Consider the following 71,251-nt stretch of genomic DNA (forward strand, 5'->3'; position numbering starts at 1 on the left):
TGAGTTTGTCGATGACAACGAATATAGCATCATTGCCACGCTTGGACTTTGGAAACCCAGTCACAAAGTCCATTTCAATGTGGTCAAACTTCCATTCTGGAATGGCAAGAGGTTGGAGGAGACCTGCTGGCCTTTGGTGTTCTGCCTTCACTCTTCTGCAGACATCACATTCATTCATGAATTGAGCAATCTCGCGCTTCATTCGAGTCCACCAATAAGCTTGCTTGAGGTCCTGATACATCTTCGTGCTCCCAGGGTGGATGGAGAGGAGAGAATTGTGAGCCTCATTCATGATCACTTTACGGAGGTCACCTTTGGGTACAACAATACGATCCTCGAAGAAGAGAGTATCCTTGTCATCAAGGCGGTAGCACTTGTACTTGGGTTGACTCTTGGCAATCCCAATCTTCACCTTTTTCACCATAGCATCAAGAAGCTGAGCTTGGCGAATCTGGTCTTCCAAGGTAGGAGAGACTTGAAGGTTGGCGAGGAAACCTTGAGGAACAACTTGCAGATTAAGTTTGTGGAAAGCTTCACAAAGCTCGGGTTGATAAGGCTTGAGAATCAGACTGTTACAATAAGCCTTTCTGCTCAATGCGTCAGCAATCACATTGGCCTTGCCTGGAGTATACTCGATACTCGGATTATACTCTTGAATCATTTCGACCCATCGAGTTTGCCTGAGGTTGAGATTAGGCTGAGTGAAAATGTACTTGAGACTCTTGTGATCAGTGAAAATGTCCACTTTTCTTCCCAATAAGAGATGTCTCCAAGTCAAAAGAGCATGCACAACTGCCGCCAACTCGAGATCATGAGTGGGGTAGTTCTTTTCATTAGGCTTCAACTGGCGAGAGGTATAAGCAACAACTTTCTTCTCTTGCATCAACACTGCGCCAAGACCTTGGAGAGAGGCATCACAAAAGACCTCGTACGGCTTGGATTCATCAGGCGGAGTCAGAACTGGAGCAGCGATCAATTTCTCTTTCAAAGTGTTGAAAGCAATGTCACACTCCGGAGACCAAACGTACTTGACGTGCTTCTGGAGAAGATTTGAGAGAGGATTCGCGATCTTAGAAAAGTTTTCAATGAATCTTCGGCAGTAGCTTGCGAGACCGAGGAAGCTACAGAGTTGCTTCACGTTCTGAGGAGGTTCCCAATTCACAATTGCAGACACCTTCTCAGGATTCATGGCAATGCCCTTGGCAGAGATGATATGACCAAGATAAAGAACCTCATCGAGCCAAAATTCACACTTGGAGAACTTGGCGTAGAACTGATGTTCTCTGAGCTTATCAAGAACCAAACGCAAGTGCTTGGCATGATCTTCCTTGTTCTTGGAGAAAACCAGAATGTCGTCGAGATAGACCAAAATGAAGTCATTGGTGTAGGCGTTGAAGATGAAATTCATCATGCGAGAGAACGTCGGAGGAGCATTGACGAGGCCAAAAGACATGACAGTGTCTTCATATGAACCATAGCTTGTCCTGAAAGCCGTCTTGGGAATATCTTGCTCACGGATTTGAATCTGATGATAACCCATACGGAGGTCAAGCTTGGAGAATACTTGAGCACCTTTGAGTTGTTCGAACAGCTCGTTGATGTTGGGAAGTGGGTATTTGTTCTTGATGGTCTTCTTGTTCAATGGACGGTAATCAACACAAAGTCGGTCCGTTCCATCCTTCTTCTTCACAAAAAGAACACCACAACCCCATGGAGAAGAACTAGGCCGGATGAGACCCATTTTCTCTTGAATATCGAGTTGCTTCTTCAGCTCCTTCAACTCTTCAGGTCCGAGCTTGTAAGGACGTTTACACACAGGTTCCATGCCAGGCTCAAGATCAATAACGAATTCAACTGGCCGGTGTGGAGGCATTCCTGGAAGCTCTTCTGGAAAGACGTCTTGATATTCGCAAACGACTGGAATTTGAGAGATGGCATCCAATTCACCCTTCTCATTGAGAGAAAACAGACGGATAGTGTTATCCCGAGCGGCAAAGACAATTACATCCTCAGACGAATGAGTCAATTGAATCTGCCTGGCTGCACAATCAAGATGCGCCTTGTGCTTAGAAAGCCAATCCATCCCAAGAATAAGATCAATATCCGAGTTGCCAAGAACCATCGGAGAAGAGAGAAACTTGTAATCGCCCAACGTGATAGTAACATCTGGGGCAATAGCGCTTGCATTCATGAATTTACCCAGAGAAACAACAGATAATTGTCTAGGCAAATCTTGTAAAGGAAACTCATGCTTAGAAACAAATGGTCTTGAGATGAAACAATGCGATGCACCCGTGTCAAAAAGAACTTTTGCAGGCATATCATTAACAGGAAGGTTACCCATGATCACATCTGACGAGTCCTTTGCCTGAGCTGCATTCATCAAGTTGACATTGGCGGACTTGGGGTTATGCTTGACCACAGCTGTACTTGCCGATCTAACAGGAGGAGGAGGAAGACGCCTCTGATTGAGACACTTGTTGGCATAGTGACCCTTCTATTGGCACTTGTTGCACGTGACCTCTGAAAGCGGCCAGTGATACGGAGCACTTGATCTTGGAGCTTGAGACGAAGTTTTGTTCTGAAAGCCAGGGTTGGGGGGGGGGGAAGATCCACTGCCACCTTTGCTCTTCTGCTGATACGGCTGACGGAACGGAGGAGGAGGAAGCCAATACTTCTGCTGCTTGGCCACTTGAGTAGAGGAAGAAGGAGTAACATCTCTGACTCGCTTCTTGGAAGCATCACACCTCAACTGAGCAGCCTCTTGCTTCAATGCCATGTTGTAGAACTCATCGTATCTCAAGGGCTCGAAGAGAACAAGAGCTAGCTGGATTTGTTCTCTGAGACCACCCCTGAACTAGTATATCATGCTCTTCTCATCAGGGACGTCCTGCTTGGCAAAGCGGGCGAGCTTCTGAAACAACTTGTTGTAGTCATAGACAGACAAAGAGCCTTGCTTCAGGTTGTGGAATTCCTCACGCTTGCTTTCAACCATGCTCTGAGGAATATGATGAGCTCGAAAATCTTGACAGAATTCATCCCAAGTGATAACACGTCCACCTCTGGAGTCCTTGTACTGCTGGAACCATTCTGCAGCTTGATCTTTGAGTTGGAAGGAAGCGAACTTAATAAAGTCCTCAGGCCTGACGTTACTGCACTCGAAATGCTTGCACAGATCCACAAGCCAATCGTCAGCATCGGTTGCCTCAACACAATTGCTGAAAGTCTTTGGTCCGTTAGCAAGGAACTGGTTGAGTGAAGCAAAGTGATTCTGATCATTGCCTTGATTGCGCTCTTGGAGAATTTGCATGATCAACTGTGTGTTTGCATTGGTTGCGGCCATCACAGCTTGCCATGCCTCCGGAGGAGGTGGAGGTGGTGGCGGATTAGGATTCGGAGTCGTGCGCGTTGGAGGAGCCATCCTGAAGAGGTTGACATCCATTAGCACAATGATAGATAAATATTGAAGCTGAATCCAACGGAATGAAAATTGCAACATATAGTCTTCACATCCGAACAAAATGAACAAATGCATTCCTCTTGAAATGGTCACATATCCATAAATTGAGAAGCCACGTAGAATTAAGGTAGAGAAATAAATCGACAAGGTACGGATCAAGAACGAATAATCGGTAAGAAATCCCAATCTCAAACCAATATCCGTGGAAGAAGAACTAGAGCTACTAGAATTCCCACCTATGAAACTCCCGAACCTTTCCAGTTATGCAATCAGGTGTTGGGGATACAGGGGAAGCATAATATCTCACCCAAACTAGCAAATCCTACATCCAGCTGTATCCATCCTTCAACACATAACCAAGAAAAACTTTGGAAACCATCTACCTCAACCTTCGAAAAGCATCCGTTATACAAGTTATGGCGATACTCCTGAACTCCCGCCCCAGTACTGGGTGGCGTCGAGGTTATCTCACCAACCAACTGCATAAAAGAGATTTTTGATGTCGGCGTACTAAACTCAGGTATTCCAAAACTGCAACGATAAAATTATGATGACAACACCTCAGAGCTCAACTCCCCGGGACACTTCCACTAAACCCCTGACAGGAGGCACCAAGACAATGTTCTCATCATAAAACCATCGGAACGATTCCAAGATACCCGCGTGATCCTAAAAAAAATTTAGTGAAATTTGAGAAGAGAAGAGTCAAAACTGTACGTCAGGATGCCTTACCAGAGCGATGAGGAGACTGGGAAGTAAAAAGAATTCCTAAACTCTCCGATATATAATTCCTAAATGACTCAAAACATTTTTTCTAGACACAACTCGGCCGCTAAAAAATGATCAAGCAATGGGGCTCCTAAGGTCGGGGAAGGCTCTGATTACCAACTTGTAACACCCTCGATGCGACTATATCTCACACGTGTCGAGGCACGACTTAGAGGCATAATCGCATTGAAGGCATATGTCGCAAGTTAGGCAATCTTCACAACATCCCATGTAATATAGATAAAAAAAGGGAGATAACATAGTTGGCTTACACTCGCCACGTCAATCAAGTACATAAATAACATTACATCAACCAAACACTCATGGCCCGACTATGGCGCCAAAATAAAAGAGAACCCAACAAGCGACACGGTCCCGATCACCCCCAACTGGGCACCACTACTGATCATCAGGAAAGGAAACATAGTAACATTGAGTGTCTTCTTCGAACTCCCACTTGAGCTCAAGCGCGTCTCCTGGAGCGGAATCATCAGGCCCTGCATCTGGTGTAATAGTAATCTATGAGCCACAGGGACTCAGCAATCTCGCACCCTCGCGATCAAGACTATTTAAGCTTATAGGTATGGCAAGATAAAATGTATGTGGAGCTGCAGCAAGCGACTGGCAAATATGGTGGCTAACTTATACGCAGAAGAGAGCGAGAAGAGGAGGCAAAGCGCGAGCGAGAAACTAGAGGACAACCTGCGCAAACATTACTCCAACACCGTGTCCGCTTCCCGGACTCCGCCGAGAAGAGGCCATCACGGTAACACACTCAGTTGATTCATTTAATTAAGTTAAGGTTCAAGTTATCTACAACTGGACATTAACAAATTCCCATTTGCCCATAACCGCGGGCACGGCTTTCGAAAGTTCAAATCCCTGCAGGGGAGTCCCAACTTAGCCCATGACAAGCTCTCACGGTCAACGAAGGAATAGACCTCCTCCCAAGACGTTTCGATCAGACTCGGTATCTCGGTTCTTCAAGACACTTCGACAGGTTAAAACAAGACCAGCAACACCGCCCGAATGTGCCGACAAATCCCGATAGGAGCTGCACATATCTCGTTCTCAGGGCACACTCAGATGAGCCAGACATCGGGTAGGCCAGCCCAGAGTTGCCCCTGGTAGCCCCGGACATCGCTCGGTGGGACCAACACTCAGAGGAGCACTGGCCCGGGGGCTAAAATAAGATGACCCTCGGGCTTCGGAAACCCAAGGGAAAAAGAGGCTAGGTGGCAAATAGTAAAACCAAGGTTGGGCATTGCTGGAAAAGCTTTAATCAAGGCGAACTATCAAGGGGTTCCCATTATAACCCAACCGCGTAAGGAACGCAAAATCTGGGAACATAACACCAATATGACGGAATCTAGGGCGGCAAGAGTGGAACAAAACACTAGGTGAGAGGCCGAGCCTTCCACCCTTTACCAAGTATATAGATGTATTAAGATAACAAGATAATATAATGATATCCTAACAAGTAAATAAATGTTCCAACAAGGAACGGCCTTCAATCTTCACCTGCAACTAGCAACGCTGTAAGAGGGGCTGAGCAAAGCGGTAACATAGCCAATCAACGGTTTGCTAGGACAATGGTGGGTTAGAGGTTCGACATGGCAATTTGAGAGGCTTGAAAGCAAGTGGTAGGCATCGTAGCATTGGCATAGCAAAAGAGCGAGCAAACTAGCATAGCAAAGATAGTAGTGATTTCGAGGGTATGATCATCTTGCCTGCACAGTTGTCAGAGTTGACTGGATCCTTAAAAGCAAACTCAACGGGCTCCTCGTTAGCGAACTCGTCTCCCGGCTCTACCCAAACAAGACAAACAAGCAACAAGGACACAATCAACCACGTGCAAGACTCAAACAAAATGATGCGAGATGATATGCTATGCGGGATGCGATGCGGGATGCAAAATGCAAGATATGACAGGAAATGCATGAACCTGGCCTCAACTTGGAAATACAAGTGTGCCACTGGAAAGATGAGATGAAATCGCTTGAAAACGATATAAAGAACGCCGGAATCGGAGTTACGGTTTGGAAATGGCAAGCGATTCAAATATGACACCGGTCTGCGATTTACAGCAAGTAGCCATCTAAATGCAACGAGATGAACATGCTACAGCACCCAAACATGGCAACAAAATACATGGCAGGGATGCATTCAATATGCTTAACAAAAGTCTAGCACTGAGCTACGGCCAATTCATCCATTAACAGGTTCAAACAAGCATGGCAAAAATGCATATGGCAAACAGATCTCAGACTTAGTGAAATTAACACTTGTCTGGAATTTCAGATCAGGTAGCACTCTTCGTTGCAACAAAACTACATGCTACAGGACCTGAACATGGCAAAGTAAAGCATGGAATGGAGCTACTCAAAGAGCTTAACAAAAGTCCCTTAGTGACCTTGAGTCAAAAGGGATCATAAAATACAATTGCAAGCATGTGAACATAGCAAAAACATAATCAGTTTTCAGACTCAGTGAAAACGGACACATGCTGAAACATAACTCAAGTAGGCATGTTTACGAGCTCAGTGCACTCACTACGGTGCAAGTCATGGCAAGCTAAGCACACACCCATCAAGAATACACAAAATGCAAGCTAGACATGGCAAGAACAATAGCATAGCATGCATGGATCAACTACAACATCATCGGCAAAATTGCAAACAAGTTGACAATCTGCCCAGATTCACAAAGTAGCAAAAGTAGAGCTCGATTGACTCAAGCTAGGGTGCTCCATAATTGCAAACAAAGACATTGATGGAAAGAGCACTACAATATTAACAAAACATCCTTACTGATCATCCTCAAAAGAGGCACGGGTCACTAGGAAACAATATGAACATATGGCAACATGAGATAAACAGATCAAGGACTTAGTGGAATTGCTAAGTCCCTGAAAACAGAATTAACAAGTGCACCACTTTGCAAGCTCGTGCTAGTCACCACACACATCACAAAAATACATGGGTTGCACCTCTGGAAAGATGACAAAACCCTTAACAAAACATATGTAGAGATCATGGGCATATCATGCACACATTAATCATGGCAAAAATGACAAAAACCTAAATGGAGTAGCAGATCTGACAATTATCTCAAGTAGCCCTCTTCTAACAGCATTTCGGGCATCAAGATGAACTCAAATGAAAACGATGCAATGGAATGAAATGATCTACTCTCTGAGATGAACATTTTGATATGCTATATGCATGAATCGGAGCTACGGATGCAAAGTTACGAGGCTGTGAACATGAGCACTTGGACTGAGATTTCGGGACTTACAAGAAAAACAACCTCCGGATCTAGGGTTTACTGTTCACGGCACGCGAACCGAGGGGCCAGATCTTCGCCGGAATTCATCGCCGGAGTAGGAGGGAGAGGCTGAGGCGAGGGGCGGCGGGGTCCGGCGTTGAGGCGGCGGCGGGGCGGCACGGACGCGGCGGCCGGGGCGGCGAGCGGCCGGGCGGCGGGAGGCGGAGCTGCGGCGCGTGGCGCCGGCGTGGAGAGGCGGCAGCGGCTCGTCGGCGGGTGGCGGCGGGCGAGGGAGGAGAAGGAGGCGCGGGACGGCGCGATGGATGGGCCCGCAGGGGCCGGATGCGGGCTTCCCGGGCCCGGGCGGCGCGGGGATCTGGGGATCGGGCGCGGGCGAATGACGCGATGCCACGTGGCGGCGGCGGGACAGGTCGGACACATCCGGCCCGAATCGGACGTGTCCGGCGGCGAGAGGTGGTAGACGACTAGGGTTTGCCCGAAAATTTCGGGGAGTGGTCTTTAAATAGAGGTGGAGGGGGCTAGGAGAGTCCAAATGAGGTGCGGTTTTCGGCCACGCGATTGTGATCGAACGCTCTAGATGATGGAGAGGGTTTAGGTGGGTTTTGGGCCAAAATAGAGGGGTGTTGGGCTGCAACACACACGAGGCCTTTTCGGTCCCTCAGTTAACCGTTGGAGTATCAAACGAAGTCCAAATGGTACGAAACTTGACAGGCGGTCTACCGGTAGTAAACCAAGGCCGCTTGGCAAGTCTCGGTCCAATCCAGAAATGTTTAATCCCCACACACGAAAGAAAGCTAGAAATGACCACCGGAGGAGAACGAAGCGCCGGAATGCAAAACGGACAACGGGGAAAATGCTCAAATGCATGAGATGAACACGTATGCAAATGCAATGCACATGAAGACATGATATGAGATGCATGACAACGAAAACAACACACGGAGACAAAGACCCGAACCCGAGAAAATAAAATAACTTAACGCTGGAAACGGCAAGAGTTGGAGTACAAATTGGGAATGTTACATCCGGGGTGTTACACAATGGCCCTACAGGCAGCACTCAGGGGGCTCGTCGTCCAGGTAATTACCTGCCCCCAACTCCCCATCAAACTAGGTCTGTAACTCCAGTTGCACACATCATGGTGCTCAGTTGCACCGAACAGGCTACCTAGTTGCGCATGCTCTGTTACTTCGAGCATCAAAAAGATAAACACAACTGACTTGTTTGTCCTGTTCTGCCTATAGGTGATGCCAACCCTCAAAGATCTCCTCCCCCGCCAGGCCCAACTACCAGTGCCCTTTGTGCTACTCCCAATGGACCTACAGGCAGGACTCAGGGGGCTCATCACCCAGGTTAGTACCTTCACCGACTCCAAAACAAAAACTAGGGTGAGTGACTTTAGTTGCACATATCATAGTGCCCAGTTGAACAGAACATGCTACCTAGTTGCGTGCGCTGTGTTAGTTTGAGGATCAATCTAAAAATCTAACTTGTTTTTCATGTTCTGCCCATAGGCGACTACAATCCAAGTACCATGATAGGCCGTGCTACTGCAGGTGTTTTTTTCAACTTAACTTGCACACAGCAACCAGTTAGTTGCACAAAATGTACTGTGTGGTTGCACAGAGCATCAGTGCTGGTTGCACAATAACAAAAATACTAAACTTTTTATATGATTATTACATAGGTGATCGTGACGGTCCTACTGCCCCGTTGGAGGCTGCATCCCTTGCACAAGCTTCTGATGATTTTGTGCCCAGGGATCCTCCAAGGTCTACTACAAAGGGTAGGGCAAAGAGTCGATGGTACAAATCGGCGCTGGAGCTACACCCAAAGAAGAAAAACAAATGCAGCCAGTGCCAATCTACAGAGCACACTGCTGGTGTGTGTCCACAGAGGCTTCTGTGATTCTGTTTCCTCATTTGTAACTTTGGAACAAAAAAGGAAAATAATGATGTCTTTTTTAGCAATGTTGGGACCAAGTGGACACATTCAGCATCTATGATTCCTCTTTATCTAATTTATGCTGCTTGAATTAGTTCATGCACTGTATAAAAAAAGTTGCTATTTGTGCCTTTGTTGGCAACTGGTTAAATATTTAGTTGTTAAACAATTGTATATCCAGTGCTCCTAATGTATCAACAAAAGTGATGATATTGAGTTGCAAACGCAATTACTAGTAGTGTGCAACTACAAAATCTACTTAATAAAATTGTACAAACCAGCAACTTCCTCCATGGAGCAGAAAAAAAGAAAAAATAGTACTGACCTACTCCTTGTCGTATCTCAGCAACTTCCTCCATGGGGCGGTGTTGTGCACGCTGGTGACCCAATCATATGCCAGCTTCTTCCTGATGTTGAGTACTTCCTTGGGGTCGTAGTTGGGCAGTTGGCTACCATTCCACTCGGTGGCATTAAGCAGTGCGAACAACCCACACTAATTACTGCAAAAAAGGGCAAAAAAAATTGTCACATAAAATTAAAACCAAATAAAGGTAATGCACTCTGTGCAACTGCTTATGTCCTACTGTGCAACTGCTTGTGTTCTACTGCAACTCATTATGTGCCACTGTGCAACTGCTTACGTGCCAATGTGCAACTACTTATGCGCCACTCTGCAACTAGCTAGATAATCCATTAGAAACTCATAAAAATAATAAAACAGATTGAAGACTAGTACTGTGTCTTAAAAATACTAAAGATTGCACATGTAGAAAAATTTAAAAACTACAAAATGATGGTATATGATTGAGAAGGAATGAAATGCTTATTGTCTTACTTGCCGAGCTGCTTCGGTACGTCAATGTCAATAATCTGGAAGTGCTCGATGCTGAACTTTGGGTAATGCTTCCTCCATAGCTGGCGTACTGCCCCCGCAATGGTAGAGGCGGTGTTCATCAGCTCAATGTTGTCCAGTGTCCTGTTTGAATCAAGAACTTCGAAGCGTCCGTCCCTCAAGTTAACACTGAAGACCCAATAATGCCTCCCTCCGTCCTTATCGGTTACATCTGCGCACTCAAGCACTGGCAGCATGACCTGCAAGCGTGAACGATTTCAGACACAAATACAAGCTGTAGCTAAGAAAAACAGTAAAAGACTTGGTCAAGTTAAAAACAGGTTGCAACAAGTATCTGCCAACTAACAGATGTGTCATGTGCAACTGGACATGCTGTGGGTGCCAACTAAAAAAAGATTGATCATGTGGGCACAACACTCACCAAGTCTTTCTTGTCGAGATGGTTCTTGTAATCAAACTTCTTGTTTATCTCATTCACATTGTGGATCCCTTGCTGTAATTTTATCTGCAGAGATTATAAAACATGGCTCAAAACTCCTTAGTAGGTGAAAGGCCTCCCTCAAATGGTCAACAAAAAAAGTGCTACAGAACAAAGATGAGGGTAAAAAGAAGGTTTTGGAAAAACTTACAGAAAACCTCAGTGGCATAACAACCTTCTTTGACCCTTCTGGTAAGTTATCCATGATGTGTAAGATTCCAGTCTCAATAACAATTTTTGACAACCATTGAACCGGCTTCATCGAATCAACTAACTCCTTTAAAGAAATGTAGAAAGCACCATACCTGATTATCTCAGGGCTGATTTTTTTAAAGCAATAAAAAGACAAGTTAGCTCGAAGGGTCACAGCAGCAAAAAAATGTGCATGAAAATGAAAACAGAACAGTGTGCAACTAAAAGCCCTGTTCTGTGCAACATGCTATGCTTTCTGTGCAACTAAGTGGCTGGTCCTATGCAACTGAAAAAGATATGTATGTAGGCTGTGGGGAGTTAGTTTACCTGGTAGCTCCATCATCTGCTCCTTTGTGATGCCTGACCCAATACAAGAGGGCAGCGTAAAGCTTGTTCACTACCTCATTGGTGCTGAAAGTCTTCTTCTTGTTGTAGTCGATGAATGGAGACCTTTGAGATACTGCGGGCCTTCTTACCCTCCTCTGTCTTCGTGCAAGAGGTGGTCCCGAAGAACTGCTCGTGCCAAGTTCTGGTTCTGCGCATATCGGGGTGTGGCAATTCTCTAGTGAACCAACATCTAGTTTTTGAGCTATTGCCTTGCCAGCATCAGCAGCATCACATCCTTCATTCACAGCTGCTGGGTCCAACACACACTCATCGATGCAGGTCACACCGGCTTTCGCTGTTTCTGCTGCTGGAGCAGGTGCTGGAGCATCACCATCTATGCCGAGGTCAAAAGATGGTGCATCGCAGAACCCGTCACCATGATAAGAGTTTGATCTTCGTAAGGGTTCAAGGACTAGGGCATCTCCTTGCGTCACAAACACGGGTGCATCATTCACTGACTTGGTTTGCAATAGTGTTGTAGTTGGCGGCCTTGGAGGCTTGCACCTACTTATAATGTCGAACACCTCCTCTTGTGTTAATGGTTGCTGAAAGTCAGCTCTTGGGAATGGCACTTTGATAGTTGGATCACCTCCTTTTGTGTTTGGCATTGAAGCATCTCTATGAGTAGGCACCTTGGGACTTGCAGTTGCAGTGGTGCCTTCCTGACCAGCTATGGTGGTTTTGACTGTGATCATGCTGCTAACTGACACATCAGTTGGCACACTGGTATCTGTAGTTGGCATCTTTCCAGTCTGAGTTGGCAGCAACCTAGCAGAACTTGGCACCCCTGCATCAATGGTTGTGGCTCGCAGCTCTCTCTCATCTCTGAACCCCAAATCTTTTGTGGCCTGTTCCCCCTTTGCGCCCCTGGCAAACTTGACAATCTTCTGCTTAGGTGGTTTTGATGGGACTGTTGAAAGGGGAGTCTTCCCCTTGATCTGTTGAACTTCTCTGACATTGGTTGGCTCTCTGCTCACTACAGTTGGCATATCAGTTTGAAGCACAGCTTCCTTGACCATATTTACTTCAGCATCTGCACTCACCATCTTCTCCTTGGTTTGAGGCAACTGCAGATTCTTCTTCATTGAAACTGCTTTACGCTTCTGGACCACATGAGGGTTTGCCGTGGATGTTGCCTTGCTCTTGCTGGAGCTTAGGTCTGGGAGCTGCTTTAAATATTCCTTGTATTTTTCCTTTGAATGAACCCAGTCAAGACCCTTTCCTGCTTCCTCCGTATCAATTTGATTCTTTTCAGCATCACTTGATAAGAACAGGCTCTTGTCAATGGCAAAGTTGATTTTCTCACACATATCTTTGTCGCTGAAATCTGGCACGGGAAAGGTGGTTGGCAAAGCTGGCTTCAAGTTGCAGAGCTTGAACATATCAATGCTGCCCTGAGACTCTGTTTCGTCATTTTTCTTTGACTTCGGCAAATCCTTGTCTTTCCAGCAAGTTTTGTCGATCAACATCTGTAGTGTGCTCCTGCTACTCAATGAATTGCTGCTGCTCGCAGGGGTGGCATAAGTGCTAGTCCTCCTGGATGTGTTACCACCTGTACCACCAGAACCAGGGGCGTTGTCATCATCATCGTCATCGCTGCTGTCGCTGCCTCCATTGGATCCCCCTTTATCATCACCATAACCATCCTCGTCTTCTTCATCATCGTCTTCTTCCCTCTCACTGCCATCAGCTGCTGCGCCTTTGTCTTCTCCCCTCTCACTGCCATCAACTGCTGCCCCTTTGTCCCCATCCCCCTCTTTGGCCTCACCTTCTTCTTCCTCCTCCTCTGCATCACTATCTTCTTCCTTGTCCTCCTCCTCTCCTTTGTCCTCTTCTTGTTTGTCCTCCTCCTCCCCCTCCTCCTCCTCCTCCTCTTCCTCCTCATCCTCCTCCTCCTCTGCATCTTCTTCATTGTCATCCTCATCCTTGTCCTCCTCCTCTGATTCATCCACATATGTGTCCTCATCGTTGTCAGCATCTATCGCTGCTTCCATTTCCTCATCTTCTTCTGACTCATCCTCAACAAACTCTTCTTCTTCTTGTATAGTTGACCGCCGTCTCTTTCTTTTTGGAGCACGGCGTGACACCCCAGTTTGCATTGATGGCTGCTGTACGTAAGGATCAATATCTGGTTCCTCATCATCGATCTTGGCAACTGCTTCAATGAAGGTGCCAACCTGTTCAGTTACAGCCTTGCACAGCTCATTGACCACTTTCGCAATCTTCGCCTTTTTCTGCATCAACACAAAAAAGATTCAGTAATGATTCAGTTAGAAAAAATAATAAAAAGTAAAAATGTCTGTAACTGACCATGATGTGATAAGCAAAAACGACTAATACACACTTTCTGGCCAACTAAAAACATGATTCTAGCCAACTACACATGCACTGTGGCACAAACTAAAAAACATGCATTCTGCCAAAAGTTGATGACAATGGTTGTAAATGAACACTTTGACTGTCCAAAAGAACATGTGCAACTACAAAAGCTTATATGTGCAACTGAACATACATCACAGCCAACTAAATTCTGTATTCTCGCAACTACAAAAGTTATACATGTCCATCTGAACATACATCCCGGCCAATAGAAAAATATTGGTAAGTGATACAAGTTTCTGTATGCAAAATACTAACCTGCGGATTGTATGTTATTGGTAACTTGGATGCCATGAATGCTTCAGTTTGCAAAATTTCACCAAACAGTGGTGTCTGCTCCGTGCCTCTATACTCCTCTTTAAGCTGATGTGAAAAAAAAAGAAACAGAAAATAACAAGGTTATCAAAAATAGATTTGTGTGTTGAATGAAACCACACATTACAACCTGTGCAACTACAACAAGATACTGGGGTAGACAAATTCAACTATACATATATGCAACTGAACAAAGACACAAAAACTGTGCAACACACATGGCACCTAAAAAAAGTTTCTACCAACTGATGCAACACATCTGTGCAACAAGATTAGTAAAACTGTGCAACTTAAAAAAGATGGTGTGCCAATTTAAAATGAACATGTGTGCAGATTGCCAAACTGAAAGCTACAATCTGTGCAACTACATGCATTGTTGTGCCAGCTGATGACAGTTTTCTGTGCAATTTCCAAAAAGAGTGACCAGACATCAAAAGAACATAGAAGGAAGACACTGTTGGAAAAAACAAAAAAGAACTCACTTGTAATTTGCCGAACACACCAGGAGAGATAGTATCCTTCTTGATCACCTTGGCAATTAGAGTACTATCCCATGCATTCGATCGTATCGCGCAGTTGCTTACTGGGATGTCATGTACGAGCGCATCAAGGTATAGTATCTGCACCAGACCCAAACAAAAGAAAAGGCCAAGTTCAGTTATTGTTATGAGAATTTCAGCAAACTATAACTGCACAGAAAGAACAGGAACAGATGGAAAAAGTGGTCGTTTTCACTAACCATCAAGTGATACAAGCAGCAGCAGACAGTTTGCTTCTCCTGGTCCATGTTCCGGAAAGCTTCGTTAATGTGTTCTGCTACAAAGAGGCAGATATTTGTATTCTTTAGCATTTGATGATCTAGCACAAGTCCATAACACTTTGGGCTGAGCTTCAAGGCCGTGGTTGGTGCTAGAAAAGTGCTGAAGGCAACCGCAAGCCAGGCCATAAAGAATGTGTCATCCGTTCTTCCAGCCATATCCTGAATCATCTTGAGCCATGTAGTGATCTGGGGATGAGAATTTCCAGTTATGTTGAAAGCCTGTCTGAATCTCCTAGTGGCATCCTTGTCAACTAAATATCTGACTTTTGGACCCTTGTTTGGGAGATCAAATACCCTCTGAACACTGTCAGCATCGACACGGATCCTTCCCCTTCCTGGGAAAACCATTTCAGAGGTCTGTGGCTGGTAGGACTGCACGAGGAACTTAGTGAGGTCCGCTGGAAGTGTGTCTGATAAGTTCAATAGCCCCCCGACCGACCTCGAAACTAGCTCTGATTTCTGTAGTGGGGTTAGAGAGGCGTTGAAATTTGCAAAGCGCGCTGGTGATGCCCTTATCCTGCCTACTTGTGATGGTCGCTCCACATCTTCCCCTGGAGCCACCTCAACTCCTTCACCGCTGCCCTGTTGATTAGAAAATGAAAGCATTACACAAACATTAAACACAAGAGAAAAAACAAGAATGAAAAAAACTAGCAATCATCATTTGGATCAGTATTAGAATGAGCTATATATTCATAAAATGGATCATGCCAACTAATATGATGTATTTGTGCAACTAATAAAGCTCATGAGGACAACTGCAAGACTGCCAGTGTGCAACTGAATGTGCAACAATAAAAACAGTAAATAAAAAAAGAACGAGACCTGGCAGCTACAAAAAGTTCTAGTGGATGTGCAACAATAAGAAATGATACTGCAACACAAGAAAAACAGTAACTAAAAAAAAGGTTTGCAAAGAACTATTCAAATAGCTCATAAACACACACAAAAAACCCACATACCTCAGCATCTGCTGTTGGAGATGCGACAGCTTCTCCAGCAACTGCTACCTGCACAAAAAAATGACCACTGATGTCAACTATGAAAAGATGCCAACTAGTGAACTACAAGATGCCAACTAATGCCAACTAATGTCAACTGTATTTAAATCAATATGACTAGAGATGTCAACTACAAAAAAATGGACTTGTGTCATCAGCATGCAACTTACCTCAACATCCTCTTCCTGCTCAACACTCTGCGCAGGTCGTGGCTGGCGATTAGCAGGACGCTTCGAGTTCTGGCTAAGCGGCTGACTTCCAGAATGCTGATTAAGCAACAAAAGAAAACCTGAACAAGAAGTCATTGGATGCAGCATAAGTTGATACTAACTCAAAAACATAACAAAAAAAGGTTTGCAAAGAACTATTCAAATAGCTTATAAACACACAAAAAACCCACATACCTCAGCATCTGTTGTGGAGATGCGACAGCTTCTCCAGCAACTGTTGCCTGCACAAAAAAATGACCACTGATGTCAACTATGAAAAGATGCCAACTAGTGAACTACAAGATGCCAACTAATGCCAACTAATGTCAACTGTATTTAAATCAATATGACTAGAGATGTCAACTACAAAAAAATGGACTTGTGTCATCAGCATGCAACTTACCTCAACATCCTCTTCCTGCTCAACACTCTGCGCAGGTCGTGGCTGGCGATTAGCAGGACGCTTCGAGTTCTGGCTAAGCGGCTGACTTCCAGAATGCTGATTAAGCAACCAAAAGAAAACATGAAAAAGAAGACATTAGCATACATGCATAAGTTGAAAATAACTCAAAAACAAAACAAAAAAAGGTTTGCAAAGAACTATTCAAATAGCTTATAAACACACAAAAAACCCACATACCTCAGCATCTGTTGCGGAAGATGCGACAGCTTCTCCAGCAACTGTTGCCTGCACAAAAAAATGACCACTGATGTCAACTATGAAAAGATGCCAACTAGTGAACTACAAGATGCCAACTAATGCCAACTAATGTCAACTATATTTAAATCAATATGACTAGAGACTACAAAAGGTTGTTATTGACAGACTAAAAACAAAATTAGTGGTCCAAACTGCTGCATAATTTAATCACTATCTAAAAAAGGCGAGAAAAACACTTATATTTGAGATTTTACTTACCCTAGAAGATGACTCAGCTCCCTTGCCAAGTGCTGCACGTCTAGTCCGCTTTACAACACGGAACTGATCAGCATCCTAAGAAAAAAAAACATGAGCATGGGAAAAAACAAAAAAATGTTATATGACTCAAACAAAACCAAAAAAATGGACTTGTGTCATCAGCATGCCACTTACCTCAACATCCTCTCCCTGCTCAACACTCTGCGCAGGTCGTGGCTAGTGATTAGCAGGACGCTTCGAGTTCCGGCGAAGCGGCTGACTTCCAGAACGCTGATTAAGCAACCAAAAAAAACATGAAAAAAAAGACATTAGCATACATGCATAAGTTGAAAACAACTCAAAAACAAAAGAAAAAAAGTGCAAAAAAATACATCTCCTTCATTGCCATCCGCATCTCCTCCTATTATAACCATTTTTGCCCTGCGGCAGGAAATACAACAAAGAAACATAGTTAGAAGATGTGGACAACCAACTACTACAATGATGTAGCCAACTGGGCAGTAAACCTTGTGCAAACTGGACATAAAAAAAGTCAACTAACTTTTTTTGCCTAGTTATTACTTGCCAACTGTGACAAGTAATACCTAGGCAGAAAAAAGTTAAGTAAAGGCAACAAGCTCAGTGAGATAACTTATTCTAAAAAAGCGTCCCTAGTTGAACATGAGGGGAGACACATGAAAACAACCATATTCACAACAAAAAGACTTGCACATTGAGAAAAATTAAAAAATGGAAAAATGGCAAGCATTGGTACTAATTTGCACAAATCAAGGGGTCCTAGTTGCACAAAGAACGAGAATAACACATAAACCACCACAGCCACCACAACGCTGGTGGATTGGGTAGATTATATTGGAAAACTGGCAAGCATTGGTGCTAAAATTGCACAAACAAGAGTCCCTAGTTGCACACAGCAGAGGGGAAAATAGCCAACTCATGCGCAAAATGAGTTAGAAGATGCGCAAAATGAAGTACAGAACCAACTAGTACATGGATGCACCCAACTAATCAGGCAACTTGTGCAACTGAACGACGCATAGACAGACAACCTAGCACAAAATAGCAAGCAAACTAAGCAGGGCAACTAGTGTCCATTGTAAAACACATGGACAACCAACTTGACCACAAAAGCAGAGCAACTTGTGCAACACAAAAACAGTATATATATACAGCCAATTAGTATATGGATGCATCCATCTAATTGTGCAAATGAACAACATATAGACGGTCGACCTAGTGCAAAACAGCAAACCAACTAAGCGGGACAAACTAGTGCAGGTGTAGAACATATGGACAGCCAACTAGTAAAAGTGATGTAGCCAACTGAGCAGGCAACTTGTGCAACTGAACAGTATGTAGACACCCAACTAGCAAAAAATTGGTGCAACTGCAGAATATAGGGATAGCCAACTACTATATGAATGAAGCCAACTGGATAGAATTTTGTGCAACTGGAACACAAGTGTCTACCAACTACGCGGCAACTTCTGCAAAACTCGAACACAACTAAGAGACAGCAAGTTCGAGAGACCGCAATTGCATAGCCAACCAGTTCATAAACTTCCTGCAGCGGCCATGAACATCGAATCAAGGACGAATCGTGGGACAAAAACCACCACCACCACTACCGCACAAAAACGAAGCAAGACACAGCAGAAACACAGCAAGGGCTCCCCCCCTATGCAGCCCGCCACATCCGCCACCCGTCGACCTAGACACCACCTCGCCACCGGCGACGAGAGAGAGAGAGAGGGAGGATAGCAGAGGGTAGTCGCGGACGTCTGCCTCGAGCGCAAATCCAACAACCACCTGCACCAACAACAAACGCATTCCCCCATGAATCCCCACCATTACAGATCCAATGACACTGTGACTAGTCGAACAGAAGCACACCCATCCCACCCGAAAAACGCCTACACCAAAACAACCGTGCGAGTAAGTTGACCACAGAAACCGCAGAAACCCTAGGAATCCCAGCCCGCCATTTTCGCCGCCGACGACCTCGAGACGACCTAGACCCCCGGCGACGAGACAGAGAAAGGAGAGATGCACTGGGTACCTGCAACGCCGACGAGGGCCAGCAGCAAATCCCCGCGCGGTCCACCGGAGATTTGGAGAGCCGTGGCGCGATTTCGCCGCGGAGCGAGAGCGAGGGCGGAGGAGAGGAGCGGAGAATGGGGGAGGAACAGGAGAGAAAGGGGGAGAAAGAGCGAGAACGGCTCGCGTTTCGAAAACGGCCGCCCACGATCTACGCCACGCCCGCTTACATGTGGGTCCACGCTCGTCCGGATAAGGACAAACCGCCCACGACCGCGCGGTTGGACGAACCGACCAGGCGACACCTGGCGCTCCCCCGAGGCCGATCGCAAGCGATCGTGCGGTCGCGAGCCGGCCGCCCGGATTGTCTATTTGGTGCGCGGCCACTTTTTAGATTTTAGGCTGTTTTTTTAGGTAAAATGGTTTTTTTAGGTAAAAATATGTGTTGGCATCTCCTCGTGCTTCTCAAATAAGGCTCGACGAGCAATGGGCCATGACAGGCTATCTCACCTCCGATCTCTTGCAGCCCAGTACGAAACAAGATCAGAAAACCGCGTGCCGTACGTAGTATCGTTCAACAGAGCCGGCCAGCCAGCCCGGGACAGGGTCGCAGGTGACCCCGAAGCCGCGTGCAAGCTACGCGATGCCATCCCCCGATCCAGCACGTTGGCGCCCGCGCGGACGGCTCGGATGCTGTCTCCGTGCTGCATATTCCCACCCGACCCCGATTCTTCCAGGCCAGGGCGGGCGTTGCAACGAACAAACAAACGCTGCTTTCAGAAGAAGGGTTCTTCCTTCTCCACTTCTTCTATCCCGTCACACGAGTCCGACGACGACGACTTGAGGGAGAAGACGAAGAGGAAGCCACTCCCGAAAGATTCGACGGGAATTTTGTTGTTCGTCCGGGGGATTCCCAGCGATCGGCCTATCTCCGGCGGCGGATGGGGCAGGCGTTCCGCAAACTGTTCGATGCCTTCTTCGGCAACAGCGAGATGAGGGTACGGCGGTCTTCCCTGTCAGATAGGAGATCACCGTCCCCCTTCTGATGCTCCTCTAAGAGCTGCCCGTGCTGTATCGTGCTGGTTCTTTTTCTTCGGGCCATTTAATTGATGTTGTACTCGATTTTCAGGTCGTGATGCTTGGGCTGGATGCAGCGGGCAAGACCACCATCCTGTACAAGCTGCACATCGGGGAGGTCCTCTCGACTGTCCCTACGATTGGTAGGTTATTCAGATTTTTTTTCTTGGTATCAGCTGAATTGTTGGTTAACTGAAGTTATATCAAGGCCTTACTGATGTGTTAAACTGTTAATGAGGGGAGGCAAGCGAGTTGTTGCTGTTGGTAGTAGAGGAATAAATCAACCTGCCGTATATTGTCTTGCGGAACGGGGGTTTGGGAACTTGCTTATGTAAATGTGGTTAGCTGAACACTCTGATCTGCTCCCTCCGTTCCAAAATAGATGACCCAAGTTTAGTATAAAGTTGGGTCATCTATTTTGGAACGGAGGGAGTAATATTTATGCCTGATTTTTTCTTTCTGGTTAGCTGAGCACACACCCTTGCAGTTTAGATAGTAATAATCATGCAAGAGTCAACCAGTTAACCTGCTAGTCAGATTGGCCTTAACAGACAGCGTTCTTAAATCTTTTATGAGGTTTAGATGAAAAAGGAACTACCAAGTGCTGATGTTGCTTTTCTGCTCTTACTAATAGGGTTCAATGTTGAGAAAGTTCAGTACAAGAACGTGCTGTTTACAGTGTGGGATGTTGGTGGCCAGGAGAAGTTGAGACCCTTGTGGAGACATTACTTTAATAACACAGATGGATTGGTATGTTCCAATTACTCTAGTTATACAAACTTGACAGATGTATACCCGTCTTTTATCTTTCTGCTGAGGTATTTATGGTTGACCTTTCAAATGAAATTTGTTACTGTAGTTTGGTTCTTAGCTGGTTATGGAAATCCAATTTATGTTCTGTCTCTGTTCATTTATCTGGAAAGCTAGCCCAGGCTATCTTGTCAGTAATTTGTATGTTGAAATCTTGATTTTGGTCCCTCGCAAAAACAAAAACAAAAATCTTGATTTTGGCGTTATATTTCTTGTGGCCCATCTATTTCATTTTATTTTATTGCCATTTTGCACTTTTTGGTCCCACACATCAGGGACCCGAACCCAGTGGTGATAATGGAGCATAAGATGGCAAAAATTAAGGTGCCTATGAACACATTTAGTTCTTCAGCACATAGTTCAATTTCCTACATCTTGTTAGAGCTGGAGAAAGCTTTCAGTTCTTCATATCCTGCTTCTGAGCTCGTAGGTGAACTTGCTGACTAGTACTCCCTCCGTACACAAATATAAGATGTTTTGGATATTTCAATATGAACTGCATATGGACTGAAATGAGTGAACAAACACACTAAAACGTGTCTACTTACATTCGATTCACACAAAAAAAATCAGAACATCTTATATTTGTGAACGGAAGAAGTAGAAACATAAAGGGACCACTCATGAGCAGCTCAATTATCTTGATTCGACTTCTTAAGTTTCAGTTATCACTACTATTCTTATGCACAAAGAGTGCCAGCAGATGTTCTCACTTTTAAAAGAAATACATGAAAGTAAATTATTAGTAGCAACTTTTCTGATAATCTGGTACTAACCCTTAAAGTGTTGCTAGTATTTATCACGTACTGTACAAAGCCTATCTTTTCAAATTTAGAATTATACTTGGATTATTCTGTGTTTTTTAACCTGGTGGAACTGTGCAAAGTTGTTAAGTAGTAAGTTCTAATTGTCTACAATGTGAATATAGTTAATCTTACTCTGGACAGCTGATGTTTGTCAGTAAAACCTTATTAGTCATTAGGACAGCTAGATCATGCCCTTCATTCAAAACCTTAGTCTTCACTTATGTTTTCTTCTGTTTTTGGAAGACAATTGTAGGGGAAACCTCATCCGTATGAATAGTAATGTAAGTTAGCGTCTGTGAGGATTTGAACCAAGGTAGTGGGATTGTACATCCACCCCACTCAGTTGAGGTGGACTAACATTTGTTGTCTTTCTCTTGAATGATCTGTGTGTAACGTTGGACTCTCGATGTGTTCATGAACATATTCAACTATGATATATAAATTATAATAACATCCTCACCATTGCAGATCTACGTGGTTGATTCATTGGATAGGGAGAGAATTGGAAAAGCCAAAGCAGAGTTTCAGGTTTGTAAAGTGTCATGACTGCTCATTGATGTCTTATGTTTTCTTTGTGATGAAGCTAATATTTGGCATCTTTGTTGCAGACAATAATCAACGATCCTTTCATGCTTAACAGTGTCATATTGGTATTTGCCAATAAACAAGATATGGTAAGACTACAAAATTTGACCACTATTTTAAACGCAAACATGCTTGAATATATTCTTAAGATAACAAAACTTGACCGCCATTTTTAGCAGATATGAGAAGTCTCTGCTTGTTAGTGTTATGGACTGTAGGTGAATGAATAGGTGTCAGAATATATATTTGCTCTTTTGCACTCGTTCTCCACTCCTTTTGGTTGTGATAGTACACGAGACCATCGTTGCTGCTCCTGCCTAACATAGCTTTGTTGCTCATTCAGAAAGGGGCGATGACACCAATGGAGGTGTGCGAAGGCCTTGGCCTCTATGATTTGAAGAACCGCGTCTGGCACATCCAAGGTTCCTGTGCCCTCAAAGGTGATGGTCTTTATGAGGGCTTGGACTGGCTGTCAAGTACTCTGAAGGATCTGCAAGCGTCCGGTCGCCTACCCTCAGGAGGGACCTAACAGTTCTAAGTAGCACTTCTGCTTATAAGATCCTAATGCTCATACTAACAACCTTTGGATGAAAGATGACACCAGAAAGAAAGAAAAAGATACTGGTGAGGAACACCTTATAGCCACATATCCAGTTTTCGTGATAAGCTTCGGTGTTGATTCTGCTGAAGAAAAGACCTTGCTTGGGTCTGACCGCATCAAATTTACCTGTACAATCTTGTCATGGATAGTGTGGATTCTCTAATTCGTGACATATTTCATGTAAATTTTCCTGTGAGTTTAGAGAAGCTAACCATCTTATGCTTTTGTTCACATATGAGGACTGGAACATAATGTTATTGATGTAAATTTTCTGTAAGATAATTTTGGCATGATACAATTTATGTCCCCCCCCCCCCCCCATCTCTTGTCGTAGTTGACTGTTTGGTTTCTGGAGGTTTTTGTTTTGGTGGATTGCTAGTGTTCCCTAGCCTCTGCTTTCTATAAACGCAGGCACGTATGGTCTTCTCTCTAAAACGAAAATACTTGCCGAATCAAAGAGGAGACTTGCGCAGGCCAAAAGGGTGGATGCCTTTGTTGGTTTGCTATAGGAACGTACCATTCTTCTCTGAATCATGCACCTAAATTTCATATTAGCAAACACTGTTACAAACTGAAACTGTTATTTCTGGGTTTGTCAGTTGTACCGCACGTTTATTTATTTATTTTCGTATTTTCTACATGTGAGCAAAAAAAAATGGCATTCCACAAAGGGGAAACTAGATTGAACAATCTTTACCGGTTGCACTGGGTTATGGCATCTTCAACGCGTCTACATTCATAGAGATAATGAACATAGATAACTCTGTGTAGCATTGACGCCTATGCCTATGAGACATGGAAAATAATACTCCCTCCAATTCATAGTTTGAATTTTTCTTGTTAGAAAATGGAAGAGAAAACCGAGCACACTCGTACCCTTCCACAAAACCGGTAGCTTTTGAGAAAAAACCAGCTCCCCTTCGCGACGTGTTGATCGAGGAGTTTTTCTCACCTATGACTTGCAGGGATTGGGTAATCAATACCTGAACCCCGTGGGGGATGACTCCCTGTCATGATCTCCCATTCGATTAACCCCACGCCGCCGGTTCCGTCGCCTTGACAAGAGACACACATACAGGAGAGAAACGAAGCTGATTTTTCCGGGGAGGGGAGGGGGGGGGTAGGAGCTGATTTTTTTTCCATGTGGTTTTGAGGGGTTTGGGTTGGGGTACATTGCCGAATGCACCAGATCAAACAATTTGGGATTATTTCCTAGTGGGGTCGATCCGTGTGGATCCCCGTAGTTTGGGCCCAAAAGCACGCTGGGGAGGGCGTAACCGAACATAGCCTTAGAGTGAGTGATCCCTCCGCCAAGTGATATTTGGGTCTGATAATTTATTTTTCTAACAATGATCGATGATTTTGCATATATTTTATCATAGTACAATGTGACTACGATAATTGCGGGGTCACTATATGAGTTTGTTTCAGTTATGTTCTAAATATGCTTTTAATGTGGGTTTGAAAACCAGTTCATGTTCTTTTTTTCTTGAAAAACACTTTCTCTTATATTAGTGTATTAAATGTTATTACAATCGTTCTATACATCATTCGCCATGCAGTGCGAAAAACTATTTAGGAGAAAACCATCCGACCTATTATCAAAGTTAAATTTAGCAGTCCATGGGCCATCGTATTGATGCTTGATCTTCAAAAGCTTAAAGCTATGAAGAAACTTAGTGATGCTCTTCTTTAGATTAACAAGAGGAGACCTGCCAAGGTTTTCATTTGCAAGGAAAGAAACCACAATCACACAATCATCCATGGATGTATCTCTTCTCCTCTTATACAAGGGCTCTAGATGAGTCAAATCCAATCCCAAAAATATCCCATGGAGGCCAAGAAAGTCATAGGAACAAACAGGGAGGAAATCCATGAAGAATCCTGTCCGTTCTGGGCGATTTCGTGCTTTTTCTGGGCCTGGTATGACCGCCGATATGACCCATCCTGGTCATACTGTGCGTCGTCAAAAGCTCTGGACCCCTTCGGTATGGTGTCCATAACTTTTGCATACAAACTCCAACATTTAGGCTCGCTGGAATCACATGAACGTCGGCAATGTACCTATGGTATTAAATATTTATTCTGATCCCTTTGAAAATATATTATTATTTTTACATTTCAAATGCCTAAGTCTGGTGCTCGGAAGTCCTCCGCATTGAACTCATCTTTGAGCTTTTCATCATGCTTGGTCCTTGGTTGCTCCCAAACACATGTAAACTCACAAAAAAGTATAATAAAAACTAAATAAAAACATAAAATATGCAATGCTCACAATGAAAAGAGTGAAAACAAGAAAACATGCATAGTGGACATATACTTGGTTCAATGGGACATTACATATGAAGATAATGTGCAACAACTGAACTCTAAAAATGCGTAAACATAGTCATCAATAATCACCTAAATGACCCTACACTAGGGTGGACAACAATAATGATGCCCGTGGGCACTGCTTCCTTCTGGAAGGTGTTGTTCATGTAATGTGCTCGCTCTTTTGTTCATATGAACTCTAGCGAAACCTCAAGTCATCTAGGCGATTAGATAATGGTGGCCCTTGTGCCTCGCATAATCCTTAGGGAATATCCTTGGAATTAGCACCGGTGGGAGGGCCCATAGTTGACAATGATCATTAGAGGCGGTGCATCGACAATGTGATCTTCGTTCGACCAAAGTTGCGGAATGGTTGGTGGGTGTTTCATCTAAAGTTGCGTTGTTGAGTTTGTGACATGTTCTTAGATCATCTCGTTCCTATGTGACATCTCTTGCTTCTTTTTGCGTGGTGTTATTAGTTATCAACCACACACTCGATACTTAAGACGCCTTATCTTGTTTGGTCAGATGAGGATGGATGCCAATAACCTACGCTTTGATTGAGTTGATAAGATCTTTGAAGCCGAGCTCTATTCCCCTCCCCCTCCCCCTTATTCTTGTAGTCCTTTTTTCTACTTCTTTTAGTGTAATGAAAAATGGTGGTGATGTCTTTCGGGAAGTAAATAAATAAGGACCCGAATAACTAGCGAGCGTTTGCAGGGAGGGGATCAATTGCGAATGTATTAGCTAGCAATTTACGTTATGGGAGGGTGCCAATTTTGTCGGAAACACGGGACAACTTCTGGGAAGAAGAAAAAAAATATTGTAAAAAAGACAGAATTTGCCATCTCCCACCACACAACTTGCCATAAATAAACGTTCCCTTGCCACTCCCTTCCTGGTTGACGTTCGCTAATACTCCCTCCGTTTAGGTGAGTAAGTCATTTTAGATTGTGCACCGTGACCAAAGAGAAGAGAAAACGAGAGACCTTAATGTTTATTTACTAATTAATATCATTGCATTCAATGAACTAACCATTGCATGTCGTGTTTGGTAGTCTCAAGTCATTAAGCATGCAAACCCCTCGTCTCTTATTGGTTGATATGTGAAGAAACAAAAAACGAGGTAGAAGTTAATGCACCGCGCCTAAGTGTTTTGGAATTATTTGATTTTCGTAAGATGACTTATACACCTAGATGAAGGGAGTAACGTTTTTGATAAATAAATATCAAGGCAAGCAAAACTCATGATCTAGCAAGTAGTAGTAAAAAAAAAGAAAACTGTAAGGCCTTGTTCGGTTAATTCTCATTCCTCCCAAGGATTGGAGGAGATTTGGAAGAATTTCGGCTTGTACGGGATTTAACCCCCTTCAAATCAGCACAACAGGAGGAGCTAGAGGGGACAGGCGGAGTGAGAAACGCCGTTCCGTCCCAGCCACAGCCACCCACACAAACCCAACACGCCTCGGCGTCCTCACCCGGTCACCCCCTCCCCACCACTCGTCGCCACTCACGCGCCGTGCGTGCCAGAATGAGATAGAAACTCCCCGCCCGCGCACGGCCGGAGAGCACCCCCGCAACCGCAGCGGCCCGCCCGACTCGCATGACGCCGTCGCCGGCGTCCACGTCAGCCCCCGACGCCGGCATGCTCGGCCGCCGCCTCGTGCTGCTCCCGGCGAGCGCCGCGGCGTCGTTGGCGCGCGGGGAGCGGAGGAGGGCGCGGCTCCGGCTGGGGTGCGTGCTCGAGCACGTGGCCCCGCGGCTCGCGCTGGCCTCGGCCGCGCTCGTAGGGGCCGGGGAGGTGATCGCCGCGGCGGCCGTCGCGGGGGGAAGCGGCGGCGCGGTTCACGGCGCCGTGGCATCCACTATCGCGCAACTGGCGGTCTCGGCCGTGGCGATCGCGTCAGGGGCGTGCCTGTCGACCAAGGTCGACTTCCTCTGGCCTCGCATCGAGCAGCTGCCTGGTAGATACCCTCTCTCTGCGTAGCATGTACGGAGTAATTTATTCAATTGTGAATCACTATGCTTCCATTCCATATGTGCAACTAGCTAATAAGCTCTGTTGATCGCGTTCTAGACCATCTAAATCATTGCGTCTTAGCTTTATATATACAGTTTGTCTAATTCACATCTAGATGTTTTTTAAGGATGTCACATCTAACCTCCCACAAGTATATAATGCATCAACAAGAAACAAAAAAAACTAGGACAAAAAAAATAGACCACAAACAGAGTGAAAATCAGCTTAGATGTGACATAACTATTTGAAGTAATTTATTTGCATGCTTGAATTGTTGGAAGTAGCAGTTAAGTGATGTATGCACCGCAGAGCATTTTACACCTCATAGTGTACTCTTGTAGTAGTATGACATAACAAATCAGTAATAGGTTTGTTTCTTACTGCTTAGTTAACACTGTTGCCGCAATAAGCCAGTAACATTCCTATGACCGCAGGCCCTGCACCCATTTGAGTAAGATATGCATCCGTTCTTTTGCCTACCTTACACTTTTATTCTGTATACATGCAGATACTCTTGTATTTGAAGGAGTGGAGGTGACAGGATATCAAATATTTGAGGATCCAAAGGTGTTAAAACATTAGAGACATTCTTAACAAAAATTGTCATATATATGTATTCACCTGAACTTTGACATTTTTACTCCTTTATTTGACATCCTCAATCCCGTGATACAGGTGCAGAAAGCAATTGTATTTGCAAGTACAGCTCACATTGGGCAATTTAGGAGAACAGGAGACCCATATGTTACACACTGCATACATACGGGGAAAATCTTAGCTGCCTTGGTCCCATCCACTGGAGAAAGAGTATGGCTGCGCTGCCCTTCTGTTTCTATAGGTTTTAGTTGATGAATGCTCTCCTTCTTTCATCTCTAATCCCATGGTTGCATCTCATGTAGGCAATCAATACCGTTGTTGCTGGTATTCTTCATGATGTTATTGATGATACAGCTGAGAACCTGAAGAGCGTAGCAGAGCAATTTGGGGATGATGTTGCAAGCTTGGTATCTGGTGTATCAAAACTGAGCTACATAAATCAGGTTATTCATTTGTTAGTAAAGCATTCTATATAAGCATTTCTCTGCTAGTGCTAGCATTGATTCATAAGTGCTATCTCACTACCATACAATATTGGGATGCAAATCATGATGGTGAAGACATGATTGATATAGTAAATGTGCTTATTATTGCATGATGCACGCTGTATTACTAAAATTGTTGTTAATGAATTCAGTATACCATGACATTCCTACCAGTTTTAAGTTCCATCTCAGTCCTTTTTTCTCCTGATGCTGAGTTATTTTAAATTTTCAGTCTACTTGCTTCAGATGTCTCAATACACCATATGCATGCCAATTTGCTCTGTCCTTGTTGCATAATGCAGTTCATCCCTTCCTATTGTTATCTTGAAAGATCATAATCACTGCATTGTGTAACACTTTCTGTCGTCTGTACTTTCTTTCTCTTCAACATGTTTTTGCCATTGTCCATGACTATGAGCTTTACATTACAGCTACTGCGCAGGCATCGGCAAAAAAACACTGGTGGAAGCACTCTTACTTCTGAAGAAGTATGTTCCATTCCTTATTAAGCTACTCTTAGAGATTGTTAATGCTTAATGTCCACTCTCTTTTCCTATGATTTTTCTTATTAATGAAAATTAGTTCCAAACAGTGCATTGGTATATTTGTAATTTGCCATAAAAACATATGATGCTGCTCCCAAAAAACTCAGGAATTTATGATTGTCCTGTTGTCAGCCAGGCAAACAACCTGCGTGCTATGCTATTGGGGATGGTTGATGATCCTCGTGTGGTGCTTATCAAGCTGGCAGACCGCTTGCACAATATGCGAACAATGTAAGTTATTTAGGCTTCTCCTTACTATGTAGCTTGCCGTACACGTAAAACCTGCCGTTTAATCTGAAGTATTTAGTATCTTCAATTGCAATACTCCCTCTGATCCATATTAGTTGTCACTGCTTTAGTACAACTTTAGTACAAAGTTGTACTAAAGCAGCGACGATTAATATGGATCGGAGGGAGTACCGATTTTTCTGGCTTGTCACATGACAATATCCTTGACAATACCTCCATGATATGTTTTTTGTGAGCTTCTAATGATTCTCATCAGCAATTTCTGTTTCACCTTACCATAAAGACCAACTGCTAGAGTCAGTGATGCAAAATGAACCGGCCTTAACTATCTTGTTTGTCTTGTTCCCATCTGGAACTTACTGTGTATTTCCCCTTCAAACCAGCAGTGGTACTTGTTTCGAATCATTTATGTCCATCAGCATCGTAACACACTCCTTTAGTTGCCTTATTGCCAGCACCTAAGCATTCTCTATATGTATTGAAATGCTCCTACTTTTAACTTAAGTATGCTTTCAAATAGCTATTGGATTATGTAAATGGTTGTGTGCTTACTAAGATCAGCATTTCAGCTATGCTCTTCCCATTCCAAAAGCTGAGGCTGTTGCTCAAGAGACATTAGCTGTCTGGTGCTCACTTGCTTCTCGATTGGGAGTCTGGGCTTTGAAAGCTGAGCTAGAAGACTTATGCTTTGCTGTCCTTCAGGTTTTTATTCTATTAAGCATATGGGTTGCCTCCGAAATGTTACTTTTGTTCATCTGTAATATTACCCAGTGTGATACGTCTTTTGGCTTTACTTGGTTCTGGATACATACCACGTGGGCTTTATGTTGTGTATTTGTTGTTATGCTCTCTTCAAATTTCAAGAGATACTTTGTTCATCTCATGGTTAATAGCCATTATATTGTCGTAACTTTGAGTGTTTGACGCAAGATTTGTTTGCATGCCACACCACTTGATGGGTCCCTCAAACATGTTGATTTGATGCTTAGGAGCCATTTTATAATGCATGATTGTGATAAACTAGATCTCTTTCACTGTTGGACCAAAATGCTTAAAATATGTTTAGGCAGACCAATTAGTAATATTTTGTGCATTTGAAAGGGCCAAAGAGACCATATTCCATTTAGTTCTGTCACTGGGCATATGCTGTTTTTTTTTGGGATGAAAGCATAGGCTGTTATTTTGACCTATTCATCGAGTTACTCATGTCTTGATCTTGCATCTGCAATGAGGTTATCATGGTACCTCTTGTTTAGTACCATTATAGTTTGTAATGCCTTATTTTATTCCGTGCATCATTATTTTTAAATGTTTCTTATCTCCTTCAAATTCTCGCAGCCCCAAGTTTTCATGAAAATACGATCTGAACTTACTTCGATGTGGAATTCTACCAGCAAGGATAAAAGCATGAGAAGGTCATCAATTAGAAGTGATTTGCTTGCCTCCACGAAGGAAGTGCACGCGACTTCCACCCATGATTTATTTAGTTCGAACGACCAAGAACAATCAAATATGGAGGTGCGTTAGTAAATGAATATGTTCACTAGCAACATATACTAAACAATCAGATTGACTAACATCGATATGTCATGCAACTTTCACTTATATTGCCTCCCGTACCTCGCTTCCCTCATCAGCATATGTATGATTGAACACAATAAATTCTTTATCATTCTCCTCAAACTGGTATGCTTGATAGCTTATCTTATTATAAATCCTTCCTTCACTGCAGGATTTATTGCAAGCTGTATTGCCATTTGACCTCTTTTTGGATCGGAGAAGGCGCTCTGACTTCCTTAATAATCTCCAAAGTAATTCTGAAGCATCCATACGAAAGCCTAAAATTGTTGATGACGCCGCTATTGCATTAACATCTTTAGCAGCTTGTGAGGAAGAACTTCAGCAGGAATTGCTTATAACAACGTCGTAAGTTCACAACCTAGTGATCTTAGGGATGCCCAACTTCACATCTAATTATCTAAATCTGCATGCCCACTAGTAGCATTGAGGTTCTCATTCTTGAATTACACTACATCTTTTGCAGGTATATACCTGGGATGGAAGTTAGGCTGTCAAGTAGACTCAAAAGCTTGTATAGCATCTACTGTAAGGTACCATTAGTCAATTGTTTGACTACATACAAATAGTATTATTCGTGTTGTTAAGTACTCCCTCCGTCCCAAAATTCTTGTCTTAGATTTGTCTAGATACAGATGTATCTAATACTAAAACGTGACTTGATACATCCGTATCTAGACAAATCTAAGACAAGAATTTTGGGACGGAGGGAGTACATGTGTAACCAATGCATTATGATCATAAATTTGAGAATGTATGTTGGAGTTGTCAGCCTTACTGAAAGAATTTTCTTATGGCGCGTACTTCTGCATGTTGGATTTGTTAGTTACTGACACATTTTGTATCAACAGATGAAAAGGAAACGTGTAGGCATTAGACAAGTATACGATGCTCGTGCGTTGAGGGTGATTGTTGGAGACAAAAATGGTGCATTGCATGGACCTGCAGTCAGGAGTTGCTACAGCATCCTTGATATAGTACACAGGTTTCCTGTGAATTTAATTATTTATGTGGAGCTACCCATGTCTAGAAGGTCTAGATATGCTGGAGTTGCTACTTGACCAAATAAATGCTTCATTTGATGTATCGGTGTAGCATCATCATATTTCCGTGTAACTTGGCCTTTTTATCATTATGGATGTTCTTTGTGGCTAGTTTAAGTTCATATTTTAATTGTCTGCTTTATCTGCATGTGCAGGTTATGGACTCCAATCGATGGGGAGTTTGATGACTATATTATCAACCCTAAGGGCAGCGGTTACCAAGTAAGCATCATCTCTCACCAAATAAAACATCATTATGCATTGCCAGGTGGTACTCTCAGCCACTTGTAGCCAGTATTAATGCGGAAGTATGAATTAATCCAAAAATTCGAGTGTGCTTAGTTTTGCTTGGGAACTGCTAATCACCCAAGCTAGTAATGGTATTATGCTGTCCATACCATGAACTAGCTTAGAGTTGAACCCTGACCTGCTTGTCGAATCAATTACTAGACTGCCTTGTTTACTGACTCCTTCCATCCCCTATTTGCACTTCAATTTTCTGGTGGCTATTTTCTGTTCTAGTCACTCCATACAGCAGTTCAGGCATCCGATAGCTCACCGCTGGAGGTCCAAATTAGGACCCAGGTAGATAAAGTTTCTTCTTATTTTGTTTGAATAGATGCTTAACAGTTCGTCCTGATCCTGTTGGAGGTTGTTGTCCACAGCGAATGCATGAGTATGCAGAGTATGGACTGGCTGCGCATTGGTTGTACAAGGAGAGCAGTGTTAACACGGGAAGTGGCATGGGTAACAAGATAAAACAAAGTACGTCGTATGCATCAAGTTCTTCAGAAGATGAAATAACAGACGGGGTGCCCTCAAAGTATATTTCTATGAAAGTGGGGCATCCGGTCCTCAGAATTGATGGTAATCACTTACTGGCAGCTGTCATTGTCAGGTATAGCTTCAACTTCAGTTATGAACATACTTTGTTGTTTATTTTGTAGCATTGTTATTGCAGTTGATTTCTGATTTGTGTAAGTCAAATTGCAGCATAGAAAAAGGGGGTAAAGAATTGCTTGTTGCTGTACGTTTTACCCTTGAAGCTTCTGAAGATGTAGCTGAGCGGCGGTCTTCCTTTCAGTTGAAGCGTTGGGAGGCTTATGCTAGGCTTCATAAGAAGGTATATCTGATGATGACAATTTTTTGTTTATGGATTCTGCATGTGAGAAGGCGTTTATTTCTATCTCACACTCATACTTATTTCAGGTAACTGAGAAATGGTGGTGTGCACCAGGACATGGTGACTGGTCAACAAACCTGGAGAAGTACACACTATGCCGGGATGGTATATACCATAAGGTTTGCATGGCTGAAACATTACTACTTCGTATCAATTTGTTTCTAGTACTACATTGTTGTTCATATGGTTGATTGATATCCCGTACACCTTTAATGTCTTTTGTAGCAAGACCAATTTGGGAGACTTTTGCCGACATTTATTCAAATAATTGATTTGACGGAAGAGGAAGAGGAGGAGTACTGGATGGTTGTATCTGCAGTATTTGAAGGCAAAGAAACCTCCACCCTGACATCTGAATCGAGCAACGGTGATAGATCAACTTCCGACCTTCCAATCTCTACTCCCTTGAGTGATCCCATCAACAACAAGGTCAACATGTTGCTGCCATTTCTGCCATTTACTTTGTTTAGTGAAAGGAAACCTCGAATCTCACTGCTTATATTCACTATATTTGTCATAGGTCCATTTGCTCAGGACAATGCTTCAATGGGAGGAGCAAGTACGCCGTCGAGCATCGGTAGCGGAGAGAAGTCTAGGCTCGCTGACCGATCCAATTCTTCGTGAGGTGGCCATCATCTGCTGGCCGTATGGGAAGATAATGAGGATGAGTACTGGCAGCACAGCTGCTGACGCCGGTAGAAGAATGGGTGTGGATGGGAAGCTGCTTTGGGTGAATGGCCAACTTGTGCTGCCTCAAACCGAGCTCAAGGATGGAGATATAGTGGAAGTGAGGACGTAGTAGTTCTCAGGGTAATTGATCAGATTGGCTCATTGACACATACAGGGGATGCAAAATGCAAAAGAATGATAGACGTAGCCAAAACCTCGGAAGTGTACAGTCCATCTGTGGAAATGGAAAATAATCGAAGGAAGCAGGCAGGGAGTAACAAGGTGTTGTATTCTGTACATATGCGACCAGGTACCAACTGTACGTGTCCTTGTTCACAGTAGTGGTGTACTAATTTCTCAGCATGTAAAAAAACATGTACTTGCGTGTACTATGTACAATGACTAATCGAGTTCTCTTAGCAGTGTTTGTAATTCTGTACATACTTGTTCTGGATCACTTGTACTTCTCTGGTGTTGAACACGGAACTGCCAAACTGGATATGACATGCTCGTTTCGGCTCTCGTAGTCGTCGCTAGGTAGTCTATGAATCTGGATGTAATTTTTATTATTTTTAATGTTTGTTGTACTGTCATGATTTGAAGATAAATATATCAGAAGTCCCCCCCCCCCCCCCCCCCCAAAAAAAAGAATATACACTAGCTGAGAAAATAGTACATAATTACAATTATTTTTGAGCAAATACGAGGGAGAAAACTAGAATGTTCAAAATAGAGACTCGTTGATTTTTAACTCTTTTTTGTGCCGCAAGCAAACCCGTTCCTTTTCACACACACCCCAGCAACAAGGGAAACAGTTTCGTTCCACACGGAAACTCTCACCCGGTCTCAGTGAAAATCGATGAGGTTTCTATTGGCTCGGCAATAATGTGATGACCAACGAAGCAAAAACGATCTCCATTTATGGCAAAATCGGGAAGCCTCGAAGGATCCAGCCACAGCCCCCGGAATCAATCAACGCCTTCCAAACTCGCAAAGCGAGGCGCGTCTACACCTCACGCTGTCCCGGGACCCACGCGGCAGCGAGACTGGTCAAAACCGGGAACAATCAGATCTGTGTGACAGCGTGTCCCGTCGCTCACTCGCACGGCGTCTCCCGCCCGGGCCCGCGCGCAGCGACGTGACTGGGGACAGCCTAGCCTAGAGGGTACGCGGAGCCCCGCGGAGCCGCCACGCGATCTGGCCTGGCCCCTGTTCAAACATTCAAAAAGGAAGGGCAGAGGGCAAACCCTAGGCAGGCGAGCGGAGCGCCGCCTCGCCCCCAACGGTCATAAAGCCCTCCCCGAACGCGCGCTCCTATATAACCCCTCGCCCCCCGATTAGCCCCGCCGCATCTCAGCATTCATTTCGCCATCCACGAGCAAATCCATCCGCCGCGCCACGGGAGGAGGAGGAGGTAGGTAGGTGAGAGACAGGAGACGGGAGCGATGGAGATGGAGATGCAGACGGCGGCGGCGGACATGGACTTCAACGCCCTCTCGCGCCGCGAGCTCCAGGCGCTCTGCAAGCTCAACGGCGTCCGCGCCAACATGACCAACCTCGCCATGGTCGAGGCCCTCCAGTCCCTCGCCGCGGTAACGCGCCCTCCCTCCTCGGCTTCCCCCTTCCGATTCGCGTTGTTGTTTTTGAGATGCGGATGGTTCGTTGCGGGACTCGTTAGGGTGGGGATGAATTTGGGCGTGGGGATGGCCGTTTGATGCGGGTTTTTTCTGTGGATTATTAGGTGGATGGGATCGACCAGATCGGCACCACGCTCTGCCTCCCGACCCCGGGCAAGTCGGCGATGAAGTCGGTCCTCAAGGCCGCGCCGGCGGCCGGGGAGGACCAGCAGCATCTAGGAAGCCCGCTCCCGCGCGGCCGCCGCGTCTCGGTCAAGTCGCCCGAGGCCATCCGGATGGAAGTCGAGGAGGGCGAGGACGAGGTGAAGCGGAATCTCGTCAAGGAGATCGTGCGCACCCCCGGCGTCGCGCTGCGCAGCACCAGCCGCCGCCCGCGGGCCACGCCCGCGCCCCTCCCCCCGACTCCCGCGGCGGGCACTCTGCGGAGGAGCCAGAGGTCGATTAAGAAGACCGAGAAGGCCATGGAGGTCGAGGTGTCCACCACAAAGAGATCGACTAGGAAGACGGCGAGATCGAAGGCGATGTTTGATTTGGACCAGGAAGAAGCGGATTCGACCGAACTCAAGGAGGAGAAGGTGCATGAAGCAGAGCCCAAGGGTGAGAGTGATTTCCTAACCTTAATCACTATGTTTGATTGTTCGATTGCATGGGGGCAGTTTTTTTATGCGAGCATTGTGATCATGCAGGCGTTACTTCTGATGAGAAGTGCGATGATCCTGAGGAGGAGGAGGAGGAAGTTACAAAGCTTCCGGAAGAAGGAAACAACAAAGCGGATGAACCTGAGCAGGGAGATGAAGGTGATTATGTTACTGATTCTGGTTACTATTAGAATTATGTGCCTGTTATAAGTTGGTTTCTGTATTGTTTGAGAATAGTTACTGATTCGGCTTCCTGATTGTGCAGTGGTTTCTTCTGTTGTGCCCACTGAATCTGCTGACAAGAGCTGTGAAGATTCTAAGCTGGAGGAAGTTGTGGAAGAGGCTACCAAGCTCCAGGAAGGTGAGATGGTTCACATCACCGATGCTTCAGAGTCCTTTCAGCTAATCCTTGATTAAGACTCTAGACTGTGGCATTTTAAAATTCATCAATTTGTTTCTCGGCTTATCTGTACTGTTTAGGCATATAGATTTGCATTTTGACATTCATTCATCTGGTTCTTGTTTATCTGTAGTACTGATTAGCACTCTGGATTGTTCATTTGGACTGAAATGCTTCATTTCAAACCTTCATCTGTTTGTCTGTACTTATCAAGAGCTTTCTGAAATGCACTATCCATTTGTTTTTAAACTCTAGGCTGTGGCAGTTAAAAATCTATCCATTTATTCCTGTGTTATTTGTACTCAGTCTAGATTTACATTTCAAATTTCATTCATATGTTACTTGTTTATATGTACTCATTAGTACTCTGGATTGTTGCCTTAGGACTAAAATGTTTCATTTCAAACTTCATGTTCATCTATAGCGACTCTGAAATGTATCCATTTGTTCCTTGCTTTATCTGTAGCCAATATGACTTAACTGTAGCATCCCAAAATCCACCCATGTCATTGCTTTTGTATTTTATAAATTTTGTCCTTTATCTGTTGATTCCATTTGCTAATTATGAACCATGACGCATCAGAAGCTGCAGTTGAGGAAGAACAGAAGCTTGCCAGTGCTGAGAAGTCTGTTCCCTTGTCCGCAATGGAGGATTCACCTATCTTAGGTGTCCTTTCCAAGGCCACACCTGAACTAGCTATCAAGAACGTTGAAGGTGCCTCAACTGAAGATGGTGAAAGCAGCAAATGGTCACCTGTGTTCGAGATAGTTGATGAGATCAACAGTGCCAGTGAAGAAAAGGAAGTAGCTGCTGTTGAAGTGCCAAAGGAAGCCATCAACGAAGATGATTTCAGTTCCACCGCTGAGGCATCTGATGTCCCTAACAAGATGATCCCACCTGCTGTGACAGAGAAGGAAGTCGCTGGTGATGATTTGAAGGAAGATGCTTTCAATTCCACCGTTGAGGCTTCTGATGCTCTTAACGAGAAGATGACCCCAGCTGCTGTGACAGAGAAGGAAGTTTCTGCTGATGATTTCCAGGAAGATGCTTTCAATTCCACTGTTAAGGCTTCTGATGCTCTCAACGAGATGACCCCAGCTGCTGTGACAGAGAAGGAAGTTGCTGCTGCTGATTTCAAGGAAGATGCTCTCCATTCCACCATTAAGACTCCTGATGCTCCTAACAAGATGACACCAGCTGCGGTGACCGAGAAGGATGTTGCTGCTGATGATATTAAGGAAAATGCTTTCAGTTCCACTGTTGAGACTGCTGATGCTCCTACCAAGATGATCCCAGCTGCTGTTACAGAGAAGGAAGTCGCTGCTGATGATTCGCCGAAGAGTGATCTGACAGAAGAGGAGAGTGACCTCAATGGAGTGGGCAGTGAGGAGGATGACCTCAGTGAGTACAGCAGCGAGGAGGATGACCTCAGTGAGTACAGCAGCGAGGAGGATTCCCTCGAGGAGGAGGATATGCAGAAGGTGAGCGACTCTGCTGTTGTGAACTTTTATTCTGATGAAGAGGAGGACCTCGAGGATGAGGATATGCAGAAGGCTAACGACTCCACTGAAGCTAACTTTGATTCTAATGAAGAAGAGGAGGATCTCAAGATGCCGGAGACAGTTGAAGAGCCTAAAGAAAATGAGGAGAGTGGAGAGGAAGATGATTTCAGCGCTGATCTGTCATCAGAGTTTGACGATGTTGAATTCAGTGATGCTGAAACTGAAAGCCACAGCTCTCAGGTGGCGCTTGAGGCAATCCATGCTACTCCTGCCTCATCTGCAGCCAAGACTGCTGACTCTGCCACCACTAACATGAGCTTAAGGAAGCTTAAAAGTGCTTTGAAGGAGGGTCTTGAAGAACTTGAAGCCAAGACTGTTGACTCTGTCATCATCGAAGAACTTGAAGAATCCAGCGAGGGCAGTGAGGTTTCTCAGCACGCCGAGACCATCGTCAAGACACTGCACAAGTTCACCATCACTGAGGAGAAGAATGAAGAGTGCGCAAAGCAAAACGTCGCCCTCACTAACATGAGCCTAAGGAAGCTTAAGAGTGCTTTAAAGGAGGGTCTTATTGCTGCCAAGGTAATTACAATTGACAAACCTTTGTTAATACCATTATCTCATCTCTGCTAATTTATATGCTGTTCCTTGTACTGACGTACACTGACTTCTGATGCCTGTGCTTTATCTGGTGCAGGAAGGGAAGAACCTGGCCATCACTGCCGATGAAGACAGCAGGGTGGCGCTCGCGGAGCTGGACGACAACGCTGAGTGCTGATCGGCGCAGGAGTTCACTGGAATCATCAAGCATCTGCTGGGACTGAATGAAGGAGAGAGGGCTCTAGTTGTGCCGTGATAACTAGGCTTTGCTTTTTTTCATTTCCAAATGCTGCCGAGGAGTGAAATGCTCAATTTTTCGTGTGTGTGTGGGTCGAGAGCATCGGGTTGTGAAACCATGGTTTCTCTGAACCAACCTATACAGTTTGTGTCGGTTCTGGTTGTCCGTGTTTGTTCTGTGGTATATGTCAAATGGATATGGATTATATAATGAGTAATATATATACCAGTTCATTAGGTTGCTGTGCCCTGTTAATCAAATGTGAATCTAGCGATTTCAACTGCTTGTTTGTTTCAACTGGTAAGGAATGAATTTGCCGTGATATTATCATTAGTCATTACAGTGAAAACTTATGGATTGATTTGCTACATGTTACAGAGTCATAGCGTTAGTGTCTTCACATCTGGTTCGTAGACTGCAATATCAGTCAAGTCGCTGTTAGTTTGGCCATTAGATGGTAAGCTGCAGTGCTCTTGCGTTAGCGTCTTGTTTGTATGCAAACAAACTGTACAGATTGTTGCTCTTGGGTTTTTGTCCGGCAGGTTGCCCGGATTGCTAATGGCGGCTTAGCTGGTGATAATTTGTCGAGCCTGATGCATCTTTCTTTTTTTGATAGCTTGAACCTGATCCTTTCCCCTCTTTGTTCTGTCTTTTTTTGAGAGAGAGATTGTTCTCTGTGATAATATGGGGTGGACAATGAGAGAGTATGTTCTTAGCTAGGAATTGTAAACTTTTGAAAAATCCATATTTTTTTTCAAATTCATGTTTTCTTAATTCATAATCATTTTTTGATTTCATGAACTTTTTTCATATTGATGAATATTTTTTGGATTAGCGAACATTTTTTGAATTCAGGAACAATTTTCAAATTTATTTATGAACTTTTCCAATATTCATGAACTTTTTAGAATTCGAGAACATTTTTGTCAAACTTGCATTCATATTCGTGAATATTTTGCGGATACATGATTTTTTTTGAATTTGTGAACTTTGTTTTGCCAAACTCGACTTCATATTCATGAACATTTTTCAGTTTGCAAACATTTTTCAAATACATGTTTTTTCTGATATTCATGAACATTATTTGAATTCGAGAATATTTTTGTCAAAATTGTGTTCATATTCATGAAAATTTTCTGAATTCGATATCTTTTTCTCATATTCAAGAACTTTTTTCTAAATTAGTGAACTTTTTTCCATTTTGGAAAGATTATTGTCAAACTCACGAGCACTTTTTTGCTTTCATCATTTTGTCCAAAGTTAAAAAACCAATTTTTGCTAGTAATTGATTATTTTATGAACAACAGCTGGCGTATGAGTGTGTTACAATCTAATGAAAGCTCACAGTCGAACCGAATCGACTGAGCAAGGGACCGGAGAGATTGGGCCATGGCCCGCTACGCTCGCGCCGAAGACGCTAAACAGGAGGTCTGGTGCAACTCGCTATACTTGGAGCAACCAATTATGGTTTACCACTTGGAGGGCTCCGGCTGAGACCATTTTCTTGGTCCGGGAGCGCACCAAGTGGTGCACTCATTCGCTGCCATGTGTTGTGCGCTAGGTTTACCATCGGGATTGTTTTTTCTGCACCCATTTTGGTGTTCGTTTGGTTTTTCCAACGTTTGCTTGGTTTCCCTAGGTTTTGGCCGGTCTTTTTTGAGAAGCATTGCTTTTTCGCGAGAAGCAAAAGTTGTGCTTTTGAAAAAAGAGTAAAATATAGTTGTGCTTTTGTGAGAAGCACTATGCTTCCACGAGAAACACAAATGTGCTTACCGAAAAGGGAAAAAAATACAGTTATGCTTCTAAGAGCCATGCTTCTCAAAAAGGGAAATACACAATTGTGCTTCCAAAAAAAGTTAAAAAATGCATAGTTGTGCTTCCCTTTGCACAATTGTGCTTTCACGTTTGGTTTTCAATTTTCCTGAGTTTTGGTCCTTTTTCTGGTTTATATTTTTTTCTTTTTTGTGTTTTTTTATTTCTGGTATCCCATAGTGAAAATGCTTCATGATTTGGACGCAAGGTGCAAGAGATAAAACGTTTTGAAAAAATGAATCTACAGAAAAGGACTCTCAAGTAGCGACAAGTTGGCGCACACGTAGTGCGCACTTGTCATCGTCGTAGAAGGTGGGAGTGAGCTTTGTAAGGGGTTCCCCTAATTACTGATTTCGTATTTTTTATATCTACACTACCTAAAAAAGACATAAGGTCCCTATTTCGCTCAATCTTCATCTCCCTCCATCCCATGCTTAGCGCACCAAGAAAACCAGGAGAAAAACGGTCCGCTACACACGTTCACGCACGCCTCCCCTCTATTCCCTCTACACACTACGTTTATTTCTTCAAGGTTAATCAAGTCTTTGTTTTTTAGAGAAAGAGAGGTAGATGAGTTGGTGGAAGAGGAGAAATTATTATTATTTTTTGAGCATCAGTACAGACACAAGCGCTCATATACACGCGCATACACTCACCCCTATGAACGCACACATGCATACCCTACCCCTATGAGCACCTTCGAGAGACTGAGCCGGCATATCATTTTGAGATTTACGAAGTCACCGTAGGCGCCTCGTTGTCGACGGGAATGTCTCCTCCCACTGAAAGCGTATCGCCGGAAATACTGAAATAAATCCAGGAATAATGCGAGCACCCATGATTTGAACCCTGGTGGGTTGGGGATACCACTGTCCATCTAACCAACTCAACCACAGGTTGATTCGCGAGAAATTATTTAACGGTAAATCAAATCGACAATGCCGCCTAATGTACACGAGTATTCTAAAGGTATATGTTAGACATGATTGATGTAACCATTAGAATGTGTATGCTCCCGTTGCAACACATGGACAATTAGCTAGTTTTTATTAAAACCATCCACTACTTCAGCCCAACATGTGCGGTGCAGCCCATTTAGTAATCTCCCAAAGGGCCTGATTCTGACGATCCTTGACGGCCCAATACACCCATACCACTGAATAAACCACCAAACCCTAACCCCCATCCATCCCAGACAGTATATAATCTCAACACAAGCGCGCCGCTCAAACCCTAGCATCTCCAACTCCAGCCGCCGCCACACCCACAGCCAATCCTCCCCAGCCCAAGCTCGCAGCCATGCCTCCCAAGCTCGACCCGTCCCAGATCGTGGAGGTGTATGTCCGCGTCACCGGCGGGGAGGTCGGCGCTGCGTCGTCCCTGGCCCCCAAGATCGGTCCGCTCGGTCTCTCCCCAAAGAAGATCGGAGAAGACATCGCCAAGGAGACGGCCAAGGACTGGAAGGGCCTCCGCGTCACCGTCAAGCTCACCGTCCAGAATCGCCAGGCCAAGGTGTCCGTCGTCCCCTCCGCCGCAGCCCTCGTCATCAAGGCGCTCAAGGAGCCCGAGAGGGACCGCAAGAAGGTCAAGAACATCAAGCACAACGGCAACATCAGCCTCGACGACGTCATCGAGATCGCCAAGATCATGAAGGTCCGCTCCATGGCCAAGGAGATGGCCGGCACCGTCAAGGAGATCCTCGGCACCTGCGTCAGCGTCGGCTGCACCGTCGACGGCAAGGACCCCAAGGATCTGCAGACGGAGATCGACGACGGCGAGGTGGAGATCCCCGCTTAAGAAGGTAACGACCAGATTCTTGTTTGGCGGTAATTATTTGTTGCTTTGCTGGTACCAGAAATGCTGTTGTGGTCTGCTAACTTGTTAGGAAGAGTGTGGCGTGTAATAGCAGGTCATATGGACTTGAATTATGACAATTAAAGCTAGGTAGAATGTGGTAAGATTGTCTGTTGATTCAGTGCTCATGCTAGTAACTATAGATGATTTTAAGTAGATTCCTTGACTGAACTTGTATTGTTAGGATGAATGTTGCTCATGCTAGTCCATTTTATTCTTGTATCTGATCACACTGTATTCTTCGCTATGAATTTAACATTCAGTAATTAAACTGCGTACGAATCCATTGTAACAGCTTTATGTTTAATCATGCAGGCTTGGCTTTGGGGAGGTTGTTATGTGAGGCTGCTGAAGTAGTTTCTCCTATCTAGATGCTTCCTGATGCAGTTGAGAGAATGGATGTGATGTCTTCACTTGTTCTACTCTTGCTGAAGAAGAAACTTTTGTCATGCTTTAGTGGTTCCATTGTGAGACTATTTTTACTGCTTTAATGAGTACCTTGCGGAATCAATCAATGTTATTATGGCAGCTAGAATATCATATGTTGAGTTTTGTCAATGATGTTTTGAGCGTTTCTTATATATTGTTAGTTGCTGCATTTGCTTTGCTGTCTTGTCTCTTAAAGCAGTTGATTGCAGCTGGATTATTTCATCATTAGGTCCATTGAATTCAGTTATCATAATGAGAATTGCATTATTTGATCTGAACCAAATTGAAAATTTGGTTGTCAAATTGAACTGCAAAAACGACTTATGTTTAGATATGGAGGAAGTATAAATGAAAAAGAGTTAAGATATGGATTCTACATTGATAGAATGACAGAACTGTAGATTGTACCATCTTTCTTTTGCATCCTTCGACAGTCATTTTGCATTTGGAATTAGGTCGGCCCAATTTTCTGAAAGACTTGAATTTTGCTCCGTCTTGACCTGCTATTGTTTGAAAATTTGTCGGTCTGGGCTATTTATATTACCGTACGTATATTCTGTATGGCAGCAACGCCATCAGTGAAAAGTTAAAGTCTGTCAGAAGCTGACTTGCGAAAAGCAGGCCACTGGAGGAAGTCATCCAAAAACTCATTCCCAAAGCTTAAATCCACTCAGTCCCACAACTTGTATCCATTAATTTACCGTAATACTCTCTCCATCCAAAATTAAGTGTCTTGATTTATTTCAACTTTAGTGACACTTACTTTGGGATGTATAAGTGAAGAGTGAACAGTCCCTCAGCTCCTTGTTGGTGAGGGATAACATGCCTGCACTCGGCAGGGAGCTCAGACCTCATCCTCTTTGCCATCTCATTCTCAGGGCATGTACAATGGTGGCATATGGATACATATGCCCCATGACAAAAAGTAATTTGAGGCATTTACATTTATTTTTTCTCCCCAATGCAAGCTATCACTAATGGGCCTCATTAAGAAATAGAAAATAATGACTTTAGTACACATGCATCTCTACTTTTCATTCCTACCTTTTCAGCTTTTGTCACCGAACCACACTTTTTCTCTTCAAGCACCCGCCTCTTGGAGAGGATCCCGCTTCTTTATCCGAACCTACTTTACGTCATATCCGATCCTATATGGCATGCGAGGCATCACCTTGAGGCTATGCATTATACACGCCCTCGTTCGCTTGTATAGCTGTCACATTCCTTCATACTTGCTTGATCCCGCCCTCGCCTTCATCCTCTTCCATCGCTGCTACGCTTGCTTGATGCCCTCGTCGCCCTCATCCTCTTCCATCTTCTCTCACCCTTGGTCCTCATCCTCATGCGCTTCTAACGCCGCTACGTAGTGCTTGCTTTGATGCCGTCGTCCGGAGGGGAAGCAGTGCGACACATTTAGAGGATTCTCTTACAAGATTCACGGGCATGGCGACAATAAATCGGGGGTTGGGGTGGGGGTTTGTTTTCATGTTAGACAGAGGAACACACAACTGCCCTCGTCCGCTTCCTGTACAACGGTGTCGTTTGAACTGTGCTGGTCGGCCAAAGTGGAGAGAGCTATGATTTTGAGGGTTGTGGGATGGAATCAAAGGAGACTAGGTGTGGTGGTTGCTCGAATGGAGTAGGGTGTAGGTCATTCCTCTGAGATTAGGATTGAGTTTCCTCAATGTTGTCGCAGTCACGTCTGATTCAGGGGAGGCGCTCATGATTGTGATGGACAAATGTTCCTTTGTGGTTAGTACCTCTCTCATACTTATATTAGCAGATGTGAGCTGACATTTCACATTGTCGGCCATTGTAGTTGCTTGTTATTGTGAAGTCACCACACAAATTATTATTTTGCTATCTCTTGTGAATTTATCATCTACTCATTTAAAAAATGGACAACTATAACTGCCAACCATTTGGTGACAGACATATCTGAACGAACCCACCTCGCGAGGCCGAGCCATCCACAAAATCCACACCAAATCTTGGACCAAAAAAGCATCATCAGTTCCCACGTCATCTGCACCACCACACCTCTTCTCTGTTTCTTACCCCAGGCACAGGAAACAAGTTCTACTCGGCCTTACCGACAGCCAAAAAACTATCATCTCTCTATATCTAGAGGTTGCTACAGCACCATGCCCGATTCCTTTAGAAAATCCCCCAAACTCTCTTCTCCCCGTCCTCTGAAAACCACAATTATGAACACCGAATCAAAAAAATTGCCAGGGATTGGGGCAGAGATCCACAAGGAACAATTAGATAAAAAATGTAACCTTTTTAATCCCAAAAATCATCTGGTTTCTCTAAAAAACTTTGCAGACCCACTTGTTCCATTTTGTTACAAGAACATACTTATAAAACAAGAAGACAAAGGTAGAACTGCAAATAGGGTTTGTCGTTTTAAGTTTGGTATCGTAGCAAGTCAAAGTTTTCAGAAAAAAAGAATAAGAAAGTTGTCATTCTGTTTATGAAAAAGTTATCAGCTCATATGTATCAAAGTTACCAAAGCAAAAATACCACTAAAAACTGTTTTCTACTGTTTGAAAAATTGACTTAAAATATAATGTTGAAGAAACTCATGCTACATTGAATAGTTCCCGAGCAGTATAAAAAATGTGTTGTAGACATGAAGGGAAACTCATGCTATTTGAATGAAGAGCTTCCATCAGATCCCTCTGAAAAAAATGTGAACAAAAAAAGTATACAAAATCAGCGAACATGTGTAAGTTTCCTTTTTGTTGACGATAAAAGAAATTGTGTACGATAATACTAACATGCGAATATAAAAAATAAGCAGGTGCTACAATGACGTCTAACCTTGAAGATAATGTGGATGGCATACTGAGTGGTGCAAGAATGAATCACTAGGATGAGAATGCACATACGACGATCAATAATTATGCCAACCCTAGCATCGCCGTCACAGGTTAAAAAAATCCATGTGCACCTACCAACCTTCATGTGTATAAACTACCATGATCACAAATATGTCGTTTGCCATTGTTTCTGGTTAGAAATTAGCAGCCTTCAAGTGTGTAAACTACCAAGATAGCAAAAAATGATATGATATTTTACTAATCTTTATGTAAGATCCTTACCAGACAACATATGTATAAACTATCGTGTTCATAGTGTATTAGGTACCAATCTTTGTGAATCACGTGACTAAACTATATGAAAGTTACCAGACATCTTGAATGGAGTTTGCCACACCAGAAAAACTGATAGCATGTATCCATGTCGCATTGCCAGTGCTCGAACGATGAGCATACCCCGCAGCTTGCCTTGTACAAAACCAAATGCTAGCATGGGAGCAGAGAGCTTTGGGGAGCCAACAATTAGTGAACCGGCAACTCGAGAATCAAGTGCGATCAACTATGATCAAGGATACGGCAACATGGAAGCGTATTGCACAACCTCCTAATCCAGGAATGAAGTTTGGCAGTTTGAAAAATGTCGTGAGCACTACAGGATTTACGCACGGAGGTGTGGCTTTTGGATAAGACAGGAGTAAGAGAGAGAGAGAGAGAGAGAGAGAGAGAGAGAGAGAGAGAGAGTGGATGGCAAACCCCTCACAGACAAGGAGGAGTTGTAGGATGTGCAAAACCCAACCAACATTTGGGAAGGAGAGGAAAAGGGAAAAGGTTGTGAGGAATGCCAAGCCCACATGTATGTTACACATGTAGATGCATGGTGGACTATCGTCGACGACAACTACAACCATCCCCTCATCAAAAAGCCATCCCTAACAAAGTTTCTGTCATCACATCAGAACATCCCTGAGGAGGTAATCGAAACTGCAAGGCAGATGCAGCTGATGGCATGGTTCTACAGGTTTGCTCATGATGTACCCTACATGATGTAAGACATTACAAATGAGCGAGGTAAATTTTGCATGGATCACTACCACGCAGACGTGGGGAGCGCTATTGCGTACTTCGAGAAGATGAGGGTCAAGGATTCACATTTCTACTGGAGAATCAAGCTTGATGACGAGGACTAGGTGGAGTTGTTCTGGATTGACGGTGCGTCACGCAGGGCCTATGCAAAGTACAACTACTGGTTGTCATTCGACACTACATACATGCCGAACATGTACAAGATGCCATGTGGACCCTTCATTGACAATAATAACCATGGATAATCCATCCAGTTCGAGTGCGATTTCATTCGCAACGAACTGATCGAGAAATTTGTGCTACTGTTTAACACGTTTTTGCATGCAATGGGTGCTATTGTACAGAAAAACATCATCACGGAGCAAGACTTTACGACGAGGGCAACCATTGATATGATGGGGGGCTTGTCGATGGGAAGTGGGCTTCTGCCTCACATCATGGCGCGTGTACCCCTAGGTAGGTCGTCCAGGCCCATATCTAGGCTCAACCCACATTTGAGCAAATGACTACCATGAACAGGTACCCCCAGGATTTCCGAAGGGGAGATGTTCCATTACCAAATGAGTGGGAGTCCAAGTCGTAGGCTGGGATACCAAGGCGTACAGAAGCCAAACCAACAAAGGCCGACAATAAATACCTCAAGACCTGGACAAGGAAGGGAAATTTTCTACTTGGATGGCTAAGATGATAGAGGAATCAAAGCTCTAGCTTAGCTGAGAGTAGATTCGATATAAGACATCCAGTCTAGTTCTACCACCTCGAAACCCAACTAGCCCATATCTATGTCGTTGGATCCCCTCCCCGATTGTACTCACTTTCCTTGATATAACTCTAGACAAGCAAGATTAGGGTTTTACTTGCATCACAAGGGCACAAACCTGGGTAAAGTCTCTTTGATGTGTACGTCTAATAATCCGAGGTTGCATCCCATTTTCATACAAATCCACTTATGTTAGTGTACCGTTGTTGGGTACATTGCGAAATGATACGTCCATTTTGCATCATGTTATACTACTTTTATTTATAATGTTTTAGATCAATATTTCACTTTATGATGCAATTTTAATGCCTTCTCTCTCTTATTATGCAAGATATACATGGAGAGGGAAATTGTCGGCGGCTGGATTTCTGGACCTGAAAAAAACTACAACAGAGACAACTATTCTCCGAAGCTCGAAATGACCTGGAAATCTACGAAGATTTATTTTGGAATAAATAAATAATGCTGGAAGAAGAATCACCAAGAGGGGCCCCACCAGTGAGCCAGAAGCTTAGGTGGCACGCCACCTGGGCGCGACATGTGAGCTTGTGGGCCCACCAGTAGGCTTTTGTGGCACTCCTTCTCCTATATGAAGCCATTTTCCCTAGAAAAACATCAAGAGAAGACTTTCGGGACGAAGCACCGCCATCTCGAGGTGCAACCTGGGCAGGAGCACTTTTTCTCTCTAGCGGAGCGATTTCGTCGGGGATACTTCCCTCTGAGAGGGGGAAACTGAAGTCTTCATCATCACCAATGTTCCTCTCATCATGGGAGGACCCATCTCCATCAACATCTTCACCATCACCATCTCATCTCAAACCCTACACTAGTAGAAAACAGGGCTTTGGTTGAGGCCAGGATAAGGGCATTAATCCTGGTTCACTCATGAACCGGGACCAAAGGATGCATCAGTCCCAGTTTGTGAGGCCAGGGTGCCGGCCGGGCCTTGAGGGCCATTGGTCCTGGTTCATCTGACCCCTTTGGTCCCGATTCCAGACACGAACCGGGACCAATGGGCCTCGCTCCTGTCCCAACTCCTTTAGTCCCGGTTTGTGGATGGAACCGGGACCAAATGTTTTCCTTTAGTCCCGGTTTTAGCCACAAACTGGGACTAAAGAGAAGCCTATATATACCGCTGCCCCTGCCCGCGAATAGAGCCACTGCTTTGTTTTTTTGGCCGACCGTGGGAGAGGTGTGTTGCTCTAGCTCACCTCCTATGCACATGAGGTGTTCGATGAAATGCCCGAGCCACACTTAAACTTTCTCCTCTCCAAGCTCCTTGTCCAAGCTCCATTTTCCTCAAGATTTTTCTAGGTTTGCTGATCTGTCCTGTCCCGTCCCCGTCCTCACCGCCGTCGATTGCCCATGCCGATCTCGTCACCGGCACCACCGTTGTGAGCCTCTTGTTCTTATCTTCTTTCTGAAAAAATAATTCTTACTTGTATGATTTAGATAGATACTTGTATAATTTTCTTACTTTTATTATTGTTTGTTATTATATAGTGCGATGATTTTGGTATCCGCCCCCGTCGGCCCTTGTGCTGTATATAATTCAGATGTGGTATATCTTATCTTTTATAACTATTTGTTTCATTAAGTGTTTATGACAATTATGCCAACCAACGTGACATATATGTTTTTATCTAGGAGGTATGTGAACCGGAAATTCCAACCGACCCTCTTGTCGAGAGGTTAAATTTAGTTGGAAAAGAAAACAATTATTTGAAGAAAAAATTAAAAAGAATTGAGGAGGAGAAGATGGAATTCGAGTTGCATGTTGCGTATGTCGTTGATGATCACAAGATCAAGATGGATGCAATGCGCTTGAAGATTAGAAAGATTAGAAAATATGCCATTCATACCGAGGCTTAGTATCATTATGTCGTTGGATCATTTGTTACCTTAGTTATGACTATGATCACAATTGTTGTTGCATTGAAATGTTTTACATAGTTTCAATGTATGGTTTAATTAGATGCTCTAAAGAGCTATATGTTGTTCAATGAGAACTATGTATGAACTTTATGTATTTATTTTTTCAGTAATAACATTTGATCATTACTGTACTTTGGTTTTAGTGTGATGATGAACTTCTATTAATTTGGTTACTTCTCTATTCATGATGTTCTGTAATGGTTTTTTGATGCGGTCATCCTAGGTACTCTTGTCGTTTCACCATCATCGCCAAGTAAAGTATTTTCCAAGCGAGAGACTGGCTATGAAAATAAGATGCAAAAGTATGTGGTACCTGCTCTGCATCATAAGAAGATAATGTGTGCTACAAAACAGAGAGGAATCTTAGGTGTGATGCCTGTTTTATATGCTACTGAAGTTGCTCCTCGGATCGCGCCTCATGAAGAAGTGAAGCCCACATTGAGAACACCTTGCCAATACTTCTATGTAGGCCGGCAGAATGAAAGTTTGAAGGCTGCACCATCGAGTTCATTTTAGTTTTGGCCTAGCAACCATATATACATGCAAGTATACGTACGTGTCTTCTTTTTATTTATTTTTCCTAGTTTGTTCAGATTTTGTAGTTTCTTTCTACGTACAACTTGTAATTGCTGAGGAGTTCTCATCGTGTCCTAGTCTAGGTCGGGCTTGGCCCAGGTGTTACGCACCGGGGCGCAACTTTGTCTAGGTGGAGGTTTTAGTTTATGGAAAATATTCGCAGATGCATCCGATGATGAGGCAGTCTGTTTCCTGCGTTCCATAATTTGGTTCATGATTGCTTGTGTTTCGACGACTTGATTTCTACGACACTAGTTAGTTCGGTTCTTGACCTGCAAGGATCGATCTCATCTCTTTCCCTTCCGTCTACTGCTGCTAAATTCTCATATGCTAATTACTCCGTCGTCGTTGCCGCCACTGATCATCATTCGCATAATCCATCCATCTTTTTTTAGAACGAAGGCTCAAGAAGAGCCCGGCTTTGAATTAATAAAGCCATCAACCGGCTAGGATTACATCGAACAAACAAAGGAAACAAAGAACAAAATAGCAAGCTGATACATGGTGCTGTGTAAAAGCTATCAGGCTACAACAAACTACTAGTAAAGATATGGAAACTAAAGCACAAGTCCAGCTAGAAGTCGAAGGAGCCCTCCACAGCGAGCAGAACACCACGCAGGGCACTAGCAAAGCTTGGGGATGAAACAAATAGTAGTTGGAGGAGCTCTGTTGTCAGCTCCATGGGCTTTGGCCGTCGATGTCTCCCTCCTCCACCTCAGAAGGGGGCTCCCTGCCCCCTCGCCCTGGCACGAAGGGAGCCGATCCGTCGAAAGGCGGAGACGCCCACCCGAGGGCTAAAGAGCGGCCGACCCGTTGCCAGCCGGAAGACCACACCAGGATACCACCGCCAAACTACTTGGAGCTCATCCAAGGAAAGCATCGGCAATGCATGATATTTGCACACGAGGAGAAGCAAGCTACACGGCAAGACTGCTGAAGACCGAGCAACCCCCAACCGGAACAAGCACACTTCCCCCAAAGCTCACCAAAGACAGCACCCCCTTGAGGGTGATGACGCCCACGACGTCGCTGCCGCCCAATCCCGAGGGATTTGGGTTTCCACCTGGTCCATGAGCAACACGGGAGGAAAAGGAGGGGGAAAGGGGGCATTTTTACCAACGCCTACAAGTAGGGGACGACGCCCATGGGTGGCGGCGCCGGCAGGCTGGCATAGGCAGCCACAGATTTCTCCGGTCCCCTCTCCCAACCCCCACCTCGAGAGGAGACACGGCTACGGTGCCCGGAGGCCGCCGGAGAACGGATCTGAGACAAGGTTGACAAGAGGTTGAAGAGGAAGCTTCAGATCTGATGCGGGTGCCCTGAAGCCACCGCGCAACATAGCCATCGCCCGCCGTCACCGTGCCGCTGCACGCCCGAGATGGGCGGCCAACACCCGCTGCCGCCGTTTTCTGAGGACAACGCAGCACCACCGCCCGAGGTCGCCACCTCGGCTCCGAGATCCTCCATAGGGGCGGAGCGACCAGATCCTCGCCGCCACCATCCTCGGCAGCCGTGCGACGCTCTGGCGACCCCCTCCGGCAGCGACGAGGGGGAGGAAAAGGGGGAGGGAGGCCCGACGGCAGGCTAGGGTTTGAGCCGCCCGAGTCGCCCCTGTGGGAGCGATGCGGGGGCCTTGGGGGAGGGGGGGGGGAATGGTCTCCACCACCAAGATCAAACATGAGAAGTTAGGGGTACTTCATAATCCATCCATCTAGTCTAGCTCTAGTACTACTACACCACGTCTACTACTTCCGATCCATCTAGTCCAAATTCTTCCACACGTACACATCACACACACACACACACACACACACACACACACACACATATATATCTGTCAGCTCTAGTCCATCTGCTTCCGATCAAGTATATTCTGCTACCTCTTTGCGCCGGTGAAAGATCAGGGACATCCCACAAAATCGACTCAAAGCTATTTGAGTCGTATCAATTGGTATCAGAGAACGCCAGGTTTATCACTGCGCGCGATGTCAACCGCAAGCAAGCGTGACGAGGATGAGGTGCAGGAGGATGACGGGCCGCCGCAATATGGTCCCGATCTGGACCCATGTGTCCATGCTATGTTCAAGGCTACATACCAGCACTTCGACAACCGCATGAAGGCCCTCGACGAGATGGTGACCGACGGGTTCCAGGCCATGCAGGCAGCCCTTCGTCGCCTAGAAGCAAGGGCAACCGGCGCGGCTGCTCCAGCGAGGGCACAACATGCCCTGCAACAATGAGCACCTCAACATGCCCGAGAGGCGGACGTTGCCAATGACGACAATGATGCTGAGTCCGAGGATGGTTCTGATGCTCGCAGCGAATTTCCTCGCCGACCACGATAGGATGCTCATCCCCATGATGATGGACCAAGGCGGCGCCGCGGTGAGGACGAGGACGGAGGTATTGGTAGAATAAAATTACTATACCTTTGTTCATAGGCAAGGCCGGTCCTGAGGAGTATCTTGAGTGGGAGATGCGTGTGGAGTAGATTTTTGATAACCACCGTTACTCCGAGGAGCGGAAGATTCGTTTTGCTTCTCTCGAATTTTCAGGTTATGCATTAATTTGGTGGGATCAACTCAACCGCAATGACGCACGACTAGAATCATGGTGTGAGATGAAGCGTACAATGCGTGCTCGCTTTGTGCCAGCTTATTTCTAGAAGGAGCAACACACAAAGCTTCGACGTCTTGTTCAAGGAGCCATGGCGGTGGATGAGTATTACCAACGGATGCAAGTTTTGATGATCAGAACTAATGTGCATGAGTCTGATGATGCAACAATGACACATTTCTTTGAGGGACTGAATGAGGATATACGCGACCGTGTTGATTTGATGCAGTATAATGATATGCAAGAGCTTCTTCATCAAGCAGAGTGTGCTGAACAGTGGGTCAAAGCAAAGCAAGTTTCCAAAGGCCGCACCAATTTCAGCATGGGGCGACATTCCTATTCGCATGACGATGATAATGTCAAGCCAGTTTCATCCTATAGGTCAGCTGCTACCGATCACAAGGAGATGAACAAAGAATCTATGGCCATGAGCAAAGTGGATTCAAGGGCTGATTCAAGTGTGTGGTCTGCTATGAGTACTAGTGAGATTGTGTGTTACACATGTGGAGGTAGGGGACACAAACGCATTGATTGTCTGAACAAGAAGAGAGTGCTCCTTGTTAATGATGGATATGTTTCCGAAGACAAAACTGACTCAGAGTCTGATGAGCCCAAGCAAGGGGAAAGTGAATCTAATCCTATCATGTGCTATCCTTTAGATTATGATCTGCCATGCATCATGGTGCAACGAGCTAAAGAGGATCAAATTCCAAGCGTGGGACAACGGTGGAAAATTTTCCAGTCACAATGCCGAATCAACAAGTGTTGCAAGTTGATTATTGATGGAGGGAGCTACACCAACATCATAAGCAAGCGTGTGGTAGATGTTTTAGGACTGAAGGCATGGCCACATCCGCAACCACATTGCATTGAGTGGTTGTACAACTCTGGACGTCCGAAGGTGACTCACAAGGTACGTGTAAAGTTCAATATTGGCACATATTACGATGATGTGATTTGCGATGTTGTGCCAATGGATGTGTGTCAGTTGCTATTGGGTCGTCCGTGCCAATATGATCGCAATGCTATACATGAGGGGAGGTCTAACACTTTGTGTTCCGAGATGTTGGCATCAAACGTGTGCTACAACCTATGGGTAACAATGCTATCAAGATCGATCATGTGTTTGCTGTACACAAGGAGCCTTTGAAGACTGCCCTGGAACCGAGGACGGTTTCGCTTGAAGGGGGAGAGGATGATGCGATCACCCTAGGTAATATTGTTGTTCCACCATTGCTGCCAAATAAGATACCTTCGAAACGAGTCGCTAATAGTGAGGAAAGTACATCAAAATATATTGTGCCTGCTTTACGTCAAAGGAAGGTGTCACATTCAACAAATCAAAGAGGTATATTAGGCTCCATGCCTTGCTCATGTAATATCCAAGGAAGTCAAAAGCCAGACATTTTATTCAAGGATCCAAGTATTGGTGAGATGCCTATTGAGCTAATTCCTTCAGATGAAGTGGAGCCTTGCTTTAGAACTCCATGTAATACGAGGCTTATACCGTCTAGGGTAGCATCAAAGTATTCTCTTCTACAGTGTCATATGGCTAGAGAGCTTAATTAAGGAAACATGAGTTTTTGTAAAGGAAATCACGTGTGCCAATAAACACGTAGATATCCTATTTTAGTGGGAGTCTTTTTGGTAGAAGATAGGGATAAAATAATGGGATCGTTGTGATCGTAGCAGTAAGTTTATATAAGTTTTCTTTTAGTCGGTAACCCAGGTCGCCCTATATAACGGGGAGGCTTCTGCCATTGTGAACAGGTTTTAGTTTTAGGAAAAATACTCTCAGGTGAAAAAAGTCTGTCCCGCTTGGGTGACGGTTAACGTCCTGTCCGGTGATTCCGGGGGCGATTCCTTGGGCGATCACGATCGGGGCTGCATGTCTGCCTAGGGTTCTTCCGATCCGCCGCCGCCTAGACTCATCTGTCATCCTCGTCCTCGTGTTTGCGTCCTTCCTCCCATCCTCAACCCATCCACCATAAGCCTTCTGCGCGTTACCCTAGGGCACGTGGTCGTACAACACCTGATCCTAGGAGGAGGCCGGGGCGGTTGGGGGTGCGGAGTCATGGCGCTGGAAGGGGTGGCGGGGATGTTGAAGGGTTTGAAGCTTTCGGAGGAGGAGAAGAAGGGCGTGAAGGTTCGGCTCTCATCTAGGGAGAAAGGGAAGGAGACGATGTGGCAGGCGGTGGGTAAGGTCATGTCTGAGAGATTGGCACATCCATATGCGATCTGCCTCTCCCTGGGCAAGGTCTGGTGTCCGATCAAAGGAATTGGGTGCAAGGAGATAGGTGTGAATCAGTTCCTATTCACGTTTCATCAGGAGTCGGGTAAGCGCAAGGCGATTGAAGACGGACCATGGATGTTTGACAAGGAACTCATGGTGGTGGAAGACTACGTATTGACCAAGAGGCCGGAGGATTACAATACAACAACATCCCAATTTGGGTTAGGGTTTATAACCTTCCTCTCGGCATGATGAACGAGGAGTCTGCTGAGGATATTGATAACATCATGGGGGAGTTTGTGGAGGCGGACACATGGGCTGATGGGATTGCTATTGGCAGGTTTCTGCGGATCCAAATCAGGATGCAAATTGATAGACCAATCATGAGGGGTTTTACCCTTGACGGGGGTGATGAGAGTGCAGAGGTGCAGGACAAGGGGAAGGTAGCCATGGAGAGGGGGGAAGAAGAGGATGATAGAGATTGGTGCAGATTTGAATATGAATACTTGCCAGATTTCTATTATACATGTGGGATCATTGGTCACGGAGAGAAGGATTGCTCTATCAAGTTGAAGAAGGGAGAACGCTCACAATTTGGACGCTGGCTGCGCGCTGATATAGGTTGGCGAAAGGGATGGTCCGAGGAGAGATTTTGGAGGTCTAGAGGAAGAAGTTCCAGCGGGCCACGCAACTATGGGTACAACTAGTCGGGGGGGGGGGGGGGGGGGGGGGGGTCGGGCAGTGGGAGCGAGAGCTTATCCTAAGGGAAGAGCGAATCCCACTCCAATGGAGGTGGAGTTGGCAGGTCAGGTAAAGAGGAGGAGGTTACTAGCCCTGTCAAAAATGATAAGTTTCGCGGGGGAAGGGGTAATCTGTAACGCCCCGAGACCGATGTGCCAGGTGTCTTCCAGTTATTTGCTGTTGTTGCCTTGTCATGTGCTTGCGTGTCATGCATCTCATATCATGTCATCATGTGCATTTCATTTGCATACATGTTCTTCTCATGCATCCGAGCATTTTCCAGGTTGTCCGTTTTGCAATCCGGCGCTCCTATGTCATCCGGTGTCCCATTTCTACCTCTTTTCTTGTGTGGGTATTAAACGTTCTCGGATTGGACCGAGACTTGCCAAGCGGCCTTGGTTTACTACTGGTAGACTGCCTGTCAAGTTTCGTGCCATTTGGACTTTGTTTGATACTCCAACGGTTAACCGAGGGACCGAAAAGGCCTCGTGTGTGTTGCAGCCCAACACCCCTCCAAAGTGGCCCAAAACCCACCTAAACCCCCTTCCATCATCTCGGTCGTTCGATCATGACCGCGTGGCCGAAAACCGCACCTCATTTGGAGCTTCCTAACTCCCTCTACCTCTATAAATAGACCCCCCTTTCCAAATTTTGGACCTCTTCCCCGAAACCCTAGATCCAACTCCCTCCGCGCCGCCGGACATGTACGCTCGCCGGCGGACGCGTCCACCCAGCCAGCCACGTCGCCGAACCAATTGGAGGCCGCCATGTCACCTTCCCCGCCGCCGCAGCCAATCAGCGCCGCCACCTCAGCGCCCGCGCCGCCCCACTTCGCCGCGGCCCAAGAGCCCATTGCGGGCCCGCGCGAGCCCGACCGCGTGCTGCCCGGACCGCATGTCGCCCGCCGCCAGCGCTTGCGTCTCGCTGACCGCCGCCTTCGCGCCGTCGCCGGCGACCAACTCCGGCGACCGGAGCGCGCCGTCCTGCGCCATCATCCCCGCCGCCTCGCTCGCGCCGCAGTGCAGAGCACCGCCGCCACCCGCGCGCAGCCTCCTCCTCCACCGCGCCGCCTGACCCCGCCTTGTTCTTCACGCCACCGCGCCCTCCTTCGCCGCCTTGCCTTGCCGGCGGGAACCGGCGTCACCGCCCCTGCCTCCCCGATCCGATGGGGATCGAGGGAGACGACGACGCCCCCGTTGACCCCTTCGTGGGCCCCGCCTTTGGCCCAACGCGCCGGCCTCGTTAGGCCCAGCGCCTAGTCGGCCCAGTCTCCAGGCCCAGCTCCACTCCCTCCGGCCCGATTTTTTTTCGCGAGGGTATATTTCTCCAAGTCCTCAGTATTTTCAGGCTTTTTCATCGCATCATAACTCCCTCATCGTAGCTCTGATTTGTGCGTGTAGCATATCAAAATGTTCATCTCGACAAGTACATCATTTCATCTCATTGCATCATTTTCATTTGAGCTCATCTTGATGCCCGAAATGCTGTTGTAAGAGGGCTATGTGATGATGGTTTCAGATCTGTTTCAGCAAATGCACTTTTGTCATTTTTGCCATGATTAATGTGTGCATGCTATGATCCTGAGCTCTACATGTGTTTTGAAGAATGCCATGCCATCTTTACAGGGGTGTATGCCATGTATTTTTGTGATCTTTGTGGTGACTAGCACAAGCATGCAAAGTAGCTTACTCAATGTTGTTGATTTCAGGGACTTAGAAATATTCCAAGTCCTTGCCCTGTTATTATTTTTATGCCATATGTTCATGTTGTTTCCGAGAAATCCGTGCCTATTTTGAGCATGATCAGTAAGGATGTTTTGTAAATAATGTTGTGCTATATCCATCCATGTCTTTGTTTGCAATTATGGTGCACCCTATCTTGATTCAATCGAGCTCTACTTTTGCTATAGAATGTTCCTGGCAGATTGTTAACATGTTTAGCAATTTTGCCGAGCTTGTTGTTGTTGATCCGAGCATGCTATGTTGTTGTTCTTACCATGTCTAGCTTCTATGCCATGTCTATTTGCTGGGTGTATGCTTAGTTTGTCATGCAATGCCTCGTAGTGAGTTCATCGAGCTCGTAAACATGCCTACTCGTTATCTGTTTTGCCATGCTCCGGTTTTTCACTAAGTCTGAATCTGTTAACGTTAATTGCTATGTTCGCATGCTTGCCATTGTATTTTCTGATCCCTTTTGGCTTATGGTCAGTAAGGGACTTTTGTTGTATGCTTTGAGTAGCTTCATGCCATGCCTTGCTTTGCCATGTTATGTTCCTGTAGCATGTAGTTTTCATGCTCTAAAGATTGCTTCCTGATGATAAATTCCTGACTTGTGTTATTTTCTCTAAGTCTGTAACCTGTTATCATTTGCACTTTTGCCATGCTTGTTTGAGCTTGCTATTGAGTGAATTAGCCGTAGCTCAGTGTTCATATTTTGTCAAGCATCTTGAGTGGATCCCTGCCATGTATTTAGTTGCCATATTTGAGTGCTGTAGCATATTTAACTTGATGCTTTTAGATGGTCTCTTGCTGTTAATCGCAGACCGGTGCCATATTTGTTTTGCTTGTCATTTCCAAACCGTGCATCCGATTCCGGTGATCTTTATATCGATTTCGACTGAAATCACCTCGCTTTTCCAGTGGCACTCTTGGATTTCCAAGTTGAGGCCAGGTTCAATCATTCCTTTGCAAATCATGCATATGCATCACATACCGCATCCCGCATATCATGCCATTTTCATGTGTTGGTTGTTTACTATGTTGTGTGCTTCTTTCCGGTGTTGCTTCTTCGGGTTGGTTCTGATAACGTCACGTTTGTGAGGACCCGTTCGACTACGTTTGTTTGTCTTCTTCATGGACTCGTTCTTCTTCCTTACAGGATCTCAGGCAAGATGACCATACCCTCGGAATCACTTCTATCTTTGCTTGCTAGATGCTCGCTCTTTTGCTATGCCTATGCTGCGATACCTACCACTTGCTTATCATGCCTCCCATATTGTTAAGCCAAGCCTCTAACCCACCTTGTCCTAGCAAACCGTTGTTTGGCTATGTTACCGCTTTGCTCAGCCCCTCTTATAGCGTTGTTAGTTGCAGGTGAAGATTGGAATTTGTTCCATGTTGGAACATGGATATTTTGTTGGGATATCACAATATCTCTTATTTAATTAATGCATCTATATACTTGGTAAAGGGTGGAAGGCTCGGCCTTATGCCCAGTGTTTCGTTCCACTCTTGCCGCCCTAGTTTCCGTCATATCGGTGTTATGTTCCCGGATTTTGCGTTCCTTACACGGTTGGGTTATAATGGGAACCCCTTGACAGTTCGCTTTGAATAAAACTCCTCCAGCAAGGCCCAACCTTGGTTTTACCATTTGCACTAAAACCTAGCCTTTTCCCTTGGGTTTCGCGGACTCAGGGGTCATCTTTATTTTAACCCCCCCGGGCCAGTGCTTCTCTAAGTGTTGGTCCGAACCGAGTAGACTGCGGGGGCAACTTGAGGGTTGGTTTTACTCGTAGGATGTATCATCTGAGTGTGCCCTGAGAACGAGATATGTGCAGCTCCTATCGGGATTTGTCGGCACATTCGGGCGGCTTTGCTGGACTTGTTTTACCATTGTCGAGGATGTCTTGTAAGCGGGATGCCGAGTCTGATCGGATTGTCTTGGGAGACGGAATATCCTTCGTTGACCGTGAGAGCTTGTGATGGGCTAAGTTGGGACACCCCTGCAGGGATTTGAACTTTCGAAATCCATGCCCGCGGTTATGGGCAGATGGGAATTTGTTAATGTCCGGTTGTAGAAAGCCTGAAGTTTATCTTAATTAAAATACATCAACCGCGTGTGTAGCCGTGATAGTCTCTTTCCGGCGGAGTCCGGGAAGTGAACACGGTGTTGGAGTTATGCTTGACGTAGGTTGTTCTAGAATCACTTCTTGGTCATAGTTTCTCGAACGTGCTTTGCCTTCTCTTCTCGCTCTCATTTGCATATGTTAGCCACCATATATGCTAGTCGCTTGCTGCAGCTCCACCTCATACCTTTTACCCTTCCCATAAGCTTAAATAGTCTTGATCGCAAGGGTGTGAGATTGCTGAGTCCCCGTGACTCACAGATACTTCCAAAACCAGTTTGTAGGTGCCGATGATACCGTACAAGTGATGCAACTGAGCTCAAGGAGGAGCTCGATGAAGATCTTGTCCTTTGTGTTGTTTCGTTTCAGTCGATCAGTAGTGGAGCCCAGTTGGGACGATCGGGGATCTGTGTAGCATTTGGGGTAGTCTTCTTTTTATTTTGGTTTCGTAGTCGGACCTTGAATGTATCTGGATGATGTAATGCTTTATTCTTGTATTGTGTGAAGTGCCGATTGTAAGCCAACTATGTATCTCTTTCCCTTTATGTATTACATGGGTTGTTGTGAAGATTACCTCACTTGTGACATTGCTTTCAATGCGGTTATGCCTCTAAGTCATGCTTCGATACGTGGGAGATATAGCCGCATTGAGGGCGTTACAAGTTGGTAATCAGAGCCTTCCGCGACCTTAGGAGCCCCCTGCTTGATCGAATCACTGGCGTTGTTGAGTCTAGAAAAATGTTGAGTCATTTAGGATTATATATATCGGAGAGTAGGATTCTTTTTACTCCTCAGTCCCTTCGTCGCTCTGGTGAGGCATCCTGACATAGAGTTTTAACTCTTCTCTTCTCAAATTTCACTAATTTTTTTAGGATCATGCGGCTATCTTAGAATCGTTCCGATGGTTTTGTGACGAGAACATTGTTCTTGGTGCCTCCTGACATTTAGGGGTTATGGCAGTGTCCCAGGGAGTTGAGCTTCGAGGTGTTGTCGTCATAATTTTATCGTTGCAGTTCTGGAATACCTGAGTTTCACCGACATCGAAAATCTCTTTTATGCAGTTGTTGGTGAGATAACCTTGACACCACCTAGTATTGGGGCGGGAGTTCGGGAGTATTGCCATAACTCGTATAATGGATGCTTTTCGAAGGTTGAGGTAAATGATTTCCGAAGGTTTCTTGGTTATGTGTTGAAGGATGGATACAGCTGGATGTAGGATTTGCTAGTTTTGGGTGAGATATTATGCTACCCCTGTATCCCCAACACCTGATTGCATAACCGGGAAAGTTTCAGGAGTTTATAAGTGGGAATTCAAGTATATCGTAGGATATCTTTCTGACAGATGTATGATATGAAATTGGGGTTCGACGTCTAGTGGTCCGCCTATCCATGGTTGGTTTTACAGTGGTCTCGTTGTGTCTTAAATAGTCCTTGGCTATGCCGACTCGGGGACACTTCGTATGTCATGTGCACTGCCTTGTACATGATGGTGCTGTACGATCGAGCCCGTGTAGGCCCCACCATGAAAACTTCGGACGATATCTCTATCATATGTTTGTTCAGGCTTATTATGCAAGCCAATCCTTTTGTTTTGTTTTGAGTTGTGGTATTCGAGTTGCTTCGAAGTCAAGTTTGCTTCCATAACTTTTTCCTAAGCGGTGTTCTCATGTTCCTATGTGAATACTAATCCTTCATGATAATCGAGATTGTCATATCAATCCTTTTCAATCGGTGTGCTTCTCTTCTAGCGGATCCGTCCATTTTCAACATCCGCAAGATTCAATCTAAGCTCTCTCAACGTTGTTTGCTTCATCCGTTTCAAGTTGCTTTGTTTTCCCTCCCTCCCACCCTTTTTCTTCAAGGACTCATATATCTTAATAAAGTATCCATTTTTTTTATGTGAAGCCTCTTCTTTCTTTTCAATAAATGTCCTTACCCGGTGATTCTCATGAAGATCCTAACGAAACCTCAAGTTCATCATTCTTCATTCTTTTTCTTCTCCGGTGGATTCAATTCAAGTTTTTGGTGTTGACCATATCCTTTCCTTGTTTCAAATGTTTTTCCATGCCGGTGCACCTCATAATCATTCACCTCTCGCTATTCATTTGTTCCGGAGTGCTGGAGATATCTCAGAAGATGCTAGTGCTTATTCTCATTCATTCAAGCTCTTTCGAGATTGTTATCTCATTCAAGCCATTTAATTCAACCGGTGCATTCTCTCTTTTAAATCGTTCAACGGTGTTTTCTCTTGAATGGGCCCTAACCCACAGGTATTTTTCCAGGATCTTACCTGACTCTTCTAACTCTCCCGGAGCTATCCTCAAAAATTCTTTTCAAAGTTGACGTAAGAATGAATTGTCATCAGTCATATGTTTTTTTCTCTAAGATCTTTCAAATTCTTTTCATCGTTGGTTTAACCTCTCTAATTTTCATTCCGGAGTGCCTCAACAATTCATGGTGGTGTTTCTCATCGTCATTCTCGGATTTTGAAGACCGAAGAAGAGTTTCTCTTTAAACTTGCTCCATTCTCTTCAAAGATTCGTGAATTCTAGCTTGTTGCCATCCTCTCATAATTGTTTTTGATTGTGAGAATTCTTCTTACCCATCCGGTGCAATTCAAGAGTCTTTTCAGTTTGATTCTCCGAAGCCCATCATTTTAGAAGATTTATTCATTCTAGCTTTCAGCTCTCGTTCTTCAAATCTTACCGGTGCTTCGTTCAAGTTTTCTCTAATCAGTTCATGATCCCTTCATTCGCATGTATCTAGATTGTCTCAAGTATGTTCATTCATTTTATAATTCTTACCGGTGATTCATCCTTTTACTTCATTCGTTGTTCAATTCTTACGGTGGTTCTTCCAGGATTCTCTTCCGCTGTTGTCATATCAATTCATTCGTTGTTCCAATCCTACTGACGGTTCATTGAAGACCTTCCCAAGTTGACGCTATATCTATCTTAACCCTTTCCACGAGAATAAGTAGTATGCCAAATCCGCTGCTTGTCATCAATTTAATTGGTAAAGGATAAGCATAATGTAATTTTTATTCTTGTTTCATCGAGTGAACTCAATTCCCTATTTCGGAGGCTCATCAAATTCTTGTTTCCATTTGTTCATATTTCTTTTCCCGGAGTTCCAAGTTCTCTCAATTATCTCGTCACGGAGATCCATCTAAATCATTACAAATTTTCACCTTGTGTTTTCAACTTCTTTTTTCCTTCCGTTTGATCATTCTTTTGTTTAACGGAGTTCTTCATGAAGGTTCTACATGATGGTTCATCAAGGATTTAATTCCTTCTCGAAGTGTTCATCAAGATTCTTTTCAGAGGAGCTCAATCATTCTTCATTTTGCAATCCGGAGTGCAATTCTTTCTATCATATCATTGGAGGTGGTATTATGTCATTCTTGATAATTTGAGTTCATGTTTCATGATTCACATGTTGTTAAGAATGAGATATTTTAAATCCATCAATCTCGTCATTTGAGTTATCTTGGGTTATATTTCACCTAAAACCTTCCCTAAGGATTGTTGCTATTTATGGTGCTTTTAAATGACCCAAGTTCTTCATTTATCCTCCCGGTGAAAGTAGTTTATCGTCTTCTTGTTAATATCAATTCAAATCCATTGTTTTCCGTTAGTGGCGGAATTTTCACCTCATAGTTTTGAGATGTTCTCCATAAGCCCACTACAAGCTTACTCTTTTTCGTTGTTGGTTTTCCAACAACTCCGTTCAATCCTTCTTTTAAGGATGCTTTTCAAATTCTATTGTGGTAGAAGATGTCTTTTTCCTCTCAATTCTTTCCTTTCCAATGATCCAACTTCTATTCTTTTGTTCCAGAGGCTTTGTGATGTTGCTCTTTTCAACCCATCTTCTTGTTTTGCCAAGTTCATATTCTTTTCCTTGCTTATCCCTTCTAAACCAGAGTGCTACCCGAATCGTTTCTTTCTTTTCCTCTTTCTTAACAGAGTGCTTTCAACTTCGTTCATCTCCATTGTATTCTTGCTCGTAATTGCTCAACCTTTTCAAAGTTCTTTGGTTCCACTCGTTTGTCAAAGAAGCAACTTAGTTTGACCTCTTCTCTTTCTCTTCCGTTTTCCCCCCGGTGCCATTCTAGATCTCGGGACGAGATCCTCTCGTAGTGGTGGAGTGTTGTAACGCCCCGAGACCGATGTGCCAGGTGTCTTCCAGTTATTCACTGTGGTTGCCTTGTCATGTGCTTGCGTGTCATGCATCTCATATCATGTCATCATATGCATTTCATTTCCATACATGTCCGTCTCATGCATCCGAGCATTTTCCCCGTTGTCCGTTTTGCAATCCGGCGCTCCTATGTCATCCGGTGTCCCTTTTCTGCCTCTTTTCGTGTGCAGGTATTAAACGTTCTCGGGTTGGACCGAGACTTGCCAAGCGGCCTTGGTTTACTACCGATAGACCGCCTGTCAAGTTTCGTGCCATTTGGACTTCGTTTGATACTCCAACGGTTAACCGAGGGACCGAAAAGGCCTCGTGTGTGTTGCAGCCCAACACCCCTCCAAAGTGGCCCAAAACCCACCTAAACCCCTCCATCATCTCGGTCGTTCGATCACGATCGCATGGCCGAAAACCGCACCTCATTTGGAGCTTCCTAGCTCCCTCTACCTCTATAAATAGACCCCCTTTCCAAATTTCGGATCTCTTCCCCGAAACCCTAGATCGAACTCCCTCCGCGCCGCCAGACATGTCCGCTCGCCGGCGGATGCGTCCACCCAGCCAGCCACGTCGCTGAACCAATTGGAGGCCGCCACATCACCTTCCCCGCTGCCGTAGCCAATCAACGCCCGCCACCTCAGCGCCCGCGCCGCCCCACTTCGCCGCGGCCCGCGGAGCCCATCGCGGGCCCACGCGAGCTTGACCGCGCGCCGCCCGGACCGCACGTCGCCCACCGCCAGCGCTTGCATCTCGCCGCCCGCCGCCTTCGTGCCGTCGCCGGCGACCAACTCCGGCGACCAGAGCGCGCCGTCCTGCGCCATCGTCCCCGCTGCCTTGCTCGTGCCACAGCGTAGAGCACCGCCGCCACCCGCGCGCAGCCTCCTCCACCGTGCCGCCCGCCCCGCCTTGTTCTTCGCGCCACCATGCCCTCCTTCGCCGCCTCGCCTTGCCGGCGGGAACCGGCGTCGCCGCCCATGCCTCCCCGATCCGATCGGGATCGAGGGAGACGACGACGCCCCCATTGACACCCTCGTGGGCCCTGCCTTCTGCCCAGCGCGCCAGCCTCGTTAGGCCCAGCGCCAAGCCGGCCCATTCTCCAGGCCCAGCTCCACTCCATCCGGCCCGATTTTTTTTCGCAAGGGTATATTTCTCCAAGTCCTCAGTATTTTCAGGCTTTTTCATCGCATCATAACTCCCTCATCGTAGCTCCAATTCATGCGTGTAGCATATCAAAATATTTGTCTCGACAATTACATCATTTCATCTCATTGCATCATTTTCATTTGATTTCATCTTGATACCCGAAATTCTGTTGGAAGAGGGCTATGTGATGATAGTTTCAGATCTGTTTCAGCAAATGCACTTTTGTCATTTTTGCCATGATTAATGTGTGCATGCTATGATCCTGAGCTCTACATGTGTTTTGAAGAATGCCATGCCATCTTTACAGGGGTGTATGCCATGTCTTTTTGTGATCTTTGTGGTGACTAGCACAAGTATGCAAAGTAGCTTACTCAATGTTGCTGATTTCAGGGACTTAAAAATATTCTAAGTCCTTGCCCTGTCATTATTTTTATGCCATATGTTCATGTTGTTTCCGAGTGATCCGTGCCTCTTTTGAGCATGATCAGTAAGGATGTTTTGTAAATAATGTTGTGCTCTATCCATCCATGTCTTTGTTTGCAATTATGGAGCACCCTAGCTTGAGTCAATCGGGCTCTACTTTTGCTATAGAATGTTCCTGGCAAATTGTTAACATGTTTAGCAATTTTGCCGAGCTTGTTGTTGTTTGTCCGAGCATGCTATGTTGTTGTTCTTGCCACATCTAGCTTCTATGCCATGTCTATTTACTGGGTGTATGCTTATTTGTCATGCAATGCCTTGTAGTGAGTGCATCGAGCTCGTAAACATGCCTACTCATTATCTGTTTTGCCATGCTCCAGTTTTGCACCAAGTCTGAATCTGTTAACATTAATTGCTATGTTCGCATGCTTGCCATTGTATTTTCTGATCCCTTTTGGCTTATGGTCAGTAAGGGACTTTTTTTGTATGCTTTGAGTAGCTTCATGCCATGCCATGATTTGCCATGTTATGTTCCTGTAGCATGTAGTTTTCATGCTCTAAAGATTGCTTCCTGATGATAAATTCCTGACTTGTGTTATTTTCTCTAAGTCTGTAACCTGTTATCATTTGCACTTTTGCCATGCTTATTTGAGCTTGCTATGGAGTGAATTAGCCGTAGCTCAGTGTTCATATTTTGTCAAGCATCTTGAGTGGATCCCTGCCATGTATTTTGTTGCCATGTTTGAGTGCTGTAACATATTTAACTTGATGCTTTTAGATGGTCTCTTGCTGTTAATTGTAGACCAGTGCCATATTTGTTTTGCTTGTCATTTCCAAACCGTGCATCCGATTCCGGTGATCTTTATATCGATTTCGACCGAAATCACCTCCCCTTTCCAGTGGCACTCTTGGATTTCCAAGTTGAGGCCAGGTTCAATCATTAGTTTGCAAATCATGCATATGCATCACATACCGCATCCCGCATATCATGACATGTTCATGTGTTGGTTGTTTACTATGTTGTGTGCTTCTTTCCGGTGTTGCTTCTTCGGGTTGGTTCCTATAACATCGCGTTTGTGAGGACCCGTTCGACTATGTCCATTTGTCATCTTCATGGACTCGTTCTTCTTCCTTGCGGGATCTCATGCAAGATGGCCATACCCTCGAAATCACTTCTATCTTTGCTTGCTAGATGCTCGCTCTTTTGCTATGCCTATGCTGCGATACCTACCACTTGCTTATCATGCCTCCCATATTGTTAAGCCAAGCCTCTAACCCACCTTGTCCTAGCAAACCGTTGTTTGGCTATGTTACCGCTTTGCTCAGCCCCTCTTATAGCGTTGTTAGTTGCAGGTGAAGATTGGAGTTTGTTCCATGTTGGAACATGGATATTTTGTTGGGATATCACAATATCTCTTATTTAATTAATGCATCTATATACTTGGTAAAGGGTGGAAGGCTCGGCCTTATGCCTAGTGTGTTGTTCCACTCTTGCCGCCCTAGTTTCCGTCATATCGGTGTTATGTTCCCGGATTTTGCGTTCCTTACACAGTTGGGTTATAATGGGAACCCCTTGATAGTTCGCTTTGAATAAAACTCCTCCAGCAAGGCCCAACCTTGGTTTTACCATTTTCACTAACAACCTAGCCTTTTCCCTTGGGTTTCGCGGACTTAAGGGTCATCTTTATTTAAACCCCCCCGGACCAATGCTCTTCTAAGTGTTGGTCCGAACCGAGTAGACTACGGGGCCACCTCGGGGCAACTTGAGGGTTGGTTTTACTCGTAGGATGTCTCATCTGAGTGTTCCCTGAGAACGAGATATGTGCAGCTCCTATCGGGATTTGTCGGCACATTCAGGCGGCTTTGCTGGACTTGTTTTACCATTATCGAGGATGTCTTGTAACCGGGATGCCGAGTCTGATCGGATTGTCTTGGGAGAAGGAATATCCTTCGTTGACCGTGAAAGCTTGTGATGGGCTAAGTTGGGACACCCCTGCAGGGATTTGAACTTTCGAAAGCCGTGCCCGCGGTTATGGGCAGATGGGAATTTGTTAATGTCCGGTTGTAGAAAACCTGATGTTTATCTTAATTAAAATACATCAACCGCGTGTGTAGCCGTGATAGTCTCTTTCCGGCGGAGTCCGGGAAGTGAACACGGTGTTGGAGTTATGCTTGACGTAGGTTGTTCTAGAATCACTTCTTGATCATAGTTTCTCGAACGTGCTTTGCCTTCTCTTCTCGCTCTCATTTGCATATGTTAGCCACCATATATGCTAGTCGCTTGCTGCAGCTCCACCTCATACCTTTTACCCTTCCCATAAGCTTAAATAGTCTTGATCACGAGGGTGTGAGATTGCTGAGTCCCCGTGACTCAAAGATACTTCCAAAACCAGTTTGCAGGTGCCGATGATACCGTACAGGTGACGCAACTAAGCTCAAGGAGGAGCTCGATGAAGATCTTGTCCTTTGTGTTGTTTCGTTTCAGTCGATCAGTAGTGGAGCCCAATTGGGACGATCGGGGATCTGTGTAGCATTTGGGGTAGTCTTCTTTTTATTTTGGTTCCATAGTCAGACCTTGAATGTATATGGATGATGTAATGCTTTATTCATGTATTGTGTGAAGTGGCGATTGTAATCCAACTATGTATCTCTTTCCCTTTATGTATTACATGGGTTGTTGTGAAGATTACCTCACTTGCGACATTGCTTTCAATGCGGTTATGCCTCTAAGTTGTGCTTCAACACGTGGGAGATATAGCCGCATCGAGGGCGTTACATAACCCAAAGAAGCTGGACCTCAAAGAAGGAGAAAAGCGGCTGCAAGCTAGTCCTGACGGGCAAGAGGATGTGGCACCCGCTGTAGTAAGAAACCCGAGCAAGTCAGAGGTGGAGTCTGGGGAGAAGGGTGGGAGGATGGTTATACCAAGTGGGGTGGGGGAGAAAGACAAGTCTTTGGGAGGGAGAAAATACAAAAAGAAGGGTAGAGACAGGGCTGCTGTAGTGGGTGTGACGGAGATGGATACTGGTCTGGGCGGGAAGAGGGGGAGGGTGGAAGAAGAGGAATATGATGTAGAGTAGCTAGGAAAGAAGGGTAAGGTGGATGAGATGTCTCAGGATGTTGTGCTGGCGACCAACGCCCTGCTTTTGGCTGCCAATGATAAGATATCGGCCGGGCTGCTGGAGCAGCCCCGCCGGGAGTCATGAAAATAATAAGCTGGAATTGCCGAGGACTTGGGAATGGCCCGACGGTTCAAGGACTCCTCGATATGGGGAGACTGGAGGATCCCGATATATTGTTTTTGGCTAAAACTAAACTAATAGAAGGGGAGTTGGAGAGGTTCGTGTGGTCTCTTGGGTTGGCCAACATGATAGGTTGGGACCCAGTGGGCCAGAGCAGAGGGATTGCGATGTTCTGGAGGAGGGGTGTGGACGTGATGCTCAGATAGTACAGTAGGAGACATGTGGATGTTGATGTGGAAGGGGAGGAAGGAGGTGCATGGAGGCTAAGGGGGTTTATGGAGAGTCCGATGCTGACCGAAAAAAAGAAACATGGCGCACCATCAGATTACTAGGGAAACAACACCAAGAGGGGAGGCCGTGGTTGTGTGTAGGGGACTTCAATGAGATCCTGGCAGATGATGAGAAGGTGGGAGGAGTGTCGCGGGCATATTCTTGGATGGATAACTTCAGAGAGAGTCTTGTCAATCGTGCACTCTATGATATTGGGTACGAAGGAGACAAGTTCACTTAGAGGAATCACAACAAAGAATATGATACTTATATCTATGAAAGATTGGATAGAGCAACGACAAACGCGAAGTGGTGTGAACTCTTCCCTGAGTTCTCGGTGTTGAATGGTAATCCATGCCACTCCGACCACCGCCCTGTTATTGTTGTTACGAAGGGAGATAAAAAAGCGAGACCAAGTGGTGACCGGGGTTTTCAGTTTGAAGCTTGGTGGCTGCAGGAAGACGGGTGTAGTGAAGAGATACAAGGGGCGTGGGGGGAGAGCTGGATGAGAGGAGGAGGTGGTGTGGCCGGTGCTATGGAGGAAGTGGCAGGCAGAATGAAAAAGTGGAACAAGGAGGTGGTGGGAGAACTTGAGTGTAGATTGAAGAAGGGTCGAGCTAATCTAGAAAGATGTATGAAACAACCCGTGTCGGAGCACAAGGTTAGGGAGGAGGAGTGACTTAGATGTGTGGTGAGGGATCTGGAAGAGAAAAAGTACACTAAAGCTAAGCAAAGAACGCACATCACTTGGCTGAAACATGGCAATAGGAACACACGCTATTTCATGGCGTTTGCATCAGCCAGGAAGAAATCAAACAGAGTGAAGAAGCTGAGGAGAGAGGATGGCTCGATTTTGGAGGAGGGACCAGAGTTAACTAACTATATTCGCTCTTTTTTTCAGGACCTGTTCACCACAAATAACAACACTCGGTTAGCCGAATTGATTGATCAAGTGGAGCCCTGGGTCACGAGCACTATGCAGGCTGCCCTTAATGCGGAATTCACTCGAGAGGAAATCAAGGTAGCTCTTGACCACATAGGAGACATGAAGGCACCCGGGCCAAATGGGATGCCGTCCATAGTCTATAAAAAGCACTGGCATTTTATGGGGGACCGCATCGTGTAGGAAGTGCTTGCTGTACTGAATGGTGGTGATATCCCTATGGGGTGGAACGATACAGTGGTTGTGCTGATTCCGAAGGTCAAAAATCCAAGCAGGATCAAGGACCTCAGGCCGATATCCCTCTGTAATGTACTGTACAAACTGGTGTCCAAGGTGATTGCAAACAGACTCAAAACCATCCTTCTTGATCTTATCTCAGATAATCAGAGCGCCTTTGTTCCGGGAAGACTTATCACTGACAATGTTCTTATAGCCTACGAGCTGTCCCATTTCCTGTTAAACAAGAAGAAAGGGAAGGAAGGTGTTGCTGCAGTTAAAGCGGATATGAGTAAGGCTTATGACCGGGTCGAGTGGAATTTTCTACAGGCAATGCTTGGCAAGCTTGGTTTTAATAGAGCTTGGGTGGATCTGATTATGAAGTGTGTTACATCGGTGCGGTACCAAATTAAGGTTAATGGTGAGTTGACAGAGCAGTTTGTCTCGTCACGTGTTCTGCGTCAAGGGGACCCAGTCTCGCCATACCTATTTGTGATATGCGCTGAAGGACTATCAGCTCTACTCCATGCTGCTAAGAGGGAGGGCAGAATAACTGGAGTGAAAATCTGTCAGGCTGCCCCGGCCGTGTCACACTTGCCATTTGCCGATGATTCAGTTCTAATGCTGAAAGCCACCCCAAAAGAAGCAACTGAGTTGAGAGCAGTGTTGGATCTCTATGAGGCATGCTCGGGACAGTTATTAATGTTGAAAAGTCGGCGGTAATGTTCAGCCCCAATACCTCCACTACAGCAAGGAATACAGTAAAGGATGCACTAGAGATTCACAGCGAAAACTGGAATGAGAAGTATCTCGGGCTCCCGGTGCATGTGGGAAAATCCATAAGAAAGGCATTTGCTTATATCAAAGGGGCATTGGCAAGAAGGGTTTATGGGTGGAAGGAAAAGCTTATTGCGAAGGTGGGCAAGTAGACGTTAGTGACGGCGGTGGTGCAAGCAATCCCCACATTTGCTATGTCATGTTTTGATCTCACAAAAAGCTTCTGTCAGGGGTTAAGTTCTCTCATTGGTTCATACTGGTGGAACCAACAAGAGAAGGAGAATACGGTACACTGGATTGGGTGGGACAAACTAACCAGATCAAAAGCGAGAGGGGGACTAGGATTCCGGGACATGCACAGATTCAATATGGCAATGCTATCCAGGCAGGCTTGGTGACTGATCCAACAGTCGGACACATTATGTGCTCGTGTTCTTAAGGCCTGGTACTACCCACATAGCAGTGTTCTTGAAGCTGAAGCCAAGGGTGGTATCTCATATACCTGGAGGAGCTTAATCAAAGGCATTGATTTGATCCTAGAGGGTTATATTTGGCGGATTGGTGATGGAACTGATGTTAACATTTATACGGATCCTTGGATCCCACGACCATGGTCACGGCGAGTCATTACTCCTAGAGGTCACAATCTGCTTACCAAGGTTAGTGACCAAATAGACCCGGGTATAGGACAATGGGATGAGCAACTGGTGAGGGACTCC

At 45.1% G+C, this 71,251-nt stretch overlaps 4 protein-coding genes and 1 pseudogene across 4 annotated transcripts; all 5 read left to right on the forward strand.

Annotated features, from left to right (window-relative positions):
- LOC125512379 overlaps window positions 1-9,424 on the forward strand; it is a 17,678-nt pseudogene extending 8,254 nt beyond the window's left edge.
- A 10,349-nt stretch (window positions 9,425-19,773) lies between these two features.
- LOC125514230 (ADP-ribosylation factor-like) lies at window positions 19,774-23,243 on the forward strand. Its single transcript, XM_048679521.1, has 6 exons — window positions 19,774-20,048; window positions 20,180-20,270; window positions 20,762-20,877; window positions 22,212-22,271; window positions 22,352-22,417; window positions 22,672-23,243. Exons 1-6 carry the CDS (start codon window positions 19,992-19,994, stop codon window positions 22,855-22,857), a joined length of 576 nt encoding a protein of 191 aa, XP_048535478.1. The 5' UTR covers window positions 19,774-19,991; the 3' UTR covers window positions 22,858-23,243.
- Window positions 23,244-26,658: 3,415 nt separating this feature from the next.
- Window positions 26,659-34,050, forward strand: LOC125514231. The gene is made up of 18 exons (XM_048679522.1): window positions 26,659-27,206; window positions 27,771-27,829; window positions 27,938-28,069; window positions 28,162-28,302; window positions 28,776-28,832; window positions 29,026-29,120; window positions 29,708-29,840; window positions 30,477-30,656; window positions 30,871-31,064; window positions 31,183-31,249; window positions 31,568-31,701; window positions 31,915-31,981; window positions 32,282-32,344; window positions 32,425-32,657; window positions 32,753-32,882; window positions 32,969-33,061; window positions 33,168-33,371; window positions 33,463-34,050. The coding sequence occupies exons 1-18, from the start codon at window positions 26,846-26,848 to the stop codon at window positions 33,739-33,741; spliced, it is 2,622 nt and encodes an 873-aa protein (XP_048535479.1). The 5' UTR covers window positions 26,659-26,845; the 3' UTR covers window positions 33,742-34,050.
- An 800-nt stretch (window positions 34,051-34,850) lies between these two features.
- On the forward strand, window positions 34,851-38,863 carry LOC125514232 (nucleolar protein dao-5-like). The gene is made up of 6 exons (XM_048679524.1): window positions 34,851-35,203; window positions 35,353-35,845; window positions 35,935-36,045; window positions 36,152-36,247; window positions 36,870-38,371; window positions 38,487-38,863. The coding sequence occupies exons 1-6, from the start codon at window positions 35,057-35,059 to the stop codon at window positions 38,565-38,567; spliced, it is 2,430 nt and encodes an 809-aa protein (XP_048535481.1). The 5' UTR covers window positions 34,851-35,056; the 3' UTR covers window positions 38,568-38,863.
- A 2,793-nt stretch (window positions 38,864-41,656) lies between these two features.
- On the forward strand, window positions 41,657-42,851 carry LOC125514233 (60S ribosomal protein L12-3). Its single transcript, XM_048679525.1, has 2 exons — window positions 41,657-42,240; window positions 42,609-42,851. Exon 1 carries the CDS (start codon window positions 41,739-41,741, stop codon window positions 42,234-42,236), a length of 498 nt encoding a protein of 165 aa, XP_048535482.1. The 5' UTR covers window positions 41,657-41,738; the 3' UTR covers window positions 42,237-42,240; window positions 42,609-42,851.
- The last annotated feature ends 28,400 nt before the right edge of the window (window positions 42,852-71,251 follow it).

This window comes from Triticum urartu, chromosome 6, assembly GCF_003073215.2.
Source record: "Triticum urartu cultivar G1812 chromosome 6, Tu2.1, whole genome shotgun sequence".
NCBI classification, from domain to species: domain Eukaryota; kingdom Viridiplantae; phylum Streptophyta; class Magnoliopsida; order Poales; family Poaceae; genus Triticum; species Triticum urartu.

Bases quoted from the DNA above. Each gene is read 5' to 3' on its own strand.
- LOC125514233 (XM_048679525.1), top strand. From the start codon at position 41,739: ATGCCTCCCAAGCTCGACCCGTCCCAGATCGTGGAGGTGTATGTCCGC.
- LOC125514231 (XM_048679522.1), top strand. From the start codon at position 26,846: ATGACGCCGTCGCCGGCGTCCACGTCAGCCCCCGACGCCGGCATGCTC. The intron at 31,065-31,182 runs GTAAGTTCACAA...CATCTTTTGCAG, and splicing joins GAATTGCTTATAACAACGTC to GTATATACCTGGGATGGAAG. The intron at 33,372-33,462 runs GTCAACATGTTG...TATTTGTCATAG, and splicing joins GTGATCCCATCAACAACAAG to GTCCATTTGCTCAGGACAAT.
- LOC125514230 (XM_048679521.1), top strand. From the start codon at position 19,992: ATGGGGCAGGCGTTCCGCAAACTGTTCGATGCCTTCTTCGGCAACAGC. The intron at 20,049-20,179 runs GTACGGCGGTCT...CTCGATTTTCAG, and splicing joins TCGGCAACAGCGAGATGAGG to GTCGTGATGCTTGGGCTGGA. The intron at 22,272-22,351 runs GTTTGTAAAGTG...TCTTTGTTGCAG, and splicing joins AAGCCAAAGCAGAGTTTCAG to ACAATAATCAACGATCCTTT.
- LOC125514232 (XM_048679524.1), top strand. From the start codon at position 35,057: ATGGAGATGGAGATGCAGACGGCGGCGGCGGACATGGACTTCAACGCC. The intron at 36,046-36,151 runs GTGATTATGTTA...CTGATTGTGCAG, and splicing joins ACCTGAGCAGGGAGATGAAG to TGGTTTCTTCTGTTGTGCCC. The intron at 38,372-38,486 runs GTAATTACAATT...TATCTGGTGCAG, and splicing joins AGGGTCTTATTGCTGCCAAG to GAAGGGAAGAACCTGGCCAT.